The following is a 72,089-nucleotide window of genomic DNA, read 5'->3' as shown; positions in this document are numbered from 1 at the left end:
ATCCCAGGAGATAGAAACAAGGATGACACAGGAGCCTAACTTTTAATCTGCATTTTAACATAAACTCAAAATATAATACAGTCACTATCCTACTTTTACTTCCTTTGTTTGTTTGTTTTCAACTGCAGCAGAAAAGCAGATAAAAGGATTTCCACACACAAACTTCATGTTTTCTGCCTAGGACACCAACAGATACTCTGGAGAACTGGCTGGCAAAAAGGGAAACCGAAAGAAGGGAAGGATTTCTGATGTACCCTAACATGAAATCATTTACCATTTAGTTCAAATGTTCAGCTTACCTAAAGAAAATGAACAGTGTCTCATTATTCCTAATGACAAATTATTCTGTAACGTTGAAAGAAAAATGTAAAAGCACAGGTAGGTGATTATTCCTTAAAAGCAATTGAGATTCACATTTATAAATGACAGAACATTAATCACATGTATTTGCTATAAGTGAAAAAAAGTGATGATTTAAAGCAAGTGTTTTTTATGCATGTGGTTACAGAGTCAGCAAACAGAATTTTTCAGAGCACAATTTCTTATTTAGAATTACATAACTGTCCATCTTTCATCAGTTTTGAATATTTTTAATTGCTTTCAATTTCTACATCTAAGTGCCACTTCTAGGAGGTTACACTCCCTTCTGGCAGTGAAGATTTAAAACTTAACAAGGCTTCAAATGCATACTTTAGGCATTTGACCTGTTTCCAAATATTCAGCTAACTACTGTTATAAAGCAGGTTAAAAAACCCAAAACAAAACAACAAATAAACAATCAACAAACATATATGTATTTATAACCCACATCCAATATAAAATAATGGGTTTGTATCCAGTTTTTCATTCAAACCGACTTCGGTGTTTGAATCTATTACACAGCAAGCAAGGTTGGGTAGATAACTAACTATGCCCCAGAAAATACATTAGTTAAGCAGCAAGTTTTCACTTATTTTATTTTCATGATATCCGTATTTTGACAGACATACCAATTTCAAAGGTGAGAGTTTCATGGCTAAGAAAAGCAAACTGCATAAATTTCAAGCACATATAACAGAGACACGGCAATGCTTCACCAACAGCGTAAAACCTTTCAAAAATTACCATGTCATTTTTAACTCAAGCCCTGGAAGATCTTACAGATATGTTAAAGACAACAATGCTAGAAAAAAATATCCTTCTGTGAAGATTTTTTTAATCCTTATTATTTATTTTTCCTCCTTAAGTACATGCAGGCAACAAAACAGTACTGCACGTAAGTAGTAGTGATCAAGACAGAAGACTGTACAAGTTTGTAAAATAAAAACTTTTCATTTATCTCAATTACTGGACTATCATCATTATGAAGGTTGTTTATTTCAAACATTTAGAAAATACACAGTTTCTAATAAAATTGTATTTACTGACAGAAACTTTGTTGGCAAGAAGTGCAATTCTTGTGTGAATTTCGAATATTTTCAGCATGAATACCTAGAAAAAAACAGCCCTATGAGGTTTCAGCACTTAAAGGAGAAAGACTAGTAAGTAGCGTAAAGCGGTTTATAATAGAGCTTCTACCTGAATGGCATGGGCAGATTTTGGAGATAAGAATGTGAATTCTGTGCTCTTAAGAAGACTAAAAGACAGCAAGGGTTTGTAATGTGCATTGCACATGAACTGACATAGTTAGAGCCACTGCATTTGCCAGGAGTAAAGGACCACTCCAGAAAAACTTAACAGGCTTTCATATATATTCATATACCTTTAGGAACAGAAAATTCTAAAAAATAAGTGACAAAGTGACTGAGAGGTGCCTCTGGAAATATGTATCTATTTTACCTGCATGCTTATCCAACCAAGAACAAGACAGGTGTGAATCAGAAGCTATGAAGCTGCAGTTATTTTGAGAAGAGCATGACTCATGACCACAGAGCCTCTGTAGCACATTCAGCTCATGTGCAGCAGCCTTGCATGAGCTTCTGGCTCCAATAATTTTGCAGATACCTGGATCACATACTACATGAGTCAGACCTACAAAAACTAGAATGAGTTTGTTTAATCACACTCTGCTGCATGGATCTTTCACTGCCCTAAGCAATATAAAGAAAGGCAGAGTTCCAGGCAACACAATCCTCTATTTACATTACCTGAGTTGTAGAATTAGTCCTAAAACATTTAGCTTGGAATAAGATCTGCATCCCACATAGGTTATGAAAAAAAAGGTAGAAAAATTATAAGAAAAACAGTCCTATAAAGGAAAGGACAACAGTTTATTCAGAATAAATAACCAGATTATACATATACACCAAGTTATACTTATGTATTGCCAGGAAATACAGAGAGACTGAACAAAATTTCAGATAAACTTCCCAAATGCAAATGAGCAGCAATCAATAGTTGCACTAGGGTACTTCTAACAAAAGTGAGGTAAGTAACCATTCTGAATAATTTATCATGGCAAGAAGAGTCAGTTTGAAATAAACCCCAGTACATTTCATTAAATGACAGCAGCAGTTAATTGATGAGTTGTTCCTGCTATAAATATTTTAATTTTGGGGATAGCAAAATAATAATAGAATCCTCATTCTTGACTAATACTATTTTTATTCAGTGAGCAAACAGCATAAATTGTGAAGAGCCACATGTTATAAATCAAGTAATTTAACATTATCTTCCATTATAGGTCCTGAGAAAGGAATTACTGTAATCAGTAATTTTATGTGGAAAACTCTGGTCGAATAAATTCTGACACTCAAAATTTGTTGTAAAAAATGGTTGCTTTTTTCACAGGTATGTATGAAGTGCTATAAGTAATACCAAACCTTCTTTTCAGTAAAGTCAGATGTAGAAAAATATTTTAGCATACAGTTGTGATAAGATAGCTGTAATTACTTTAGTGCCCTGAAGACATGAATGTGCATAGCTATCACAAGTGATATTTGTTAATAATAATGACTTAAAAACCACAATGAGTTTTTATTTATTTTTTTTTACCTCGGCTGTAGAGTAGTAGTGTAACTGGACAAGAAAGAACATGTCTCTTCAGCAAAACTGAGGGATTTTGGTAATTTCACAGGGAGAAATCCACTGAGGGAAATACGGCGTGAGACAATTGTCATTACTAATGTACAACCAAAGGTATCTTTTTTTGTAGACTCCTGGTGCAAGATCACAGACTATTTTTTGGATTTCAAGTTAAATTTCAGGTCCACGAGTTTGATCACAAATCTTTGTTCTTTCTAATCAAGACAGATTTCAAACAGATGTCCATGTGAGACAACTAAAAAGTAAAATTCAAGTGATTGTCCTCAGAGTCACTATTCAGTGTACAACCGTGCTTGACCAGTAGTTTAAAGCATATATTTTATTTGACACTGGACTGTCACTGGATATAGGAATGCAAGACTGAAACTGGTTTGTTTGTTGATGTGTATGCTGTAAATGTTAGGTGTACATTTAAACTTGGTACAATCTATTTACTATTTCCATTCAGCATTTCTGTGAATTGTGTAAGAACATCTGTCCAAAACGGAAGGTGTTGACTTAACCTCAAATTCAAGAACAACTTTGACTATCTAGCCAAGTGAAGAAGAAGAAGGGGAATTTTTCTGTCTATGAATGATTACAATGAGGTATAGGATTTCTTAGCCTGCTAACAATAAGCTCTGCTGATTAAATCAACATGCATACCTGCCAAAAATGTATTGCTGAGTAATGTCCCTTTTAAAATCATCACAATGCTCTTTCAATGTATTAGCAGAGAAAACAAGTGTGCTTATAAAGGACTTATGTCTCACATTGTAATTTCTCTGTTAGGTCAAATACAGCAACATGCAGAAAAGCCCTCCTCAGCAGCACCACAAACTGTGAAAGGAAAATGTGACAGAAGATATTCAGTACCATCTCCACTGGATCAATATCTAGGTCAGTTGTTTGTCCTTTAAAAATGTCAAAGCAAGTCAAATGTTCACAACTGTAGTCATTTTAAATAATATGCCACATTTGAAACCTAAAACACGCCTTACTGTAGCTTCTGAGATTAGTTGAAGAGTAAGTTTGTCGAGTGTGAAAAGAGAAATATAAAACAAAAATACAGAGTTCTCAGGTACTGTGGCTCTGACATACAGCAGCAGAAGGATCACTGGTGATCTCACATTATCAGGGCAAAGGATTTAGAGAATAGGTCACTGCTACCTGTTTCTTTTAATGATGCTGCTGCCATTCATTCTGCAGACTACTGCAGAGCTTTTACCTATTTAAGGAACTAACTCTGGGATCACTTGTAACATGGGTAATTTGACCTTGATTAATTTTTTGCAGGAATTTCCTCCACTTGCACAGGAGCTAGCTCATTTGAGTTCCGAAACAATCTGGAGAAACACAGTAGTTTTTCATTGAGGTAAAAGAGCAATTGCTTATGTCCACACTAATTGCTCCACAAAGCTAAACAAGGTTAGGCTTCTACTAAATAAGGCAGGTTCTTCTCTGAAATACCTGGACAGAAAGTTCTGAAATATGAATATAATTCAAGTGAAGTAATTCAAGCCAGGTGCTACACAATGACAGTGTTCTAGACATGGTATCGGCACATACCTAGTTGCATAAGGATAAACGAGACCCTTGAGAATTGATGTATTTCCATGTAGTTCTAAACAACCTTAATCTCACAGACACTGAATGTCCTATTGACCTAACAAAAATGCTTACCTTCTTTCAACATTTCACGTTATTCCACTGCCTGCATGCTAAGGGATACAGTATATTTAATAAATACCTGTAGTCAAAGTCACTTCTTTCAGCCTTGTGATATGTTCTTATATTTTCTTTCATGGTGATCAGCAGACTGGGTTGTTTTTTACCAGGAAAGAATTAATACTTTCCAGCACTGCCTCTCCTACCACTCTCTGCCCCTGCAAAACTGATCCATAAATCCAGCTTAACCATTCCGTGAGGATCATGCCAATGTAAGTATAATAAAATACCTACAAATCATGCCTTAACTCACTTTTTATGCAATAATATCTTCATGTAGCAACAAAACCTCAGCATTTGTCTTGAACTGAGAAAGATTCACAAAGAAGAAAAATACGTTGCATAGCAGGGTTGGCCAAGTGAACAAAACACACTGCTTAATCTCTCCAAACAGTTCTGTACCAAGAAAACTGGGGACAAAGCCAGCTGTTAGGATTGCTATTGCTGGACAGAAAGAGGACAAAAATAAGAACTATTTTACTTAATATTGCTTTTTCCATTGACCAAGCATTGACTTAAATATTGAATTTATAACAAAAAGAAGATACATATAAATTCAGAGAAATCAAAGATCAAGCATCAAGTTGTGCTTGTGACAGAGACAGCTTACAATAACTCAGTCTACATCTATGCACAGTGTAATGAGTGGATCCTGAAACTGATATGCTCTTCCACTCCAAACATGAATGACATCAAGTAGGATGATAATTAAGTAATGAAGCAATATTGTAATGTGAAGGTACTGTGCCACAGGACAATGTAAACAATACAAGGATACTTGCGAATACAAGAACTTGCATTATGTAAGCAAATAATTTACATTTTTAATTCAAGTTAGGAAATAGTATTGGCTTTGTTTAGTAAAACAAAACAACACAACAACCAAACATAACTTGTCTTTGTTATTCAAGTGGAAAAAGTAACGAACTACAATCATTATGATCAGATTAAAAATCAGCATGTTATGAAAAAGTGTTAAATTGCAGGTTTGAAATTTTCATAAGCAAAACAGAGGTAGAAATGTTCTATTGTCCTTTTTGATTTCTGAGAATAAACTGCGCATCAGAGATGCCAAAGTTGGCAGAACAATAGATCTTAACAAGAACTGTGAAAAGGTCAAAACTGACCCACTTGTCTTAACACAGTATGAAAACGATATTTGATGAAAGCTGTTAACACCTACACATAAGAGCCTTTGTATCTTTTATACATTGAAAGAACAAAATGATGTTTAAACTGTCAGTTTAAGAAGCATTCTATGAATACACTTTATTGCAGGGTTTTTTGGCTTTTTGGTTAGCATCCTAATTTGAATGAAGAGTACACTGCACTTCTTCAAGTCCTAGCTGTGCAGAAATTGAGCTGGACAGTTCATGCAGAACTGAACAGTTTGTGAATAATGCATTGCTAACAAGTAGAAAAAGCAACTTTCAAAAAAAGTGATCAATAAATGGTGCATCTAAGATCTCGTATTAAAAAACCAAAAACAATTTAAAGCATAGCTAAACTCTATTTGTTAGTCATTTTAGTAGTTACATGGAATATTTAGTATTTTCATGCTTTCACTAGATTACCCCATTTCCCACATTCTATTTCAATATAGTATCATCTACTAATGTGCTGAAAGAAAAAAAAAAACCAAAAACAAAAAAACCCACACCTGTAAACAAACAGGATTTACATTAAAAATGCATGAACTTGAGCAGAAACAAATCTAGTTTCATTTACCTCTGGATCTGAATGTGAGATCTTATCTTTTTAGTGCCATTCTGCAAATATGGGCTTTTCAGGATGGGATTCTGGCAGAATGTTCATGTGGAAGCTGGTCCAGTGGCAGCTGTGTGTATAGGTAGGGTCAGACTTATGGGAGATGGAAAGAAAATAGCTGTTCAAGTCTCTCACAAGCTTCTTTCCCAGAAAACTGAAGTGAATGCTCGTGATCACAAACACCCACCCAAAGAAAAGCAGAAGAAACACACTGCTCCTACTCTATCCCAGGGTCAGGGAGACACACTAGATCTCAGTGTCACCCCTCTCACTCCCTGCCTGATAACTCCACCAAAGTTTCTCCTCCCCAGTCCCTCAGCATGGCTATGATACTCTGCAGGTGAAGTGGAAACTACTTGTTTTGTCTTTGGGATGAAAGAAACAATCTTTGTACCATTCAGACCTCTAGTATAATCACCAAAATGTTGCCCTGGGAAAACATTTGCCTACTGTCAGTTAACTAACACCAGCTTTGCATTTTGCATTATAAGATTCTTCAGAATATAGGATAGCTGTCATTAAAATTATTCTAGAGCCTCATAACTACTTATTGGAATTTAAAACTAGGGTCAAAGTACAGTTGACTATATTAAAAATGAACTATAGCTATCTTAATCCATCAATTAATCTTTGTTGTTATTATTATCTTCAATTTTTCACATATTTTGGCATCACTGCTGATTTATTCAACTCAGAACTACTTTACAGCATGTAGATGTACTTTGTATCACAGGGATGTGTTAATTAATAAAAACATTTATAAAAGTTTAGTGTCTTTTTATATTTTTGACATTTGACTAAAATTTAAATATATATATAAGGATAGCATATTGCATAAGATACATATGCAATTAAAATAGCATGTAATCATAAAGACTGTAGAGTATTGTCAGATCCGTTTCTTCAGTCCCTTTCAAATTCTCATGGCACCCTACCAACCACAAATATTTTTCAGGCCGTATGGCGTCAAAAATAGTTTCTTAGCTACAAAACTGAAGTTTATTTGAAGTTCATATTTATTCTAATATTTATTCAAACACATTTAAGTTTCCTAGATATCTCTCATTAATACTTTCTAGAATCTTGGGTGTAGACACCTAGGTTTCTACAGCTTTATACTCTGCGATCATGAAGGGTAATTTTTATAGTTATTTAAATAAATTAGTTATTTAAATATGTAATTATTTCTTCGAAAGCTATACTTTGTTGCATTCTGATAACTGACATTCATTATCCTGTGTCAAATCTGCAAGCCCTCCCATATGAACACATACATCTACAGTGCCCATCTCCATACGGTTTTCTTCAATGTTTTACAAAGGATTCTTCTGCTTCAAGAATATCTGTGGAAAAAATACTCTTCCAGATTAAGGCTTTTTAGAGTAATTTGGTTAGGGCCTCTGGATTAATCTCTATTAAATTCTATTAGACCTTTTCCTAAGGGTAATGTTTTCATATAATGAAATCCTGTAAACACAAGGTCAGGCAGTGAACCATAGCTAAGCTGCACAAAATTAAATTCAGGAAAGACTGCAAGGCTTTCCTTTTTGTTCATCTAATCCTTGGATAACTCATGGTCAATGCTACAGAGGAAATACTTGGCAGACTTGTGTTCTTCCATGTTTGTGCAGCAAAAAACTGCCACCTCATCTTCTTGGACATGATGGGACACTTGTCTTTGACAAATTTCAGCCTTTACATCCAGGTTTCTTCAAGGAAACCATAGGGCTTGAGAGTCACCATTACCACATCTGTGATCACTCCTTGACAAGGGCGTAGAGAGCAGTTAAGACTGAAAGGTCCCACAATTTTAGCACTAGCCTCCAAAATACCAGAACATACTCATTTCCAAAAGTACAATAAATACATCAAGCATGAATACAAAGTCGTTACTTACTATTTAAATATATTTTTAAAACACTTAACATTATCATAAATAAGAAACCACTGTAAGGTCAGTGGTTACAACAGAAGAAATGATCGCAAATCAGTGTCTGAAGCTCTTAATTTCAACTATCTTCATTAGTTAAATGTGTTATGAAAACTGGCATTTTCACAATGATGACAGTAATCTTAGCTGAAAATAATCCTTTACTTTTTTAATCTCTCAAAGTAGGATCAATCGTAGCCCTCAGAACCATATCTTTGAACCATATACCTAATCTAGGAAAGCAGTGTGCTCTAGTTCTACCATATGAGTAGCTGTTCAAACACCAGTTGAACAACTTCTCTAGTTAAAACTCTTCATTCTAAAAGTGGCTTTCCTGGATGAATCAAGGAACTCAGCTACTTTTCTTATATGTGCCATTCTTGGCAGAAGTGAAAAAGGCGTTGTGAACTGGCAAAGAGCAGAATGAGATTTTTTTCCTGCGTGGTCATTAGCCAATTAAAATAAACATGACTGAAGGAAATAGCCATGAAAATCTAAATGAAAAAATATTCTCAGAATTCAAAACTAAATGCTTTAGGACACTTTTCTCATATTCATTAGTTTCTTTAAACAAGTATTCAAAATAGTCCTTGGTGCTCCGATCTCTGTTACCATACAAATTATATCCATTTTATTTCTTTAGCATTTGTCTATTCACGGCATTGTGCATAAAAGAATGAGACCTTCTGAACTGGGAAGACTATTTTATCTACAGTAGAAAACAAACACCAAACCAAACAAACAAATACACCAAAAAACCCCACTTGGAACAATGAAACTAAAGAATTACAAAGCTTTGCAGAAACCTTCTGAGTTTTATCTTTCCTGGCTTTTCTAATGGCTGAGGTAGGTGGAGGAAGACAAAAGTCAGCAAAGAACTCATCAAAAGGAACTTCAACCTACTGAATAGTTTATTCTGGTTTGGAAGATAATATATCTAATACCACTAAACAATGAATTACCTGCCTTAGAAAGCAGATGCAAGCAAAAACATTTGTGCATCAGAGGTTTTGTACCTTTGTTTAAGTAACAGTTTTAAACTTCAGTTTGGACTTAAACAGTCTCTCTTACTCTGGCATAGAAAAATAATGGTCATGTCTCAAGTAGGAAAAAAAGATGTGTATGTGAGGAAAAATGGTCTTGGGGCATTGGTTGTCAAATATAGATGAGACATCTCAGAGATCTTTAGTTAGAACTACAGTCACAATTTTCTTACTTGCTCTTCAGAGTAAAGAGACAGAATGCATTGGCCAGTGGATGCAATGGTGGTTTCAGCAAGAAGTGAGAGGCGTGGTGGTAGCATCTCACTAAGAAGGCCATTCAGAATCAGTTTAAAATAGAAAAAGTGGTGTGGGATGATTCAATACTCCTCTGGCACTCTTCGTGGTGCAATTGTAGACATATTTTCGAGTTTTTTGCATCTAGAGGGAGAGATAAATCAAGGTTCATGTGTCTGATCCAGGAGCTTGGTTTACTACTAACACAACTTTCCTGAAAATACCAGACGACAGGTTTGCAGTACAGTCGCCCTCCATTGGCAAGTTAAGGAAGAACATGGACAAAATCATACGTGCTCTAGGAGACTGATATTTTGAAAGGTACTCGAGTTATCCAAGAAATATGGCTTCAAACCAGTTAGCAGATATATTCTTTATAAAGATAGCATGCTTTAGACCTGTCGTGCCTGGTAAACTGGCTGAGGTTGAAGAGAAGCTGACTTTTTAGAAATGAGACAGGTAGTATGTGTATTTAGTGCACCCAGATGCATTGACTCCTTAGTAAACCAAAAATTAGAATATTTTTAAGCAAACAAATCTCCTGAAATGCTAACAGCCAAAGTTGGAATCCGGCTTCTGGAACTGTGAGGGAATAACCTTCCCTTTGGTTCCACATCCAAGGAGCCTGGAACACTTATAGCAGAATTAAAGGATTGAAGTTACCAGTAGTAATAAGATTGGATCAACTTTGCAGGAGACAGAAATTTGACATCAGGGATTTTTTCGTAACAGATGAATAAGTAGTGAAACAATAGTTGAAAAGTACAAGTTGTTGCAAAACAATTCCTTGACCAGTTAAAAGAAACCCAAACCTGAAGACTGATTTAATCTTGTACCCTCCCACAGGTCTGAGACAGCAGGAATTAGTCCAACTCTGCCAATTATCTTATATAATATTTCTTTTTCCATAGGAAAAATTATGAGGTCAGTACAGACAATTAAAATACATTTTTAACTGATTAAAATATGTACTTTATGCAACACCCACACAAGGAGAAACTTTGCTTCAATAGAAAAAGGGCAATGCAGCTGTAAGCTAGTTTTATGTGTGTAGTATGAGTTGGCAATAGTCTTTGATCCGTATCCTTCGGTCAAATTTGACATCTATTTCACCCGAGGCAGGCACAGATCTTTTGAAGGATATTTCTATATAATGAACGACTGACTGCTAGAAGTCATGTCATTGTCCTCCTCCGCCTCTTCAGATCTGATTTGCAGGCCAGGTGAATCTCATGACATGTCTCCAAGTAAATCAAGCAGTGAGAAGAAGTGCCTGAAACAGTCCTCATCATGCTGACACCATAAAATCTAGATGATGAGTGATTTTAAGAATCTGAGGAGAAACTCAGCTTATCCCTGCATTCATTTCAGAACAGGGCAGCAATTTGAAGAAAATCCAGTCTTGCAAAAAGCACATTTAGATTCTATGCAGAAAAAATTCTCAACAACTTTAAATAAAATCTATTCTTCCTTTTTAGTTCTCTTCTTATCTCTGCTTGTGTTCACTCATGTTTCCCTTCAATAAAGCAATTCTCTAACTTCGTATGAGCTTATTTTAACTATGAAATACTGAGTTTACTTCAAAAAAGGCTATGTGACCTGTTTGTGTAAGGTGATGGGCACTTTCTAGGTACCTTTGTGGATAATGGAAGTAAGTCATGGACATAAAAACAGGACCAATATCAGGATACCTGTGAGCTAACCATTCCTAACTGCTACCTTAGCAGAGTTATCACACTGGATTTCTGTTCTGGTGATTATCAGGTGAACTTCTTAAGCTATTTATTTATTCATTCTTTCATACCATGCATTCTGCAGTAGCAAAAACACTCTATCTATGAAGAGCTAATCAATTAAGAATAAATAAAGGACAAAATATTTTTGGAGGTAAACAATCTGCAGTAAATAAAACCTGCCCTTTCCCCATGCAATTCGATTTGCTAAACATCTGAAAACATTTTCACTCACAAGGCTGCTACAGCAATTTGAATCCTTTTTATCTTCCAAAGAGCAGCTGTTCAAGGTTTTGTTTTGTGTGAAATCAGCATAAAAACAAGAAATAAGTTACCTACCTTTTTTTTTTTTTTTTTTTTTTTTTTGCTTTTGCAGTAGATGCCTTCACTAGTTCCCATAAGTAGGTAGGAATATGGCCATATATATAATAAATAGTGTGGTTCTGCTGCAGTACTACTAAATGAAAATAGGGAGTTGAAGTTTCACTTTTTCTCTGGAGGGGTAAGGAATGTTGCTTATCTCCAGCTAAATTTTACTGGGGTTTGTTTGTTTGTTTTCCAAAGCTGAAAATTCATTCCTTTTAGCCAGAGTGAAATAACATACTGCAATTGCAGCGATTATGTTTCCTGCAGTGCTTAATAATGAATGTATGACTGCATATTAAACACACAAGGTAGCTGACCACTTGGTGCTAAAGAAGAATACCTAGGACATGAAAGTTTCTTTATGAATTTCTACATAACATGGAGCTCTTCTGGAAGTTAATTTCTTCTAATATACACAACAAAAAATAATTAAATCTTATACAGACATATAGAGATATAGGGATACACAAACACATACTGTAACACACATGCACATGTGTATAAGTACATAGAAACCTGTGTTAAGAAGGTCCAAAGCAAGATTATGTAGAATCTGTGCCATAGACGGTTACATAGAATCTGTGCCATAGACGGTTAAGAGTTACTGAGTAGCCACAGGTACAAATTAAAAGAGATTTTAAAAGAAATATATTATGCACTTACCATAGCGTATATTAAAAGAGCCTTAAGACTGTGAACACGCATCCTTCTTACACTGCAGGTATTAGGAACAGGTATGTGCAACACTTTCCTTAACACCTATCAGAAGAATATCAAATATTCTACATAATTAAAAAGCCTCTGCCAAACCAAAGGCAATAGAGTGGACAAACTGGCAACTTACTTGATAGCAAAGAAAAATACCTTATCTCAACACCCATATCAAACACCTTAAGTGGAAAAGGAAGGCTACAAATGTAGAATTAATTCACCTTAGTAAATTTGAAAAAAGAAATACCATTGTCTTTTCTGTGAAACTCTAAGAAAAATGTGTAATAGAATTCAAGAACAGTATTAAACCACATGTTTAATGTATCCAAATATATTAACTGTATTTATTCTTTTTCTACAATAACTCATGGGCTTACAATAGGGATTCCTACTTCTTCACCCATAATGGAAAAATCTCTACCTTATAGAAAGGCAGAACTTGTTCAGTTGCTGTTCTTTCAATCAAGATGTATTTTTTGTCCCAGATAACTTCAGTTTATATTCTCAAGTCTCAAAAACAAAAAAAAAAAAAAAACCAAAACAAAAAAACAAACAAAGACAAAACAGCAAAGCCCTCTCTGAGATGAAATCACTTACCTTGGTGTGTGAAGGAACTTTGGAACCTTAGTGTCTTCTTTTTCCCCTCTCCTCCTCTGGCATTCTTTTCCCTTTCTTAAATATGTGTTCCCTGAGGCATCACCAGCTGGCCTCAGGGGCTGAGCTGTGCCCTTATGTGGGTCCATTAGAACCAGCTGTGATCAGCACAGGACAACCCCCACCACTCATCACAGAGGCCCATGCAGTCCTGGCTACTAAAACACTGTATCAGCCCTTACAGACAGATACAGCTTGGTTTGGAGAAATGCAATTGTTTAGAGGTTAGTTTATGGTGGGTTTGTGTTGGGTTGTTTGTTTTTGTTTGTTTGTTTTATTTGGTGTTGTTTTTTTCAGTGTGTTGGGGTTGGTTTGTTTTGTCTTTTTTGTTTGTTTGTTTTTGTGGGTTTTTTGTTTGTTTGTGGTTTTGTTTTTTTTTTTTTTTTTACTTGTCCCACCCAATTTAAAAATTGTGTTTTTCAGTTTGACAACCACCACAACATGTTTATGAGTGGATATTAACAATGGAACAACCTTGAAAGTGATGGCAGACAAGCACATCTCTGTAATGCCCCACTAAACTCAATGATATTCTTAAAACTCCTGCTATTCCTGACTACAGTTCTCAGCTATAGTCAAGCTGGAAGCCAGCACCATTAGCTTATACAATCACGGTAATTTCCTCTTAACATTTGCTTAAGTTTATGGGGAATTAAAACCTGTGATATTCTCTTCAACACATTGGAAAATGCTTAATAAAGTATTCAATTATCGAGGTAGCCATCATAGCCATCAAGACTTTTTTTTTTCTTTCTTTCTTTCCAGCTGTACTGGTAGTTTTCAGTTTAATTTCTGATTTGTAAACACTGGGGTGGGGTGGGTTTCCCTACTTTTGGTGGTCTTGAAAGCTTCACCAACCTCACAACATATGATCACTTGACAGAAGATGAACTACTTCCCTCCTTTTCTGTAGCTGACTTCCTAAAAACACTTTACAGCCCATCAGGACTCTACAGTCTACAAATCAAAAATAATGGAAATACATACTTGGTTTGTGTTTTCCAGACCAAACACATCTGAGGTTTTGAATCATTAGCATAACTCATAAAGTTGAGTGGGAAACATGGAAATGGCCATGGGAGGAGAATTGGGATCAACATGCTGAGAGGAATGTTCCCAAGGACTTCACAAAATGGCATGATTTCTTAACACCTAAGTCAGAAAATATTACTGTACCACTTGTGAAAAAACATTCTAGGACTTTATTTGTATCTGTTAGCTATCTTTAACACTTCAGTGTTAGAATGGCTCCATTTAACTGTGGTTGAGGCACTGATGGTCAAGTCTAATAGAATGGTGTACAGTAATTTATCTTTTTTTCCCCCACTGGCATGATTGCAGGATATTCATTTAAATTTTGAAATATATTCATCCCAGCTGCCATGAAACCATTTACGCCTTAAAGAACAATGAAATGTTCCAAATTGCTTGGAACCTATTCAGGTGGTTGGCAAACAGATCTCGCTGCAGGTAGCAAACTCATTCTGCTGAATTCAAAGGCCGGGTCTCTACATTTTGTTGTTCAATAAAATCATAATTCACTGAGATGCTGAGTGAGAGAATTAAATAACCTCTCCTGTGGCGGTACATGCTTCTCCCTCTTTGGATTGTTCACCACACTTACAACATCTGAGGACTCTTGGATCCTACTCAAGGCCTTACCTCTGATGTTTATTTACGCATATGCATTTCTAAGGCGTTCAACACTCTATTATCAAAATAGTCCATTGAGAAAATAGTAGAACAAGGCTTACGACATGCTTGAAAAATTAGAAAAGGGTCATTACAGGATTTTACAAGTAGAGATACCAAGTCTAAGTACACAAAGAGTACATGGATTATTTTGCTTATTCACCTAAGAGATATAATTTATGATTGATGTGAAGGAGTATGGTAACTAACCAGGGGAAAATTGGAAGTGGGTGGGACAAATGAGCTTTCAGTTTATTAGAGGAGTCTGTTTCTATTGGAGCATGGACAGAGACCTCATCACCATGTTCTAATATTTCAAGAGCGGCTACAAAGAGGATGGAAACTCCCTTTCCCATGGAAAAGATGAGGGGCAATGAATATATTACTCCTGGCAAGTTTACAACTGGACACAAGAGGGAAAGTTTTCATATCGAGAACAATCATCCATTGGAATATCTTCCCAGGGATGTGGTGGATTCCCCAAGATCGGACACTTTAAATATTCAGCTGGACAGATTGCTGGACCATCTTGTCTAGACTATGCTTTTGCCAAAAAAGGTCTTACCAGATGATTCTTGTGGTTCCTTCCAACCTGGTATTCTATGATATTCACATATGCACACACAAGGTGGTGAAGCACCTGGAGCTACAAAAGCTGTGCACCACAAGAGATCCCCATGGGGTCTCTGCAGAGCAGAGGATGCACTCTGAAAGACGTGTGACAAGGCTGAAGAGAAAACTGCATTAATGTCCAGGTCCTAATCAGGACTCTTTCAGTATGACATAGAGCAGTGGGTGACAAGGATGATGACACAGCACATGACATGTCTTCCAAAGTTCAGTAATGCTCAGGCTTAGGAACTGCCAGCATAATGAACTACCACAGTGCAGAGGGTCTTTGGGAGTCTGGAGCTGATTTTATCTTGGCCAAATTCTTACACTGGCTGTGTCAACAAAATTCCAGTTACTTAACTCTAAAGTCCAGAGATTATGTACCCTTGACATTAATTTAATCTTATTATCAAAATCTGAATATCTCCATAAGAGTGCCTTTACTGCGCAACTACTGTTTGTTCTGGGAACTGATTGGTTTGTTGCTGGTTTTGGTTTTGGTGATGGTGGTTTTTGTTTTGTTTGTGTGGTTTTGATTTTTTTGTTTGTTTGGTTGATTGGTTTTGCTTCTTTGTTTGTTTGGAAGGGATTAGAAACCTATGTGTAGTGGCCTGGATTAAATATCTGCATAGTTAAAAATCAAGTGAAAAGATCTATGCTTGATATATCTGATTAGACACTTCAATATGGTTATCTTCTTCTGAATTCAACTCTCAGTAGTTTAAGCCATGCTTTTCATCCAGTTTCTGAGGATCATTTCATTTAGTGCCTAGTTTTCCTAAATCTCTCCAGATCTCAAGAAAGCTACAGTTTAATTCAGAAACTGAGTTTGAAAGAATAGTGTATAACCCACATGTTCTTAACTATGGAAATCGAGGGACTTATCCAAGGTCACTCAAAACACAGAAAACTTTAAACAGTTTAGCAGCTCTACTCTTTTACAGTCTTATCACAAGTCTTCCCTGCCATATATTATACTCAGCCTTAATGGTAGAACAGAAAGCAGTACTTTCTTTCTTTTTATGTAAAGTATTTAACCAGATGGCCAAAGGGTACTGCTTGATTACAATAAACAAGACCAAAAAAAGGAAACACTTTTGTATTTATATTTCTTTCCAATATTCTCGTGAAGAAGCTGAACGAAAATCTAAACCTGGGATTCTTCTGACAAATAGAAGAATCTTTCAATAATTTCTTCAGGTCAACAAACCTAGGGTATTTCATATTTGCTTGAGGATTTAGCTGAAGAATTAAAAGACCTTCTGCACAGTACTTTGCTGTCATCCCTTCTGCATCTGTCTTTTTTCTTTTTTCTAGGTTAAACAGAGCAGAAGTGAAGAAGTAGTCTGAGAGTTTCTTAGATAGTAAATTTGTGAACAGATCAAGAGGTGTCTGAAGATGTAGTATACTCTGCTGTAAAGAAAGTGAAAAAAAAAACCCCACACATACTATAAAGCTTCTAAAATAAAGCACCTAAAAAACACAGAGTCATGTGCTGTGTTTCTAATGAAAGTCAGCATAGAGCAAACAAACAGAAATAATCTTCTACCTCTATGAACTTATAGTCAATACAACACCTGTTATTTGTCTGTAACTGTAAAGCAAATACAATGCTGACATTTCCACTTTCAATTGTAATTCCTCTCTTGCAAGACATGGCAGCAGAACAGAGAACAAGCCTTCATACTTTTGTCTATGGAGCCTTTACCAGGATAAAAGCTGCCACCATGCTGACCTAGTGGCTTGCAAACTGACTCTTGAATCTTTTGTCTCTTTTTATCCCAGGAGAAATTGGTCTAATTATATTGTGGTTGTTTAGGGTTTTTTTTTTGTTTTTCAGGAGGTAATTTTTTGCTAAATGTTTCAAGCTTAAGGGTGTGCAAAGAATGCAAATGCATTGTTTAAATGTATTTACTCTTTCTTTTTAAGCCAGAACTGACCTTAAAAAAAGAATTTCAGCTCCATGAAAAAGGCAGTTTTGAAGGGAAAAGAAAGTATTCTGAAACAGGGAGGAAAAAAAAAAAAAAAAGTTTAAATCACACAGTTTCTTGTAGGAGTGGAAATCTCAAGTAATTAAATAACAAAGTCAAGAAGGTGTGCAATACTGAGACAGCAAGATATTGGGGACTTATATAGTATACCAGACAAGCTATTGAGGAGTTAGGGTGCAAGGTAGGTGTAAGGTGTGTTGTTCAGCTGACTTGCTGCTCATCTCTTGTTAGTTGAAAGTTCAGACAAATCTTCAGAATACTTCTGTTTACTTTAGAAAAATATCTAATTTTATAGCTCCAGCTCTACCTAAAGATATGTTTGAATTATAAAACCCCCAATGTATATATCCATACAGATGAAGACATAGTTTCCTAGAGCACATGTAAGCAAATACACTGAAAAATAGCTTGCTTATATGTGAAATTAATGTCTAAAGCCCTGAAACAAGCCATTTTCCAGCCCCAGAAACTTGTATTTGATGTTCTCTAAAAATAAAAGAAAAAAAAAAACCACAACACAAACGAACACCACCAAACAATCAAACCCCCAAAAAACACACCTTAAGTATGACTCTAGAAGAGGAGGAATTTCAGGCCAAAGAATGTTTTTTAAAATGCGTATAACAAACAAACTCTTTTGTCTTTAAAAAAGAAAAATAAGAGGAAACATGTTGGTTTGTGTGAATTTCAATATTGATTATTTTGAGGCCCTGTTGTTAACCTAATTATATATCATGAATTCTTCTACAACTGTTCAGAAGTGACCCAATGTAAATGTGCGACCTCACCTAGGCGTTCCTGCTCCAGCAGGGGGATTGGACTAGATGATCTTTTGAGGTCCCTTCCAATCCCAAACATACTGTGATACTGTGATACTGTGGGAAAGCAGGGTCAGGCTTTTAGGCCCTGACTGATCCATAAAAGGGAGCATTTAGTTATGCAAATGAAATTAAAACGAAAGCAGACGCATGAACTCACACTGTTTTTACACAAATACGATGCTGTATTTTTCACTAATGATTGTGAGTCAGAATTAACAAACTCATGACTCTGTAGACCTGTTCACCCATATTTTCTGTAACTTCAAGGAACAGTTGGCCACCACAGCATCCTTTTTGTCTCTTAAGTATTAGGACTAATAATTTAATATAGTTGTGTCCATGCAAATGGGCACAGCAAAGTAAGAAAGTATTTTGCTCACTAAGTAATGGGCCTTCGGAAAGGTACTAAGTAAACAAAACTACAGTATAAAAATATTTTCTTTTACTCTTAAGATAATGGATTTTTTTCACAAGATGCCCATAAGAGGATCATGAGTCATCATTTGAGACAAATACGAACATAACCTTGGAATCATAACATAAGTATACAATGCTGAGGTGGATCTGTGTGTACCTTAACGCTTTGCCATGCATTCTAATATAAGGCTTTGGCAGATAAAAACCTGAGGCCCTTCACTGGACAAAAACCTCACAATGAAGCGGCACTGGCATTTGTTGAGAGAATTTACTTAATATCTGAAAAAAATTAAATTGAAACCTGTGTATAACTAAGAACACCAAGAATCCCAGATGAGATCATTTTCCACTCAGAAGACGTTTATACGGTCTTTCAAAAGAGTAGGCACAGGCAGCAAAGCGCACTGAAGTTCTCTGGTGGAAGCAAAAGGTACATGCTACTTGATGATAATGTCAGATCAATAAAAGGCAAAGTACACAGGTCACTGATAACTGAAATAGAGTGCACCTAAGCTTCATTCCAAGCATCACTTTCCTATGGAGCTCCCAATAGAAGATGAAGTCTCTCTAGAGTACAGCTGATAGTAGTGTAATGCCAAGGATTGTAAAACTGGTGTAATTATAATATGGCCTGAAATACTGTAAACAGTTGTCGCGTATGGATAAGGATAATGGCCAAAACATTGTGGCAAAACCAGTTTAACCAACCACAGGAGATGATACATTCAGTATAGGGTGAATTGCAATTTACTTATCAACAACAAACTAATGAACCACAGCTCAGGCCAGCTGGCCAATACAGGAGGTGGGGGAGGTGCCAGAAGGCACATAGTTCCACCTTCTGATACACCCAGAATGGCACAAAGGGAAAAGGTGAGACCCTTCGACATGGCCCAATACTTGTTGATCTTTTGCAATCACCCCATCCCTCCCAGACTTTTCTCTTTCACAATAACACCTCCACAAAAGACCAGAAGTTATCCAAGCAGGCAACCCAGAGGGCTATAAAGGTCCACGTTGTGCAAGCACTGGCAGCGCCCACCCACTGTCCTGAGAACCATTCTGCCCACCAGTCTGACCACATGAACTGAATAAGACACCAGAGGATGTCACTGTGGCAGTTACACTCCCCTCCTCTGAGAACTGCTGTGGCAGTTGCACATCTCCCTCTCCTTCAATGGGGCAGTTAATGGGTCTTTTGTGGGACCCAGAGCTGGTTGGACAGGGTTGTTAGCAGAGGAGGAGGGGCCCAGAGAAGCCAAGAAGCTTCTGGAATGCCCACAGCCAGATCTGATCAGACTATAAAATGGGGTTCCCACTGAAGATTCCCTTTGTGTGATCTTCTTGGAGCAGTGGGTCTGTGCCAGAGCCCTCACCTTAGGCGGGAATGCCATCTAAGGAAACTTCCCGGGATTCAAAGTGCCTCACCTCCTCATTTAGGTGAGTGATATTCTACTGTAGTCCTTGCCGACCAGGCAAGTGTAGTCCTTGCCAAATCAGGTGAATGTAGTATCCCAGAGTCAGAGGGCTCTGGCTTTGTTTCTTATGAGTGTGTGCACGCACACTGTTGATCCTCATTCTTCTCATTCTTACTTCTCCCCCCTCCTCATACCTGAGGGCAGGACATGACACCAGTTCAGAGTCTGAGTTTCATATATGAAACTTCAGGTGATTTTGAAATTAGAATTTGCCAACTGTATTCGAGAAAAAGAACAACAAAACCCATCCAAGCAAAATTGTTTTCTGGCATGGATGGAGGTTTACAGGATCTGTAAGAGGAAGTAATACAAGCTACTTATTGTTATAAAAAATTGGTTTCAAAATACTTACTTCTAAATATGACTTTTTTTTTTTTTCCCAAAAAATATGCTTTACATTAAAAATTATACAAGCCATCTCAGCCAACTTTATGGTTCTGTAATACAGATTATAGACTTTAAGTTAGTCTTTTTGCATTTTCTTTGTGGCCAAATGGCAAGAAATAGCCACTTTCAAGATGCAATTAATTTAGCTTCTTTCAGATATCTACTTCAGGATGCAAATAATTACCTTAGATGATACTGACTAGAACTCTGCTGATTACAACAGACACTTGGAATGATTAGCTTAGAGATAGATACTCTCTGAGATTAAGACATGTGAGAAATCTTATAAGAAGGCAAATAGAAGCATTTTAAATCTTAAACAAAATGAATCAAATTAAAACTTGGTGCATGGAATGAAAAATGCAACTCTTACCCAGTTAACTTGCACTGCATGTCCACGTGCTGCCGTCCCAGTGGGGTGACAAAGTGGCAGGTGGGGTGGCTGCAGGACAGGCTGGAAGGTGCTGCCTTGCAATGGGCACTGCACGTCTGAGCTGCAATTCCTTTGAACAGATGTGACAACTGATCTCTGCCCTTGATCAGTTTTTTTGAGCACTACACTCACTGTTGGTTAAATAGAACAAATACTGTCATTGCTTCCTTTTTTTAGGACATGTTTTTAGATCTCAGTTAAACACCAAATTCCCACTCTTCTGGTGATACTGACCAGACCTCAGAAATTATAGGTTTCGGTGGCAGCATAGCATACGTCTGAGTTAGACACACCTGTATTCTTTTCCAAATTTGTCCCGAAGTTCCAGGTCTGGTAACACCATCCGGATATATATTCAACACAAGGACATAAACTCTTTGGTGTGTGATATTTGCTCCGTAGACTAGACTGTAGAATCAAAAGTTAAAATATGAAGGTCAGATTTTACCATAAATCATAATACCTCCACTTTAACCAGAATCTACAACATGTGGGTAGGACAACTTTGGTTTTACCCAATGCTTTTGTTCTATTCATTTATCACCTGAAACTGGTTATATGTAATAATTACCAGAGAAAAATTGAAGTGATCCTTCGAAAGTATATTTTCTATCACATCTCATATGCAGAATTAATCTCCTAGCATTCATATCATTAAATTTTTATTAGTACACTATTTACTGGCAACTGGTACTTAATAAATACCTAAGTAGAAACCAAATTTATTTTTATTTGCTAAGGCATTTCATTACATTATATCTGGTTCTAATTTTAGTCATCACTCTGAGTTTCTTAATCCTTAAGCAGGAATTGTTATTTATTAATAAAATATTTCCCTATGACTAAGCGGTAAAAGAATAATGCTAAATAATGAAAAATTGTTTCATCAGTGATGTAAACTTGCAGCATATTTCATGTTTGATACATTTTCTAGCATTAGGTGCATCATTTTTAGACAACTGTTTGCTGGGTAATCATCATTTCTCTGATATTTTTCAAGCAAGCAGAGAACTTTCTGAAGCAGTTTCAGTAAGAAAGAAATGAAGTTTGTTGGCAGAGGCAATATCTTTTATTAGACCAGCTGATATAATGGGGAATAATCAGGCAAGCTTTCTAGCACACAGTCATGTAATCAACTCCTTTTGAACCTACATAAGCACAAAAGAAGAGTAGCAATTGAAATCTTATTTTCACAGTTCATGTGTGGATTAGCAGGAAAATAATTTTGAAACAGAACAGCTTTGAAAGATACATCTGCAATTTGCAGATTTAAGTATATATGAATAATGAAGATTTTTTTTTTTTTTTTAAATAAGGCATTACTATCTATTAATGTACTTCTGGGAGTGTACCTTTTATAGATATTTAATGCACCTTATATATCTTATTAGAAAGCATAAGATATATAGCTGTTTTATGTGCACGCAAAAACAAATTCCAAGATCATCAGAAACAGAGAATACAATAGAGCAAATAAAGACACCTGTGTACACACAATAGCTACTTAATAATTTTCTATATAGAGTCTTTATATATATAGGACAAATGAGTAGTTACAGCATTTATATTCCATAGAAAGAGCCATGCAGAGGTCCCATGAAAGCACATTCACGTAACGGATTCTGTATAGTGGCAGCAGCTTGCTGCATATACCAGTTCAGCTGCTTAACACAGGACTACCTCTAAACTTAGCTCTGCTTCACTAGGAAGCTATTTTATTGAGGGTCCTAGAACAGGCTCAGCTGGCAACAGCTCAGAGTTCTCAGCACACAGTGCAGCTCTGACATACCGCAGTTATTCAAACGAATAAATAAATGAGAAAAAAAATGCACAACTGTCCACAGAAGTATGGATATTTGGCTCAATAATTCTTCGTCCTTCAGTGTTAAACCATTCAGACTATATGGAAACACAAATACTTCTAAATAAGTAAAAAAATAAACTGCACGCATGTAATACAGTAAACTACAAGATTTTAAGGGTAAAATATAGCATTTACAATGCATGTAGTAAAAATCAAAGAAATCCAGAATTAAGGTAGGCCTAAATATGCAGATATTAGCTTCAATATATGAAAATCAGAAGTAAATATAATACATATACTATTTGAACTGTAGTCTATTGTGGTGTCATGGTAGAGCCATGTGATTACATTATTAACTTGGGTATCCCAGATCAATCGAATTTTAAGACAGTAATTCTTTCTTTAGACCTTTCTGTGTGAACAGAACCAACACCATAAGCTTCTCTATTCTCTCTGTAAATGTTACCTGTAACAATTTGAACAGAAATGTCTCCCCAAAGTGGAACTAAATCTCAGCTTTATCTCAACTATCAGATTCTAATCCAACAAACAGCTTCACACTCAATGAGCAAGGTTGATCTTCTTATGAATGGTCCACTGAGAGGGTGACTCATTCAGGCTATATTATAAACAATGGATTCATTTATACTCTTTTCCATAAAAGAATAATGGTATATCACTTAAAGTTATGAGATAGTCAGCTCCAAATGAACTAAAGAAAGCACATCTTGAACCAACTTGCAATTAATCTTGCAAGTCCTTGCCATCAGATTTTGTGATCATTGAATGTTTACAGATGTTGAAGAAAGTTACTACAAATGAAGCCACGGCTGCTGAACACAGGAGTTATCTATGGCCAAACACTTTCCTGAACTGCAATTTTCAGAAGGATGGGAAGATATCTGGGGAAAAAAGCACTACCTATTTGTCTTGTTCACTCTTCCCTACGCATTTTCTGTAGGCTGCTGCTAGACAGAGGATACTGGGCAAGCTGAACTTTTTATATCCATACAGTCTTGTGTTCTTACGATTTACCTTACAGACTTGAAGAGCCTGAATTTAGTGCTTTGAATGTTCCACAGAGGTAAACAGACACATATATGTGTGTGCCTATATATACACATATATGCACACTGAAGATATTAAAAGTTCAAATATATTCCATATACATGAGAAACAACACTGGGACGTTAATTAAAAATTTTAAGTTCACTGTATACCACATTTTACTTTCAAAATACAAGCTAAATAATAGGCAAATTAAATAAATCTGTCTGTAACCAACACACTCTGAAGCATGTGGCAAACCAAGAAAAATGCCACTCTCATTAGCTAAAACAATAACTGAAAGGACAGTAAGCCAAACAGACTTTGGGGGTAAAATCCATTCCCTTCAATCCTGCATCAGAAAAGAGCATATTCCTTCATGTTCTATTACTACTTGGGTCATTTTACCTTATGTTTTTCTAAGAAAGTTCTCTATAGTATCATGCAATGAAAAACTTCTGAGAATTCTGATTGCAACATAAACATTGAGGCAAATAAATGGATTTATGCTTCATTTAGGAAAATTTAGCAGTATATTGATGCAGCTACACAGCAGTTCTGAGCTACTAATAATGAAAAGCCAAAATTAAAGCAGTAGACAGAAAATTAAAGGTATCGGAAAGTTACATTTACAAATGTAACAAATGGAGGAAAGTTAGCAGATAATTAGAGTTAATTTATATTTAAATGTCTCTCAGATTGCACACCAGGCAACTAGATTTCATTGGACTTCAATTTACTGTTGGGAACAGTTGAAAGTAAAATACTTTGTGAAGAGTAAATGGAATTATGCTTTTTTTTAATGAATATACTGAAAGTTACTGTCATGTGAACACAGATTTTGAGCTACAAAGAAAATTACTTTAGCCTGTGTGTAAGGAAATATTATTCATAGATCATAGACCCTTTGAAGTACAACTCCATAAAACAATATAGCAATATAAAATGCCAGATAGAATTTCTAACAAAAACAAACAAACAAACAAAAAAACCATAAACCCAAACCAAGTAATACAACAACAACAAAAAAACCCAAACAAAACAAACAAACAAAAAACCACAAAAAAAATATCCAAACAAACAAACAAACCCACACACCAAAAAACCACCACACAAAACCAGAACAGTAACAAACAAGGAAAAAAACAAAACAAAACAACAAACCAACAGCATATTCCTACCAGTAAACAGCACTGAAGAACCAGAAAATGTACTAGTATTTTTCATTAACACAGGTATGAGCATTCACAAGACCTGAATTCTAATGATTAGTTGTAACTAGTAAATTATAAATTACACAAAATCTCATTGCTTTCAACCAGTAAAATTTCATATGGAAAAGCATGCATAAAATTGCGTAGTGCCAAAGACAAAATGAAGTAAGCATTTAAGAGAGCAACAATTCAATTTGGCTTTTTTCTGCCCTCAAGGTTCATTGCAGAATTTAGAATCTATGTAATTTTCCTTACTTTCAAGAAAAGAATAAAAATATGGAGAAATAGCTTCGGAGTGTCCTTCACTCCAAATTTTTCTAAGTATTTATTTTCACTTACATTAGCATGATTAAATGGGGAATAACATCACTTATGTGTACATATAAGCCTTGGGAACAGATGTGCTGGAGACACAAAGGGAACTAGTGTCAACTCTGAACAATTCACTGCTTTAAAATTCCCCTCCCAATACTCACATTGTTAAAATAAATAGTAGTGCTCAACAACTAAGAAGTTATATTCTAGGAAAAAAAAAAAATAACATGCCATTAAATTCTTCTGCTTTTTTTTTTTTTTTTTTTTTTCTGAAAAGGTGGAACAAATCCTAAACCCTTTTTTTTCCTCTAAAATTCAATTTCAAAGCTTACTTGAGACATGGTGACTTCCCCACAAACATTCAGATAAATTATTGGAGAGCTGGTCTGAGAAATAGGAAGTTTGGAGGCCAGTGAATACGGTTTTGCCATCACTAGTAAAAAAACACCCGTTGGTGTTGCCCTGATTGTGCTAAGTACCCACATTTGTCTGAGCTTATCTTAGGCAGACTGATTTTAACTCATTTCAACAGGGATGGATGGCAAAGTGATTGCTGGTAACTTGTTCTAGGTTAGCCCTGTAAATATCAATACAAGCTGCAGAGGTCTAATAAACCTTCACACCCACAAAGTAAGTACCAGCATCATCTTCTGTTAGCTGGGGTGCTATTGTGTTACTCTAATAGGTAACTGGTGACCAGTTTTGTTTATACTCCCTCTTTCACTCGCTGAAGGTTGAATTCAGCTGGGAATCAATGAAGAAAGCAATTTGACTATGCTAGAAAACAGAAGTGCACCCTCGAGCAGACTTAAATCTGATGCGCAAGAAAATCTTTAGTGTGAATTGTGCTTCTCCTGGGCTAGGACTCAGACTGCTGATGATGGCCTGTCACCCTCTTCCCCCCGGGCACTTCTCCTTGAGGAAAACTGAAAGCTGAAGGACCCAGGGGAGTCTCGGGTGGTGAGCATCACACTGGGAAAATGGCCAGATTTGAGGGTGTGAGTGTACCCTCTGGGCTTAACTATGTCCTTAATTGTTGCAACTGGACTACTAATAATATATATCTGTATCTTTTGATTAGATCATTTCAGTATGAATTTAGCTAAAAAGTTCTTGACTTCATATTTAAGCTGTGTGTCCTTTTGCCTTTAACAAAATTTTGAATGTAAAAGATTTATCAGTCCAATTGTTCCTCAGCTTTCCTTTCAGTGAGACAAGAATAACCCCAAAAAGAAGAGGGAACAGATAGGACAAATACTAGCCCTTGTAGCTGTTAAAATATAAGTGTGTTTTTACTTAAGTTGCAAACAAAAATGGCAGAGTTAGCTCATATATGAAATGAAAAGAAATTTTGCTTTTCTTCAAGTCTTTCTCTTTTTCAGACAAAAGCTCTTCAGTTCTTTGTGTTTGTTTCCTCTAAATTGTCTGCTTATTTCCTCTAATTGTTTCTGCTTATGGATTATAACTATATGAAATGTGCTACTGAATAGTTCAAGTGACAATGCATTTTCTTCCCCTTTAAAGTCAGAACAGTCACCTCTCACAAGTTCCAGTTTGTCTATTTGCTACAGGCCCAATATAAGCACACATTCTCAAAGCAAAAGAAGTCATAATAACATATTTTAAAAGTACTCGGTCCAACATTTAAAAATATCATTCAGCTCCCATCAGAACTTCTATCCAAGAATCTCAAGTAACATAAAAATAGAAATTAATTAAGAGTCTGACAATAAGACAGAGATGAGAAGCAGTAATTATTATTGTAGCTAAAAGTAGTGTTTGTTTTGCTTTTAATTGCAGGCACCCCTACTTTCTAAAGTTCTATGGGCTCAATCTTGAAAAGTTACTCATTTGAATATTTTTGTTTTACTTAATCTTGGATAAAAGGAAAATATGGCAAATACTTTGTCTTTATAAAACAGAAGAAGGTAGTCAGAGGAAGAAGAAATAAGGTTTCCAAACACTGATAAAGATAAAATTACTTTGGCTTATCAAAACTATATAACACATGCATTTAGTTTCTGAGTAGTTTTCTCATCTGAAATGTAACATGGGTAATTAGTTGAAAAAGCAGTGTGCTGTATTATGTCATTGCATCATGGCATAACGTTTCAGTATTGTGGTTTTGACGAATGCTACGAAAAAGACTTTCATAATGCCATTTTTAAAAAATGCACTTCTAAAGGAGGTATGTAAAAGAAAAAGGGAGGAGATTTTTAAAATTTGTTTCTTATGTAACACATTTTACTACATACCCTTATACAAAAGAGTGATTTGGTACATGTAGATATATGAGCTCAATCAAAAATTCTGCATTTTGAAATAAATAAAAAAAAAAAAGTAGAAAAAATGACTGTACATTTTTAGGAGTCCTGAGCAGTCAGCAACTTCTCTTACAACACTCATATCATACACTTTTCTGAATATATACAAATTGTGCATTCAGAAATTATAAACAAATACTTGATTCTCTTATAGCTCATTTAGTGAACACAACTACTGTAAATCAATAAAAAAATGTACTCTGCCTGATATTTCTGATCATTCCATCCCTGAATTCTTCTATATTGCACCAAGGAACACTTACTCTAAGGAGGCTGGTATGATAGACAGTGTCAATGGATGCCCACCAGGTTGAACTCCAGGCAAGATGAAGTTAAAACTGTCATTTTCTTCTGAAATCAAACCTGACTAGACAGAGAAACCTCATGGCTACTGCCTGTATATTTGAGTTCCAATGTCCATTTCCAAGATGGCTACCAAAAGGCTACGGGCTGATTAACAAGAGGGAAGGAATAAGTTCATTCCCTTGAATTATTCTTCCGTGCAGAGATTAATTCACGCTTTAGTGGGTGAAGGAGGGAATATAAACAAAACTCCTCACGGCATTTCTCTAACGAGGTGGGAGGAAAAGCTCTCTCTATGTCCCTAAAACAATGAAGATTTTGTATTTTACCCACTCAGTGTGTTTACAGCAGAAATAGTACAAAGATGAGGATTATAACTGGATTTCCATTATATGAAAATGTGAACATCATGTAAAAAACAGAAACGCTCTGGTGTTTTCACATAGAAATTGGAAAAGAGTTAAAACTGGTACTTAGATCTAACATTTACTGCTTGTTTCAGTTGCAAATACACATAATGGTTCATGGCCAAAGTTTCAGTTCTAACAAAGGTCTGAAAAGTTAGAAACTGGTAATAGGTATTTTTATAAAACTTAGCTAATTTGATCACCAAAGAAATCTGGTAATTTAACTATGTAATGCAGCTTCAACTGTTTAATTTCAGCCATTTACAGCTCTGTAGATTTTGGCATAAGTCCTCCTTTTTTCTTATACATCTTTTTGTTTATTGCATGTTGTTTTCCAGGAGTGGTTTCTTGCAGAGTAGCAGTAAGCACTCCCTAGAAAAAAGATTTCTTACATCATACCGAAGAAAAGAAATTGAGACCATCTCCACTGAATACTTGAGGAAGAAATCCCAGCATTGGGGTGTGTCCAACCAAAACACTAAGAGAAGGGGCCTGGCTAGAGAATGCTTTGAGTCTCTTCCAAACTGCATGACAGACCTGGAAAAGAACCAGAAACATCTCTTTCTTTCAAATAATAACCACAGTATTGAGGAAGAATGGTTGATCATCTAGTTGTCACATGGAGTTAGGACCTACACAGGCCACAATTTACCACAAAGATCCTGAATCCTGCATTTATTATAGATGCCAAACAAACCCCAAGTGAACTCTGTTGATTATTTCATTCCAGGTAGTAATACTACAATCTTATTCTTGTAGCTTACTTTTGATTGTACTCTATTTCTTCTAACACAGTGAATAGTGCCAAGCTCAGTTCAACACAGTATATGAGCCTCAAAATAAGGATGTGCAATATATCTCCAGTGAGGTCACATTATTTGAATATCTCTGAAAAGGAGCAAGCATTTCAGCTGCGTTTTTCACATTCTCAGCAGTAGTTTCCTCCTTTATTGCCAGTTTATGTCAAAGACATATCGTTTAGGAGAAGTGGTTCCCTTGGAAATACTTTTTGCTTTCAATAAGAATTAGCACTCCATTTCTTCTCCAAACTCTTTCAAGGCTTTGATGTCTTAGCTGAGACACAGCATTCTTTCATCTTGACATTCAGTAAAGGAAAACACGTTTTTATTTATTTAAATATATTTAGAAATAGCTTAGGTTAATTTAATTAGTTGTCATTTCTATCTTCACATTCATACTTCAAAGGTCATATTTTCCCAGCTATAGTGGGATGTATATTTTTAAAATTCAAAATAAAGTAAAAAAAAAAAAAAAAAAAAACAAAAAACAAAAACAAAAAAAAAAAAAAAAACAAACAAAAAACCACGAACCTCCTCAATTTTGATATTATCGATTACATATATATTTTCCATTTTAAACATGCATAAAATATGAAAAAAATTCCTAAGTTCCTCCAGTAGGTTCAGTCAGCAGCACTGGCTGCAAAGAATTATCTTTCATAATTTGAATTTCAGGCATGCATCCCCAAAACAGTTGAAAAAAGGAGGTTTATAACCCAACTTAACTAATGGAGATAGATCTGTCTTAGAACATAACATCACTGCGTAATTTTTAACTCTCTCAACATCATCAGCCTCTATTCCTGATATGGTGTCTGTGCAACAAGGTAGGAAGGAGAACTCTATGCAAAGGTTGATTAGACTGTCTTGTCCTGATCTCGATCAGTAGAAGATCCCCAGGGTGGTGATAACTCTGCTGCAAAGGTCTAGAATATATACGGTTCCAAGTTTACAGCACCTGCTTTTTTGATATATCTTTTATTTCTATAATACATGGTTAGAAGCCTATAAACCTAAAAATGAAACAAAATGCTTTCCTGAGTTGATATTATCAGGTTCAATTTTAAAATAATCTACAATTACATGGTAAGGTTGTCTTAATACCATATTTAACCAGAACACAGAACAGGGAAATCCATTGTATTGAAACATTGTACCTCAGTGATTCACAGTTTTAAGCAACTCTGAAAATTATCATCAAAAATGTCCATCGCTAGGTGTAAAAATTCATTTTAATAGTATATGTAAGTGGCCTGGTTTTGAGAAAACAAAATATTCAGTATTTTAGTCAAATCAGTTGTCCAGATATCTAAATATGGACATATAATTACAGTCTTCCAATTTAAAGATGTTTTACAATTATTTATGATGTGTTTGGCACTAGAAAGATTTTCTACTGTTTTTCATTATGCACAGAAAAGAAAGGAGATCTCCTTCTAATATTTCAATTGTTTACAACTTAAAGATCTAAAGTGCTTAAAATTTAAAAATCTTCTATTTCAAATATTTTATGCACATTCCCAGCCATTCCTTGTAGAAGAAAATAAAACACTGAGTTAAATTTTTTCATGCCAAGTTTGAGAAATAATTCAACAGACACATTTGAAGTCTTATCTTGTAGCTAGTTCACATAATTTTCTCCTAAAATAGATTCCTTCCTTCTTTTAAGATAAATTCAGTATTCTTATGAGCAGAGCCCTATTAAGGACTCCTTTCACTGCAGTTTAATTTTCAGTAACCCAAGAAATATTCACCAGTATTGTTACTGCAAACCACCAAGTCCAGCTGCAAATGAATGAATCAATACCATTTAGAGAGAAGAAACCCAGTGTCCTTAGATAGAGGTTTATCAATTTATTCTGTATTTGATCATCTCCCATTTCTGAGCATGGCATTCCATCTAGGTTTAATAAAAAATTAAATTACCATTTTAATAGATTGAGATATGAGAGTACACAAAGTTAAAAGCAGTGAACTACTCTTTTAGATCCGTTTTAGAGCTATGCAAGTCATTTTCAATTATTAAAAAGAGAAGGAATCAATTATAACCAGTAGAATCAATATGTGACAGTTTATGAAACCGCAATGAAACATCCAAATTAAATAGGAAGAGGAGTTAACAATTGACCACACATCATAAAGTATTAGACAGAGCCTTTCAGATCTACTTTCATAAATCAGATACTTTGTAAAAACGATTATTCCCAATTCCCATTATAGGTCATTCTTACTAAAGAAATAATCTCAAAATAAGGTTAAAATAGTGTTACTTCACTGAAGCATAATCATTTTCTTTTTATACCAACCACTGGCAAGCATAGACAATAGACACAATCATTTGAAAGACACCTTACCACAAAAAAATGTCCTAAAACATTAACGTAATCTAGAGATGGTTTTGTACCAAAAATCAGAAGATCATCTCCCAAGACTTGTTACCTGCCTCCTTCACAACAGCAAATCCAAATGAAGAAATAGAAAGGATCACATACCAGACATGAACAGGCCTGGAGAAATATGAGAAAATATAAAAACAAACACTTGTTACACAACCATTTGCATGTATCTAAGAAAACCTTTTATGTTTTCTGGTTTGGCTGTACCTCTTCTTAGTGTCAATAACATAAGTTTTGTTACCATAAACATATGTTTTTTATTTTGTTTACACTGAATGACAGAAACTGTTAATGAGAAAAAACACTCAGCCCTTTGCATAGCTTCTCCACAACCTCAGTGAAAACTTGCCATTTCTAAGATGCAGCAATGACACATGAACTAGGAGGAAGGCCCCACATTCTTATGACCTGTTCCCATGAAAAGCCTCTATCATACCAAAAAATACAAAATACCTTTTTCGCTTCTTTCTTGATTTCTTCTCTTTCATAAATGATTTCTGACAGTGATGATGATTGTTTATATCATGAAGCTAATCTGACCACAAGTATTTCTTATTAGGGATTTTCAATCATTAAGCCACATTTTATTGAGAATTCCTGTGTTTCTGTCGGTGATTCAATTCACTTTCAGGACATGCAAAGAGCCCTAGGTCCTCTACCCTCTGTGTTCCTGATCTGTCAGCACCAGATAACAGATGCATTCATCTGAGTGGCACTGATTCCCAGTGGCATATTTCCAAATAATTTTAGGTTCTCAAATTCTCATCACACTGGCTGATCTTTGGACATTCAGCTTTTGCATGAGTGGCTATTTTCAATACCACATCAAGAAGACTGACAGCCTTACTGCTTGTCATCACGCAGTACAGTAGCTGACTGCCCCTGGATAAGGTGACCCAAGGCCTTCCCAGTTTGACTAAGCTAGTGTCTGGTCCTGTTTGCTTTTTCAGGATTTTTCTACTGCCATGATCAGGTTTACTGGGATACAAAAATTTCCTTGGTTTTATTCTCCCTCATCCAGTGTGTGTCACATTGCTGTATTGACCTAAATCTGGTTGTGTCTTTACAAGCTTGTCTCCATGCACTTGTAGCTCTGTTGCAGTTGATCTCAGCTGCAGGTTTTCTGTAAACTCAAATTAGTTTCTTGTTATTTCCAGTTTACAGCAGTGTAATGGAAACAGAATCAGACTTTATAATTGCATTGAACTGCAGAATTTAAAAATAAAAACACATTAAAGGAGTTGGGATAACAAAAGGAAAATACTAAACAAATTGGTTTTATGCATAGTATTTGCAATGATCGCCTCTTCTTAGCTGAACATACTTTTGTACACAGACTTCAGGAGCACATACATTGTTGAAGTAACAAGCAAAGTTCATGATGACATTAATTGTAAAGCCCACAGCTTGCATATCACCTGCTCTGTCCTCCCTCCTCCCTTAATCTATCCAAGCCATAGGGCTGGAGGATGAAATTCTACTTTCAGCCTGGAAACATCATCAGTTCTCCTTGATTTCTCTTTGAGACTGAGTCAGTGCATGTTTATAACTGCTATGGACCTCCTCATAGCAGGCAAAGAAAGAAAGTAAAAAAACCCTTCACAGTTCTTGCCCCTATTTTCCTTATATTTGATTTAATAGGAAATACTTAGAAATGATTTTTTCTTATTTTCCAATTCTATTTTTTAATTTTTAAATTTAAGCAAGTATTTTACATCTCCTTCCTTTCAAAATGACAAGACTGACAGTAATTGCTAGGACTATATGATTCATCTTACTTAACTATGTTCCCCCTGAGTATCCAAAAAAAGATTTTGCATAAACTATTTTCAACTTCGAGTGGTCAGTGAAGAGATAGTGCAATCAACATTTCTGGAATATATGGCCTACACAGCCAGGTTTTCTGATATTATTTCATTGTACAGGATGCAGCTTAAGGATGCTGGCAAAACAAAGTAGCATTCCTTAGGCGGTACTGTCTCAAAGTAGCCTGAAGATGTTAACATGTATGTTAATCTGTATCAATCAGAACTAAAACCAGAAAAGTGTTCAAGTTTACCCTTTTTATCACCTTTCCCCAGCTACTTTGGCAGCCAGAATAGTCCATAGCATATTAATTCATGCATTGTTTCTGCGCCATTCCTGCACAGGAACCATCTTTGTTGCAATGTTTACACAGCTTTTGTAGTAAAGTCCATTTGTGCTTTAATGCTATAGAAAATTATTTTACTTCCACTTAATCCTGGATGTGACATACAAAAATAAAGTATTTATAGAATACCAGCCTACTAAAACAAGGATAGGAATCCAGATTGCCAAAATAATTGTTTCAAATAAACTGTTTTCAATTACCTGCTTTGGTACAAGTGACTGTAGAACATTAATCCCATGAAAGACAAATCTGTCACAGCTGGCAACCAGCCTTGCAGGTTGGAATGGCAGTTTGTGACCTTGCTGCCAGCTGGCTATCTCTATTACATTAAAATGCAACCGTCTGTAAGAAACAGCATCCCTTGGTTTTCTACAGAAAAAAATATAACATAATGCATTTTTCTGAAGTATCTAGTGACAACTTGGAAAATGTTTATTTTAACAAAATATACATTCAGTTTACAATCTGGCTGCCTACTTACAGACACACATGGAAAAAATGGAAGAAATGGAAATGTAAGTGTACTAATAGGGTTGGCCTGAGCATGGTGCATGTGAACTTGACATATGTGCTTATTTCCTTCTGTACAGATACATAACTCTATGTGCAAGGGGGTTATGTAGGTAGATGCTTACTTGCTTATTTATTTGCTTTCCCAGTTCTAATGTAATGTAATGGGCCAAAGCATCTTTCATAAGAAGAGGTGACTTAAAATTGTTTTATTTTTACATTAGCTGCCAACACTTCTGATGGTTATTGAGCTGTCAGTGGGATGTTCTATGGGTTGTTCTGGCCGTGCCCTTTAGACACTGATGTTTACTGGGTACAAAATATGTATTGGGCATACATCTTAATAGCAAGATACATTTATCACACAAGGCAATTCTTTGGGTTGTAGGGTCTAGTGTTGTGAAATGATTTTCTTCCAGCTCTATTGTTGCATTAATAAGTAAAAATGATTACTCTTTCCTAATGTATTTTGTATATACATTGTAAGGCTGGCATTTCATTGGAGGTAGTATGGGTTGATTTAGCCTTTCTTTCCACAACACCTTTAGAGTAAAAAAAATAATGTTAGTGAAAACACCAGTTAGATTGTGTTGTTTCTTTAGGGAAAAGTAAAATCAAGGAGAAAATGATAAAGGTTCAAATAGACATGCAGAGTTTGTAGACTGACTAGGCAGACTGTGCCCATACATTTCATGCAATTTCTGGAGAAAAGGAAACAGAAGCTATAGGTGTAATTGCCTACTTCTGATATAAGTGTTTAACTTTGACATATTATTATTTCTCACAGATAATAATAGTGAAGCTTGATGTACTACTCAAATTATGAATGAACAGAATAGCAAATACTATTAGTACTAGTATAAAATAATTAGTATTCACCAAGACACAAAATGAACAGATTACATTTTTCATTCCTATGTTTTTTCATCACCCTAACATAACACAAGTAGGTGACAGTAATTTCCCTTTTTAAAGACTGCAGATAATTCCGGAATCTGGGATCTTCCAGAACACTTTCTGTGGTGGTTTTTTGTTTTTTTTTTTTTTTTTTTTTTTTTTTGAAGGGAGGGAATGTACATTCTTTGTCTTGTTACTTCTTCTAAAAAATATTCTGGAAACTCCATATACAGGAAAATAGAAATTATGACCACTTTTTCTGTACAAAAAATTTTTGTGACTTTTTTCTCCATTATTTTCCCTTTAAAATCTGGTAGAATAATTACTGTTGTCTTATTTTTAGAGACCTCAGATGGGAAGAGACTTATATCTCACATAACATTAATATATAATTTGTGTGTTTTATTTTGGTTTTTTTTTCAACAAAAACCAAGTTTGACAGGAAAAGTCACAAACATACATACATTCAGCCAATGAAGTTCTTCTTACCTCTTTCAGAAACCTCAAAACCAGTTTAAAATAACTCCCCTCTACCTCCTTGCATGCCTGTTTGTCAAAAGGCATCCAGTACAATTTAGATGGTAGGCATAAAGTAGTAATGTGAGTAGAATGAAAAATATCTCAGTACCAAACACATATATCTTGTGGCTCATATAAGAATCTCTCTTATTAAAGCGATATAAAATCCTCACCTCTAAGGGCCGAAAGGACACAAACTGTGTAACCTGGAGTTATAGCCTGTGAAAGATCATTGTCAATCCTGTATATGAAATGAGGACTACTCTGACATTTGGGACCCTAGAACCTTAATTTACTTTTTCCCCCCCTCTTTTCCTTTCTTTCTTAAAATTATAGTTCCTTTAGAAGAGTTGGAATGAGGCAAGTCATCATTGAGAAGACGGATAATTGAGATTCATGCAGATGAAGCAGTCAAATATGTAAATTAAATGCAATGTAGCAAATGGATGTCATTGTGAATATGCACAGTCTGAAAGAGAAAGACAAAACATGCATAGAAGCTTATTCCTTCTACGCTGCTTTTTTATACATGTCCCTCGTGGCAGAAGTACTGCACAATTTTGGTTCTTAATAAATATTTATGGGAAGCATTCCTTAGTTCTTGCAGTTTTGTAAGAAACAGCATTTATTTTGTACCACTGACATCTCTTTTGCACTCTGTTATCTCTCACAGGCCTAATTCAAGTATTTTGTATGGATAATCAGCTGCTCTAAAGACCAAATTAAAACATCACATTTCAATGGACAGCAGTAAACACAAGCATTACAAAGTAATTCTCCTAGCATGCCCATTAAAAATTTTAAATGCATGTAAACATTAATAAATTACTTTTATTAACAATCATGTTTATCATGATCTGTTTGGGATAAAAGCTGAAGGAAGAATATCAGTGACTGCGAGAGAAAATGTTGAGATGGGCACGACTGTGACGATAAAGATGAGCTTACCTGAAATTTCAGAGACTATCACTTCCTGCACATGGCAAAGCAGATATGCAGTATATGGAGAGCCAGCCTGGCATCCCCGTTCAGGCTGTTTCTCACCAGCTGATCGACCTTCCATGTGCACAGCAGCCATTCCTTCCAAATGGCTTTGTAAGGTGAAGTCAGAGCTGCTGCTTCCCAAATCCTAAAATAAAAGAACTAGTAGCACTTAATGAAACTTGATTCTGTAGCACACTTCTCATGTGATTACAACCTTTATTTACTGTTTTTGCTGATTTTGTGGTGGGGAGCAGTTGTTTTGGGATGGTAGAAAGCTGTACATCAAAAATGGCACTTCCAACAGGCTGGAAGTCTGTGGCTGTGTACACTACATTAAATGTCTGCACAAGTAAATCCCTGCTTGCCCCAGGGCTTTCTGAAAATGAGGGCTTTGTCTATTTTTCTGTCATTCTTAGCACAGTCAGCCATCTTGTCATCTTCATCTAGATTTTATGCCTGTACTTGCAGCTGGTTCACTGACAGAGTTGCTGGTTGTAGAATATTTCTACTGTTGACTGCCACTACAGTTACATACACAATTTTCCCCTGATTAATCTCTTTAATTAAATATTATTAAGTGTTACGGTTTCAAGAAAATTATTAGAAGCTTACAGATAGTAGAAGCCTTCCTGTATCTGAGTATCTCAGTAATTATGTACAGATCTTGTCTCATTTGGTGTAAATAACATTCTATCTAAAGAGAAGAGTCCCTGTATTTTTTTTTTACCTTTTGTAGCACTTTCCACAAAATATAGGATATATAATGAAAACTGTCTTTTATCTCCATAAGGAGCACTTTCCTATTCGTATTCTTTAAGAGAAACATCTTCACTTTGAATTTCTGTTTTTGTAAAGTCAAGATTCAGCTGAATACTTTCCATTGCACACTTTTTGCGTACAAAAAAAGCATCATACACTTGTGGCCACAGTTATCTCATTTATATTATAGCTCAGGTATACTATACGGTACAGAGAATCCTATCTCCTCTCTCAGATATTTTGAAAAAGTATTTCTTCTCTACTGTCAGTATTAAATGAGGTTTCCACCATAGCCCTGCGGAGGTGACACAGCAAACAAGTTGGCTGGACTGTACACTTCCCACACACCAGCAATACTCGTTTTCTCAAAGATCCACTCAGGGGCTGGGTCAGTCCCACAACAGGCACCAAAAATAGGTGTAGTATTCAGCTGCCTTCAGCAGAAGTTTGTAGGGACCAACAGCCCATCTGGCTTGCCTGTGCCTGAAGAGAGAGAATTGACTGCTCCAGCCTTGAAAAGCCTATTTCCCAGCATGCACAACCCTTTTGTTGTTACGGCTGAAAACCAGTGTGGCTACACAGGCTGCGGTTGTATGGGGAGTCTCCTAATCATAATGCTCCTACATTTCTTCCACCCTCAGCCTTTTCAGCACATGAAAAACATATTGAGGTTTTTCCCATATCATCCATGATTTCATAACGAAGACCCTCAGGCTCAAGTCTTGCCCTCTTCCTTGGAAACAAACTGGAATTTAGTCCCTGTGCAATGTAGGGATAAGGTAGTAGGAAACAGAGAATGAAAAGGTTTGCTTTGTGTGAGGAAGCAGGGAAGGCATAAAAAAGGATATGGGCACAAAAATAATTTCCAAATGCAGTTATTGTGCTGGGAGGGAGAGGAGGCATTGCATACAGTTTAGTTGGGATATACATAAGTCATCTGGCGTTATGAAAGATAGGTACACTTTAGATCTACCCTCTTGCCTTTTCTCTCTGATTAATCTTCCCTCCATCTCCCCCTGTATTCAGAAAATTCAGTATAGCATGTATTAGAAAAGGAGCAGTTATTTATCAAATTAATCTTGCTTGGGTGTAAGAAAAAGTACATGCAAGTGTCTCACATGTATCTTTTTCCATTTGTGCCAATTTATTCTTAAAGGAGTGATGTCCCTGACAGTTTGCCACTCACCAGCAATTCCTAAATAACAGAATTTGAAATTTCTTTTTTTTTTTTTTCCCCCCAATTAATGGAAGTCTAATATAGGACCCTGAATGGCACAGTTTTGTGTTATCCAGTAGTTTTACATAAACAGTGAATGGTTAATAACTGTTGCTACAGAATTTACGGGCAAATCCAATACCTTCTCTAATTAACCTTGGTGCAACCCAGAATTAGGTTCTAATTTACTGTAGCTTACTGAATGCTTTGTGATAGAATAAGTGACAAAGAGATCACAAAATGAATGTACATTTTAGTCTCTGAGTTGAATTAACATTATGGCTTTAATTCTCATGTTATTTACTTCAGTTTTAAGCTGACATGTGTCCATTATGACCACAGTTGTCTTAATCCACACCAAATTATCTAGAAAGAAAACCAGGCCTGCAATGTTGAATTAAACACTTGTACGGTATAGACTTTGCACTTTCTTTCAGAGATAGGTGGGTTATTTCCAATACCTGCCGATCTCTACTTTTAATCAGATCTCATTTCTGTACAATTATCATTTCAGGCTTCTGTTGATTGCTTTTGCTAGGCATAATGAGTAGAAAGAAACACTATCTCATTGTGCAGAATATTGGATTGGTTAGTGTAATAGACTCAGTTCTATTTTTTGCCTTGCTCTTTGAAAAGTTAATTTTCTCTTTCATCACATAACTAGCAGACTACTAATAGCATATAAGGTTTTAGAGGGATTTGCATTAAAGAATGCAGCAGAGTGCCTTATCTACTTTTGGAACCAGAGTGACATATGGACGCTCTTTTACTATTGAATATCTAAGGTGAAGTTTAACGCTTGCTGCAAGCCCCCCTTAGTTTTAAATTCATGGAATAAGAATATGGATTAGCTCTCCCTGAAGCACAGCCGTAGCTTGGGGAGGAGGTGGTGGTGCTAGCACAGGCTTTGCAAGCATAAAGTTGCAGGTTCAAAGCCTTGTCAAAGGAGCAGAACCCTTCATTTCAGTTTGAAGCTCAGAGAAATCCTCTTAAAGTCATATGCCATTGTACTGGGCCCTTTTTCACAGTGAGTGATAAGTGCCCTGGAGAAGAGCTGAAATAATTTGACAGACAGGATGCATCTCATTTGGTGGACAGTGCCTGGGCCTCTACTTGCCACAGAATGTGGAGGGACAAGAGTACAGAGACCCTGTGACTAAGATTTTCTGCAGTCAAAGTAGCAAGGAAGGGACTGCTAGGTGTGACCCTGTCATGTACCCCATTGTTTTACTTCTCAAATAATAGGACAAGACTGTGCCCAGTACAGAGGCAGTCTCCCTCATTCAGAGAGCATAACCTGTGTAATACAGCCCTTGCCAGTTCTGAGCACTCCTAGCAATCCTGTTGTGGTGGAGAATCCTCCAAAAAGACAGATACTTCAAGGTGTAACCCAAAATATACCTTAGACTGAGAAGCTATATGTCTAGTTTCTCCCCAAGAAAACTATTGAATACTGTCCTGCAGTAATTTGAGGTCCATACTATCAATTAATCGTTACTATTTTATTGAATTCTCATTCACAACAGAGACAAGGTTCAAGTGTACTCCCTTAAATGACATTTGCAGTTCACACATTGAATAATCTGATGGCTCCTGAACCATACTACACTTCACTCGCTATTGTGTAAAAACTGCTTTGCAGACTTTCTTCCATTCATTGTCTATCTTGAATTTTACTGAAATATACTGTACATTACTTTTACTGAATCATTGGTTTAAATCCTTGTTTTACTAAATATAGCACCTACTTCATCCCCAACTCCTACCTATTATGAGAGTTAAAGTCCCTTCAGTAGCTCCCAGAGAAATCACATTCCTTATTTTCTCACAGTGTATTGTAATGGCAATTGTCCTAAAGTAACTCAAGGGTTTCTCCTCTAAGCGTTTCCATTCGAATTATATACATGTTATTTACTGAGCCCTATCTATTATACAAATTAAAACATTCATCTGAGACTCGATTCCGTGATTCCAGGAAGAATGGCACAGTATTTGAGTAACATAAGTAACCTGTAACCTTAAAAAGATTAGAAGAAACTCTAATACCCTAGATGGTCCTGACCACAACCACCGGTTCTTTCCATCACTGCTACCCTGGCACATGTCAACACAATGAGCTGCCGAACTCCAAGTGACACAGTAACAGTAACGGTGCTTTGAGAGTGGGCAGAAAGTCTACAGAAATAAATGCAATGAACATTTGCTCACTACAAAAACATACTTTGAGAAAGTGTTTCTAGTGTTACTCTTTTTTCACACCAGGCTAGCTAACAATTCACATGCTAAGCAAAACTTCACATTAAGCCAAGACTGAAAGATAATACAAGGTAAAATTTCTGAATTTCTCAGCAATTAAATTAGCAAATTCTCTTCTGAACCTAAGAGAGAACTGCAAAGCACTGTATTTATCCTTACAGATTACTTCTCTAAACCTTTACATTTAGGCTATTGCTAACCCCAATTTAGGCTAAGATGGCCTCAATGACATTTAAAAAATAGAGATTACAGTCACTTTCTTGATTCTGACACGTCTTAGTTATGGTGGGGAAGAGGGAGTTGACTGAAGCCAATGTTGCCCAGCTGTGGTAGAGACACCTGGAAGAAGACAAGCCAGGTACTCTATGTATTACGAGAGTATCTACAAGTAAGTATTTATTAAGTTATTTCAGCTGTAAGAGGCCTGACAATTGAAATTGTAAAGTAATATTTTGCATTCAAAAAGGCCAGCAAGCACAGGACTGACATTTGCTGTCAAAAATAACACAAAACAAATCAACACAGCTAGAGCCTTTAAAAGCACAAGTGCTTGAAATTTATTGCCTAGCTTTTGTTTTGGTTTTTTTTTTCTTTTAATTTTGTTCTCATCTGTTACATGTTTCGAGACTATTGTCACAGTAATTTATATTCTTTAAAATATAGTAATAATAATAATAAATAAATGGCTTCTGCTTGTATAATATGATGTTTATATGTTTATATTTATTGCATTTCACATGTTTTTAAAGTTTTAGGTAATCTTGGACTCATTGTCCCCAATTCTTCAGTTGTTTGGTTTATTTCATATAATGCACAAATAATTAAAAGGACTAAAATATTTGAAAAAATATTCCAAATGAAAATAATTTTATAATCACATAACAGAGGGAATGTGTCTTGTTTCTCTTTAATGGAGAATATTTTCTTGTATCGACTACTTCTATGCTGCTTGCTTAGAATTTTCCTTAAGAGACAGAGCATAGTAATGTTTGATTAAAGACTTAGATATGAAACAGGAGAAATAAAAATTAAAAAGCCCAACGATGATGAATAAGTCTTACACACTCGGAAGACGTGTGCTCTAAGTGTTCTTAGACTGCAGCCATCTAGTACCAAAAATACAATACCTTGTTATTATAAGATATTATTGCTCCTCAAAAGATGACAGTAAATTTATGAAGGCAAAAAGTATCTACCATATGTTCTGGTATATAAAAATGTTTAACTGCTAACTAAACATATTAATTCTTTGTAAGATAGAACGTTCTCTTCCTTTTACAGAATTATAATCTAATTAAATCCTTTGAGTTGCATTAAATCTTGAAATTGTTCAAGAAGCACTGGAAGAGGAGTTACTAGGAAGACTGTTATTAGCTGGTCACATTATTTACTTTACCTTAAGTCTACGTAAAGACATTCATGGTCAGTTATGCTGAATGGAAAAATTGATATTGTTTCCTATACAGTTTTTCCCCAAACCAAAAATGGTAACTGCCAGACCTTCTACTTCTGAAGAAGCATTTTGTATTTTCTCAGTGGAAATGAAAGTACAAAGCATTCCACGAAATACAAACGAGATATTACTGAATGCAAAATATGCCACGCAGCTAAAGGGAAAACCGGACTTTCAGTAATTCACTATACCAGTGGAACAATGTCTATTAAATTTTTATCCACTTTTTACAATGCAGAGATACTTTACATCTTCCACTATTGTAGAAAAAACGATTTCTCATACAGCCATGCCTTCACAAACTTAGTTGCAGCTAATGGGCTGCAAAAAATGTGTTTAAAAACATGAAGTGCTTAGCAGCATGGGATACTAAGGGTCCTTAGGACATTGCAATAGCAAGGTGCTTAGCACCTTACAATAGCAGAGCCAATATTATTGCTTTCAGATTTATGTATATAAGGAGTTTGTTTATTCTTTCACAACTGGAAAGTAGTTAGAAAATGCCTGTGCACATTCAGGGAGATACTATTGATCTGTTCCTCTTCTTCAGGGACTAAAGGACATTCAAATCTGTTAGACTCTCTAGGAGTGAATGATAGAGATCTTATGCCCTTTATAAGGTATCTTTTGGGAAGAGTAGGAAAAAGGTGTGTTTATTTGCTTTCTAAGTGTTTTACCACCCGTAAAGTAGTTTATCTGAACTTCAGAGTGAAATAACAAAAAAGGCAAACAGGCACACAGAGGTGAAATGACCAAACATTGCCTTCAAGAACTGGAGCTTACTTCAGCTTCAAAACTCATTCAGACAGAAAAGGATAGATACAGATACAGATACAAAAGGCTGGTTGGTGTTCATGGCACTTTTACAGGATGTAGAGCACTGAATCTATTAGTATATTGAATACTTCTGACTTTGACTAGAGATTTCAGTGAGATCTTGATGAATGCTTTATTGAAACTATCTTATTAAAAAAAAGTCTCAGATTTGACAGACTTGTACTTGTAAAGGTAATAATCTATCATGAAAATTTCTACCTAGTCTTCTTTAGATGTATGAATAAATGTATCAACTGTGGAAAGCTTAATGTAGTGCCTATTAGGAAAAAAAAAGAAAGGTGAGAACTGATTTCAGGTATTAAAAATCTTATGACAATTATTTAGTTCCTACACAAGATACTTCCTTCAACTGATACCCTGTCATTTTACAATAGCATAGAACAAAATACTATAAAAAAATTTACAAAAAGTAATTATGGTATTATGATAATTGTGATATTGTCCTGACATTATTTCTTTCTATCTTCTACTAGTGGAACATAACTGACAAAGTTTCCAGGACAATGAATTCACTTATTAGACTTGTGTCATTCTCTGTACTCACTAGAAAATCAAAGGTATCATGACACAATAAGGAAAACAGAGACAAAGCTGATCTATGTTACTGTTTCCACTTAAAGCAACATATAAATTAATGCCTTTAGCAACAAAAATTTTGAATTTTTTTTACTAAGTCATAAGTTTAAGCATGTGTAGAATGTGTATTTGCCACTTTGGTCTGTTAGTCTAGCATTTGAAAGTATAATCTTGCTCTAAAATAAGACATAGCTAAATTTATACAAAGTCAGTAACACTCTAGGACATAGAGTATTTTATATTTTTCATATTTTTTTCATTTGGAAGATTTGCTACACTTATTAGCTTTTTCTTGGTAAATGCTCCTTGTGAGATTGAACACTTCTCATTTCACTGGTTCTCTCTAGACACATTTTCAGTGTTTTTATGTGATGTTAATAAAAGCTGAAACACTAGTTTTCAGAAATCATGGCTGGTACAACCTATAAAGATGTCGATTCCAAGTGACTGTGGAGACATCACAGGATGAAATCATATGTTTATAGAAAAACAGAATTTTTTACAACAAAGTTTGTAAGCAGTGAATGCACTTGACTGAAACGTATTGCCCACCTTTAACTAGATTCAGTGAATTCAGATAGACTTAGTTATTAAATCACAGTTTCAGTATCAGCAAACCAGATACAATCTTATGCTACCATACATACGTGACTCTTCAGCAACAGTGAAGACAATATTTTCCAATAAAACTGCATTGTTGATAATCTTTCTCTTAGGACAAAGACTAAAGAGTAGCATAAAAAGACTGGAAAAAACATGTTCCAATACTTTAGAGAGGAAAAATTAAAATTATTATAATCATGATTAACTGATCTTATATAAAAAAATTATTTTTCTAACTGTAAGTGGTATTTGTTGAAATTTTACTACTTTTACTTTTCTGAGCAAAATAATTAGAAGGATAATGGCTGCAACATTAGACCGTACATTTTAATATGTTTGTATACTGTACCTCTGTTGAATTTATTCAAGACTCCACACAGAATTTGATCTCCAGGCATCTTAAGTTAAGTTTCGTATTCTCAAACTCTGAGAAGAAATGCTGGTCTGAAAGTAAGGTAGACCACAAATTCAAATTCATGGTCTTCTAGGCTGCCAGAAGAAGTTACATTGTTGTTATAGGTAACCCAAACAGCATTCCTCTGAGTTTAAAGAAATATGTCACACAGTTTATAAAAGGGTATATCTAAAGACAGGATGCATCTCATTTGGTGGACAGTGCCTGGGCCTCTACTTGCCACAGCTAATGATGTCACCAAGCCTTAATTGCCTTGTTACATCATCTTTCAAGAACAATGTTCTTGCAATGTATTATCTTGACTGTTATTTCTGGAAACCTAGCTTTTGTTTCTAGAAAAACCATGTAGGAATAGCTTCAGTATCTGATTTAATTAGTAATCAAGAGAGACAGGCAAAAAATGCTAATTTTATCTGCTTTAGTAGTGGTTCCACATAGAGAATTAATAAAGCACTTCATTTGTTTGAACACAAGAAGTATATAGTATTCATCTACATATATGTCCTGATTTAAACCCAAAGTGTTGATTTTGGTTGTGAAGTGCATCTGTATAAATTTATTTTGCTAAGTTTGTGTAGTACCCTCAATAAATAAACAAGGCAAAGCACTGTACTGTAGAACTTCACATTTTTAAGGCTTTTCGTGGTAGCATGGAACTTTTCCTAAGCTTAGCGCTTTGGGTAGGCCCATCCTAGTTAGTTACCTGTATTTTCTTCACAATAAGTGGTTTGCCAATCCTTTTTCTGAGCAGTTCTATTGCTTCTATTATTTTTTTCAAACTTGTCAGTGAGTTGTCAAAGCAGAGCAGAACTTGTGTCAGTCCTGTGAAAAGTCACCTAAAATTTGACAAAAGGTAATGCTTAAAATCAACATTCATGAGGGAGCTGGGTGAAAGTATTAACTGGTATACTATTAGGGACTTTGCTACAATTTCTCAGTTCAGTAACACCTTCAATGTCTGTCAATATGATATATGGCTTATGCCCAAATTAGTTGGTTGTTTTGTTTTTTAAATTCAGTTTAACTGTAAACTCCAAGCATTGCTCTCTTAATACATGCATGGATTTAAATACCTTCATTTTTAGACTATCCAACTGCTGCCTCTGTTTTCAAGAAAATTAAGCTCACTCTTCACCAAAGACAACTCTGAGGTAAATATTCAAGTTTATCATTATATTGTCATTTAGAATTTAGGGTTTAATCTTACCAGAAGTAAAACTTCCAAACAACTGAATGAATTTAAATACAGCCAGTAAGTTTTTCAAATTACAGGATATCTAGCTCCTATTCATCCGTTCCTGTCATTTCCTAGTCAAAGCTGTACTGAGTGATATTTGTGCAGTCTGTGTGAGACCATGAAATCAAAGCTTAGTGCATCGTACATCAGGTATGCTGCTTTCAGAGAAATGCATTGCTTCTACTGAAACACATCTTCATAGATCCTTCAACCATAGAGTAGCTTCCAGATGGAGTGGAGGTTTCCAAGATAAGGCAATAACTTCTCAGGTTCATAATAAAGCAATGTGTAGATGAAAGCTCATTTTTTCCTAGGCCTTCTACATATAATTCATTGCTCTTTTGCAAGTGAAGCTATCATTCTTATGACCCAAAACAAACAGTGATATTTCACGAAAGTGTGAAGCTCATGGCATTGACAGTTTTTACTTCTTCTGTCCTTGAGTACTGTTATTCTTTTCTTCTTTTGTGTTACGATTATTCTATTTTTTAAATAATATAAGTTTAACTGGTATTATGAAAATAAATCTTCATTTTTACAATATAATTTTTAAATTTCAACACATTTCTTTTTGAGAAGCCAAATAAGAACTTGAGGACCCACAGTCTATCAAAATAGGCCAAAGATATTCCCTGATGTCTTTTTTCTGTGGATTTTCCTAGCTTTCCTGTTATTATAAAACTAAATAAATTAAAACAAGGCAAAAAAAACAAATCAAAACATTTTCTTTCTGTGATGACTTGTTTGAATTCCTCCTGCCAAGTGTTGTAATTTGTAATCCTGGTCTCAATTTCTGTTTTTTCTCTCTATTACTGTATTAGAGATCCACAAAAATGAGGAAACATTCAACTAAATTCAAACAAAAGATTCAAACTTCTAGAGCAGGACTTCATTTTGTTATCAAGATCTGAATTTTAATACTGGCAATCCCATAGGTTCTACCTAACATGGGTGGTAATTGAAAACTTATTTAAGCCTACTGAATGCTTACAGTTTTGTGTCTATGAATATCCTGGTATGGCTCTCTTTTTTTTTTTTTTTTTTCCCAGCATCAGCTCAACCTCTATGCTTTTCCCAGTAAGGATCAGGGAGCTAAGGATTTCTGTTATGTCTCCTGGGGTTTTGAGCAGCAATTTTCAGAATATAACCGACAGAGCTGATTCCTCAAATAATGAATTAATTTGCTTTCTTCAGTTTCAGATACTGAAGGGAAAAGTGGTTTGGACATGCTCAGAACTATGGGTTTGACATATAGGAGGACGTAAACGAACCCACAACTTCATTTTAGTTTCCAAGCAAGTCCTTTCAGCAGAGTGGAATGTTAATACAGAGTGTTGATAGTTTCTGAGGACAAGGGACAGCCATGTGCACAAAAGAAAGTCTGCCCTTCTTTCTTGATCAGGCTCCAGGGTATATGGATCAAAGCTCTTCAGTGAAGTACTTTACTGCTCTCAGTGATACTGGCAGTGAGCAATCATGCCGAGAGCATGCATTTGGTTGTTTCCCTCAGTAGCTCTGGATCCCATCCAGAGTTAGCTATATTTTTTCTTATCTGTATGTAGTTCAAGTGCTTCCCAGAAAGTACCTTACTCTTCAGGCCTGCTGGACAATGTCTATTATCTCTCTGAATTAGATTTTTCCTTTTGACTGACAAGTACAAGTTTAAAGTTTACCATACTCACGTGGGAGTTGAAACACAGGGATTTTTAGGATTTTCTGGTTTTGTTTTACTTGCTTTAGGACATGGTTTTATTGACTATTAATGCATCTACTATTATATTTTTAGACCTAATTACAATATTTTCACACAGACTAATTTTAAACTTAACAGAAACTTAAAAAAAAATAGTGAAAATTCAATTAATTTGGTTCTCATATACATGTTAAACATTAGTAATGGAAGTACATATTTTAAATGAAATGTTGCCTTAATCTAGGCAATACCATGTTTATTGCCACTATTATAGCTAAAGTCAAAATCTACTCTCACATCCATATGACAGCCTTCATTGTAATGTATTTACCTTCTCACAAGACTGAATAAGCACATGAGAAGATGCTACATAGCATGTTGTCTCCAGACTTATAAAGTATCCAGAAATATCTAGTGTTTGTCATAGTAAGAGAGGGCAAATATGCTTTTATAAAGCTCTGGTCAATTCCTAAATTATGGTAATACACCTTTGAATTGCTTTGATAAACTAATAATGAGACCTCTTGATGCAGGTACAAATTGGCATTAAATTATTATTTTGTGGCGGGTTGTTAAGTTCTGGAGGGTTCACGTGAACTAATATCTACAGGGAAGACAAATCATCTCACCTGTGGCCTGAACCAGTGACTTCAAAGCTGAATCATTGATCCAGTATTCCAATTAGCACTCTCTTGTGTAGGTGGATAATCCTTTAACACCAGGACAAGCTTGGACTGTCTCAGCTTGATGCCCATTTTCATCACTGACAACACTTGCAATCAACCTACTGTTCCTGCAGCAAACAGTTCCGGAAGCTATTAGTGCTTTTACAGATCTCAATAGACAGTGTTGCTGCACACTTGCAGACAACTGCTACATATGATTAGTGTCAAATCAACCCACTAAACCAAAATATTCTGAAAAGGAAGATCTAAGAGATGAGGATTATAGTGCCATTGGAAAATACTTACAAAAATACATCCCTTTTAAAGATAATGTAGACTTTCCCAACATAGCATTTTAATTTTTATTTTACTATAAACTGGAAGTGGCTTTGGAAGGAGAAGTTATAAAATGTCACATAGCTCTTCAATATTCCTGAGCATGGAGATAAATGTAAGTACATCTATAAAATGAAAGAATGTTAGCAAACCAAATGCTTCTAAGGTTACATTTTTACACTGATAAATAACTTCACATTTATCGTAATAGATATTATAAAGGAAAATAAACTCCAGCATATGTAATTCAAGAACATTATGCTATAATGTTCATATTCTCTCAATCTTTTTCTGGATGCAATGCGCAGTTTAAAGTTGACATTTTCAAAAGCTCCTTTTTATGATGTTGAAAGTACATACTATGTATAGTGTAGTCCCTAAAAAGCTGACCTAAAAGAAAATTCCCTATTGTTAGCTACATTAGGCTTAATACTAACATATTACAGAGTGAAAAGAAGACACCTGTAGGCATTTCAGTTTGAAGGTGCCATTTAAGCTTGTGTGTAAGAGCTGTGCTCAGTCTGAACTTCCATTCCTAAAATTATTTTAGAGTTTGTTATAAAACACTGGGGTAGCAGGTCTGGATAATTAGTATTACAGCTCTAGCACTTAGGGCTAAATTAGGACCATAATTAGGATGCCTTAAGCAAAGGAGAAATGGAGAGTAACAGCACACCTCATCAGAACAACAGGTTTCTACTCACCCACAGTTCTTCCCGTCTTATTCTGTTCCTCAATCCCTTTTTTCCCCACTGTAAGACTTCATCTCTTGTTGCTTTGTGCAAAGATGAGGACTGGCTTGTCTTTTTCCATCATTTGTCTGGCTCTGTCCTCTTGCTGTCCACTTACGGAAAGAGGTAAAATAAGCCCATGTGCTGCTTTTCCTTCTCTGTACACTCTGAACCAGTCTGACCCTGCAAATAAAAAGAACTTTGATTGTTTGAGGAATGGTATTACTGAGCTCAATGACTGGTTACTGCTGGTCTTCAGTGTTTTCAGTCTGCAAGCCACATTAGAAAATCTGTCTGACTATATGAATGGTTATATCCTACTATCAGGCAGGATTTTTGCCTTAAATATTAAATATTTGTTAGATGAATAAGAATGTTACTTGCCTCCTCTGCTGCATAATGTCATTTTCATTATTCACTATGATATCAAATTTCTAGTTGTCCCAAGGAATTGCACTTACAAAAAATAAGTACTGCAGTTATTAAACTATGGGGTTTATATCATAATAATTCAGCAAAAGTAGAACGAAATTCAACTAACAGTGTGGTTGTGCCGCAAGGGAAAAAACAATCTGTAGCAAGACATCAAATTGGTTTTAGCAAAATAGCTGAAGAGCCCATGCCAAAGAATGCTGCTGCTGCATTGTGTTTGCTTTTCTGTGATGGGATTTGCATAACTCAACATGACATTATATTGGCTGAGACACAAATCTAGTCTTTAATCCAACAAGACACACAGAGCTTGCTGTGTTGTGTCACCAAGATCCCCTTTGCCAGGCTTCTGTATCTTGCCCAGCCAAATATGATCTTTATGCATATTTATCCATTTAATACTTGCTCCATGTTACTCACTGCCTGCTTGCACATAAAGTTACAGTATACAGATGTAAAGTGGTCCCCTTGCAGACAAGTTATTTGCCATTGATACATAAATGCCAAAATGGCAATTGCAATTCTGTTTACACAGTGAATGAAAATACCTCTTCCCTCTATTGGATCATCATTGTCCCTTAAATCTTTCTACTTTCTTTCATTTCCCTCATATTTACCAGCACTTAATGAGTTTTTAGCAAGAACTCTGTTAGAATCACAATGCGTCTATTAAACATACAAAAGATGTACTTTTGCTAATGAAGAACGCAATTTCAAATATGAGCTGTAGAGTTCCAGTTATGCAGCTTGTGCAATAATTTTGAAAGAAAATACTTAATACTTACTTAAGTTTTACCTAAAATTTCTCTTTGCAATTACTGTTGCAGTCCTTTGTTGATTCTTTACCAAAACTGCAGCGTCCCTGAGGAAAGGTAGATACACAAATTTCTTTCTAAGCTTATGAGTGCTACGAATAGCAGTATCAATAATACCATTAGGATGGTGTCAGTTTACAACTGGCATAGTCTAGTTTAGTCCTAAGACCGCGTTTGTTTTCAAATTTTGACTTTTACTGACAAAATTATCACTTAATATTACAGCATTACAGAGATGTTCCCTATGACTCTGAATACAAGAAATACTTACGAACTCTCCACAAAGACTATGAGCTACCTTGACTTAAAATGTTTAAAAGCAGTTCATTCTCAGTTCTCCCATCAGAGGTTCTTAAGAAATTGTCCCATGTTGTCTGATAATGTCATCTCTCATCCTTCCACTCCATTCACATATTTTTGTGAATGCTGTTGTTTTGTTCTTTATAAGACCATTATTTATGTTTTAAAAAATTGACTTCCCGTACCAAGTCACTTTACTCATAAATTCAAGTATGTTTGTTATTTTCCATCCCACAAAATTACCTGAACTTCCGATTCAATCTATAAAATCCTATCACACCTATGAAGACCGTCTTCAATCTTTGTTTCACATTTTCAGTCTATGTTCCTGCTTGATTCTGAGACAGTTCCTTTGTTTTGCTTTCCTTCCCTCTTCAATTTCTCAAGGTAAATCTCAGAGTCTTTTCCCACTTCATACAATCATACCTTTCTCTTTAAAGCAGATGCTCTTTCAGCTGCTATCTGCAATTCCCAGAGTTTAACTGAATTGAAAATTGCAGAGAATAAGGTGCTTCAGATTTAGTCCACTTCTTTGGGAGATCTTTCCTGCCTGAGAAATTCTCTCTGGCGAGTCTCAGTTCAGAATGCCATTTGCTGCCATCTGACATCAGAGCGATCTGGTGATGCTAGGTCAGAATAGAAAATACAAACCTGTGTTGAGGAAAGAAAAAAAAAAAAAACAAACCACAAACACAAAAAACAAACAAACAAACCAAACAAAAAAAAAAAAAAAAAACAACCCACACCAACAAAAAAACCCAAACTCAACAATATCCCACAATTATTGTAATCCATTTATACAACTAGCTTGCTTGAACTTTTAAAATTTTTCTGCAGAGAGTTCCCAAGAGCTGGCTGTTGACTAGGCATAACTAGATTCAGACATAAACATCCTGCAAGAAATGCATAATTTTCTTATGCATTTATGGGATCAGTTCAACTCTGTTGTGGAAACCTCTGCTATCGGGAAAAAGGCTGCCTGGATTTAAATCACTCTGGTTAACAGGTTCATTCTCAGTGAAGATTTGTCAGTTGAGGATCCACTTTCACATATGCTCTGTCAGACTTCAAGTCAGTTGAGCATGGTACAAGCAGTCTGTTCTCTCACACACTTTTCTCATCTTCGGAATCCTTCTGACTGTTGCCTTTAGAGATAACCTTACTTTTTCTGTAGGAATAGAGGTATATATTATTAGATTGTATTTATGTACTCAAATGCTTGTTAAAAAAGGCAAATGTAAAAAACAGAGTGGTTGAAAATTTCCAAAAATCCACGAATCTCTATGAAGCAAAAATTCAACACCCAAACTGGCACTTTCTGGAGGAAAATAGAATTATGTTACTTCAAATTGATGGAATGTACTACAAAGCCGTAATAAAGAAAATTAAAACCCACAAAATCGCAAGCTTTTACTAGCATCTGTCACCACACAGTATCCTAGTAACTATACCTTCATAGTAGTTTAGTACATCTTCACTCTACACCACCATCTGCTCTATCTATAAAACTGCATTTGTAGTATGGGAGGAAAGGGTGATGTATAAAATCAGAAAATGTGTATATATAAGCTGTAATAATATAAATGCATATTGAAAATATTGCATTAGTTTATAAGAAAAATAATCCTATCAGCTGAAAAGATTCTAAAATAGCTTTTGATTGTTATAGTAACTCCTGGTTCAGGAGTTTTTCAGCAATGCGGTAACAACAACTCACTGACACTTCCATAAAGTGGAAGTCTAGACTTCTCTCACACATCTACAAATGCAAATGTGTTTATATTTCAGTAGACACAGTTTCCAAATGCATTGTTAGAAAGTACCATTTTCAACAAACCCGCAGACAATGTGACTTTCTTTAAACAATAGTCTGTAACCAGTTCCACCTAATATCACGAATTTCCTTTACACTTCCTATGAAATGGCTGATGAAAACAAAAAAAAATAAGAGTATACAAAGAAACGTATCTGTTAGAAGGACATTTCTTGCTCCTTGCCGCCTGAGATCATCATCTTGGTCACATAACACTCAAAAGTGTAGTTTCCTTGTGTTTTTAGAGTTCAGATTAAAAAAAGAGTTTAGTTAGTAGGAAACTCTGCAATAATATAGAGACTATTACAGAGTTCAAGATTTTCTTCTATTACAGTCAATGTAAATGTGTGACATCCTAACTGCTGCTTTGATTGGTGGACTTGGACTAACAAAAAATTATTAGGGTTTATATACTTGTGCACTAAAAAGATAAGGAAGCAAAAGGGAACTATTAATATTTGGAATTAATTTGAAATTAGAATTGTCATAAGGACTGTGTTCTAAAAATGAATACTCTGGCCAATGGAAATATTTTTCTCTCTGTGAAAACAGTATTTCAGCCTTTAGACTGATTAGAGTACTTCCAGAGAGAAAAATACCTACCATTCAGCAAGTAGAGCTTTCAACAACGATGTGGCTGAAGGAAACATCATGGAAAGTGTGATCTAAGAGTCAGTATCTGGCACTTATTGCTCACCCTGAGCAATAATACCAGGTTTTTAGCTGAAATTTCTTTCAGATGAGGAATGTTTGGCCACACCATGTTAAAAGCAATCAAATCTGGCAGAACTGAATAAACTCTGAGACGTTTTTCAGCACTTTCAAGGAACATTCCCTGCACTATCACAAAAATTTCATCAAATTCCATGGCTATTTTTGTTGTGTCTGCAACTGACCCTTTATAGAACAGAGAACAACCTGCGTATATGTGACTCTGTCCTGGGCATAGCCTTGTACTCTGTGGATTATTGTAAGTCAGTGAGCACTTTTTTCAACAATGACATTTAGTGAGGAAAAAAGATTTCTCAGAACTTTTATGAGACATTTGAGTTATGCCAGAAAATTTTAATTACGGGAGTTTTCTTAGACCTAGGTAGAATTCTGAATCAAAACTGAAGAGCAACCGAGCAACAATAAATAGCTCGATTACCAGAGTATTTTCCTTGTATGAGAGGCTCACATTAAATTTCTGTAAGCCAAGGATAATGTCTTGGGACTTGTCATACTCTTACAGTCAACACTATGCTATCAATGATTTCACTGTTTAGGAATTTTCTACTTCTGTCATTTTCACAAAAGACCGAAAAAGATTTACTTTTCAAGTACTGAATTGCATACATATAACTGCTTATTAATGTATGTGTAAATACATGTAGATATATACAGGCATATAGATATATACATACATGTATACACATATTTATGAACCTAGTAAAAAAACCCATCACAGTGGAAAAATTATTTCCCTCATCAATGTTTTTATAAAAAGCCCTCTGAAACAAAGTAGAACTGTAACAGAAATTACAGAACTGATTATGCAAATCAGTATAAAATATTTGTGAGGCTTTTTTGAATTATAGATATTAGAGATTGACAAAGAACTTGTTATTAATATAAATACCTTTAACCAGAAAATGTCCAACAAGAACTGCAAGAAATCAGGATGCCTTGAGTCTTTTCATCAGTGAGATCCAATACTGATCTAGCTTTTCTATGGTTAATAGTCACAACAATCCGAACTTGTGAGCAGCTGTTGGAGAAAATAGCTTATTGATGTTATGCTGGGAAAGAACATCAGTCTTGCAATCTGTGCAGCGACCAAATGCAATAAGAACTGTGTACATTTGATTTTAGATGAAATACTCATTTAAAATGTTTACAATTGTCGTACAGGCTTTACTCAATATTTCTTTCATTGCTATAACTTTGTAGAAACAACTTTTGAGCTGTGGGTAAGCTTCCAAAACAAAATAAATGAGAGACAATTTATAATGCATAATAGACAGAAGAACAGGTGCATCGGAAAGCTTTATATTTTGGACAGATTGTAAAACTGCTATATTTCGATGTGACCAGATTATAAAGTCTGTGAGCAGAGGTAACACAAGGAAACAAGTAAACTGTGCTATATTGGGTAATATTCTTCTGACTTGAACTACTAGAAACTATTTAAAAGCGTTTGGGTGGGAGGGTGGACATGTGAAAACATAGAGAAGTTTCCCACATTCACTATTTTTATTCCTGTTTCTGTGCTTGATTTTATTAATATTACTAGTTATGTTACCCTATATTATGAACGATTATACCTCTATATGAAGTCAGGATTGTAGCAAAACAGGGTGGGAAGCTTGGAGCCAGATCTTCAGCTAGAGCAATTTTCAGGGAAAATGAAACACATCTTGTGCATCAAGACTTCTTCAAGGTTCCCTTGTTTTCCATCCTTCTGAGAGAGTTTTTGTAAAGCCTAGACAGACGGTTATAGCAGTTAAGAACTGCCAGAGCATTTCCTACACATTTCTTGCTTAATGTGCAAATATATGGACTGGATTGCATTCCTTTTGACTGATTGTAGTCCCTTATGCTGACATACAAGACTGCTGCCACAATCAGTTTCTACTTTTAAAAAACTTGGTGCTATGGAAAGGAAGCAAAATATATCTTGAGCAATGTTTTTAATTGGCTTAATCCTACAAAGGGATAGAAATTGCTAAATATCTTACAACCTTCTTGGCTTAGTCAGGATAGAAGATACTAAGAAAGTTACAGGAGCTCTTCAGCATCTGAAAGTATCTCTGAAAATTACTGTGACTAAAACAATGTGTTCAAAGCTGCCAGTGATGCTGGAGGACTTCATTACAAAAACTGATATTAGTATATTCTCAGTTTCTTTCTGCTCAAAACCTACAGCATTTCAGTATGTGTAGTGCTCTGCTTACGCCTTCTTCACTCGCATCCTTCAGCTTGCCAGCTTAATGAGTTTTGGTCACCCACTGATGCTGCTGTTCTCTCTGCATTGCCTGCTTAAGTTTTGCCAATCTTGTGGAAAAAGATTTTCCTACATCTAGGTTTTATGTATTTATACATATAGCAGACCTTTCCTTTTTCTTGACATCTCAAGTCAAATTACCTCGAAGGCTTCATGAAGCCTTAAATGCTTGCGTATCCTAAGTCACAGTTACAATTTTAAAATCTCATACTTTCACTGCCACAGTCTGTGGTTTCCCTACTACGTGCTGTGAATGAGTCTAACCATAGAGCCCTATAATTTTACTATTGGGATATTCTTGCCATGAGTGACACATTTACTAATTAGAATAGTGGGACAAATTTACTTGACTCATTCTTTAATCAAGAGAAATACTCCTGATAATGTGAGTTTTGTAGCAGAAAAGACTGGCTAGGGATTGGAGGATTTGTCCTGAAATAAATACAAAAACAAACACACAAAACAGAGAGAAATATTTTTTTCCTTCCCAGTAGTGAGAATTAAATCTCGCCTAGAATGAGCAACCTTCCATCCAACCCCTATCAAGGAACTATAGCCTGGATATTTATTTAACTGCACACAAATGTACATTGTACCATAAGCTTTTCTGAATATGGTTTATTTTTAACTATATTTCCATTCATTTTATTCATGATTAACATGACTCTAACTGCTGTAAGCTTTAGCCTATTCTTAATTTTCCTGATCTTCTATCACATGGACTTAATTATTTGGAAAAAGGTTTAAATTTATTGACATTTTAAAAGCACAGCATTTTTAGTTATACACTAAGTATGTAAGGTCAAAACTTAAGCACTAACGCCTGACAAAAGTGAAAGTCTAACATTTCTTAGCTGGTTTAAGTATAAGTACAGGATGAAGTAAAAGTTCTTGGAATTAAGTAGTGCCTTGAACTCATTTTCTAGGTTATGAAGATTGCTATAGAGAGCCTTCTCATACAACCTCAGTGTTAAATCTGAAGAAAAATATGCTAGTATATTCACTCTTAATAGACTGCAAAACCCAGTTGCCCTTTAAAATAATCTTGATTTAAAGAAATTCACCAGTTTCATGTTTACTGTATGAAGATAAACCACAAATAAATTACAAAACTTCTTGAAAAGAATGCACTATCATAAGTCACTGAAGAGTGAGAAACAAATGAAGTAACTTTTATAGAGTATATACATTTTCTTTCACCTGAGCTTTAATTTTGTGTGTTTTGCAAGAATTATTAGGCATTACTCTCACCCTTATGAACTCGTAAGTTAGAAAGTCTGCAAACAAGTTATCATAGAATAAGAAAGGACCTTCAGACTTTACCTATGTTAGTGAAATAAATGGTGCTTACTAGGTACTCCCAACCACTGGAACGTAACTATCCAAATTCATAAACTTCAAGAGATTTTCCAGTACTTTCACAGCCCTTGCCACTCAGTGGTCTCCCAGACAATTTACATATATGAAATGTTGGCCAAAATGTTCCAGGGACCATGCTTTATAGGCAGTTTGCATGCAGTTTCTCAGCTTTGGTGGCTGAAACACCTCATGTCACTCCCAGAAAAGAAAGATTGTTCATGTCAAGTGGCCTCATTTCCCAAGCGCTCTTCAAGACATGTCTATTTTACTAGAATAAACATACCTGTATATTAAGATAAAGAAAAAGGGAATCAGTTTTTAAATAATTTTGTACATTCTAAATAGTAAATGGATCAAAAAAACTGGACCTTTAATCCATTATTACACTGTATTCCACATGCAGTGTTTAAATGTTGTTCTTGCTATTTCTGTGGAATCTGGCCTGGAATATTGAGTCCTTCACACCTAATCTCTTTTTTATGTTAACTATAAAGGAAGCATTTACCACTACTTCATTTAAAGAAATCTTACAAATTGAAGAACAGTGTTAATATTTTGTTTTTAAATACAATTCAGTTCATTGGTATAACAAAATGGGGGAAGAGATGCTCACAATTTATGGTTTAGGTTATTTTCTATTTAATTCCAGTACAACGCTGCTGTGTGATCACTACTTCAGTGGATTTTAATTAGAGTTGGACATATTATTGCTTACGAACAGTCTGATAAATTTGGTCCAACTTTCTGCCCAAGGCCAGATGTGAACAGATTTTGAATTTTATTAATATTTGCTTAAATCATGTAGGCAAACAAATTTCAGCCAGCGAGTTCTTGATGAATTGCCCCTTTTCCTATTCATTCTTTATTACTGCTGCATGTGCTGTGAGACTGGATATCTAAATTAAAATATTTTTGAAGCAAAGCAAGAAACAGAGCAATTTTTTGTTTGTTTTAGAGAAAGATTAAAAAACAATTAGCACTGTTCATTCATTCACATACTGATGTTTTTTTCCTCAATGTAAAATTTATTATTGGCAATGGTCTCGAATTCCACAGAAACATTTACACTGAAGAATTTAAACTATTATTACATGCATTAGACAATGCATGAATATTGTTAATTTGAACAACTACTGTAAAGACTTTTTCATATGATTACCTAGCTTTTTTTTTTTTAATTATTAAAATGTTGAAAAGTCATTTTTTACTTTTAGAAATAGTGGACAACATCCTTCCAGTGTTGTCTCTTTCTTACAGACTTTGAGTCCCAAAATAATTTGACGTGGTGGCATGTTATCTAAAACTGTTATGGCTGGCTGATATGTTCTTTGTGACTGTTTCTGGTGTGTGATGTTTGTTTGTTTGTTTATTTTCCCCAGAAATTATTCGTATTCTGGGTTCATAACAACTCTACAGTGTCGACTCTGCCACAGCTCATTTGTTCACAGAACAGTATAGCCTATCTCTAATTTAAATCATCATCTTTTCCTCACATTTAATGAGGTCACTAAATGGTACCTATCCAAACAGAATTACATGTATGCTTTCAATTCACTGGTCTTGTAATCATGTTTTTCTTGAAGATGGTGTTTCCTAAACTTCATTATTCTCTTTTAAACAAAAACTGCGAACTTCTTGCCTCACTTTGCCCACCACATATTTTCAGAGCTCTCTGTTGCTGAAACATAGTTCAGTTAGATCTATATTTTTTGCAATATTATTCCATATTATCATTGTACTTGTAGGTTAGATTTAATAAAAATAGGTAATACAGTATCTTCAGGAGAGATATTGTCACTGGAAATTTACAGCAAGTTGGAAACCTGCATCCTTGGGTGAAACACAAATATTACTGTCCTTGCTATTTGCAATCTAAACTTAAAAGCAGATGAAAACATTTGTAATTAATATACCACCCAGACAGATGTTTCTATAGTCTCTTTACACTATGTGAAAAGCTAAGATTCCTCAATTTAATGGTCCTGATTCCAAAGCAAGGGAGCAAGAACTGCAATGCCTTAATTTTAGGTGTCTTCATAATCCATTGATTTAGTCCTGTCTTTTTTTTTAGTTTCTCTAAGCCAAGCAAAATATTGCAACTCAGCATAACTGGAGCACAGGAGTCTAAAATAGGGGCAACAGTAATTACCATTAAATCTAGAAGTACTTCTGGACAGAACATATTGAAAGTGAAGCTTTTAAGAATCACACTGCTTTTTCTGACAAGTTTCTAAAATCATTGGAAGCAGATCTCCGCTCCACAAAAAAATCGCAAGATTAGAAGTCCTCTATTTTCTGAATTCCTGTCTGAAAAAGCACTTTTCTAACTTTGATTACCATGGCAACTCTCATTAGATATTTAATTAACTAAGTTGGAGCCAGGGAACAGATTAGTCTGTTTCATATAATCATGTCTCAGGTAAGTAAGGTTGAATAATCAATGTAGTGCAATTTTAACCAATTTATTTAAAAGGTTTCACAGCATATTTTTGCCTGAAAAATATAAATGAACTTTTCAGTAATATCAAGGGCAACAAAAAGTCACCATACTATATTTCTAGTATTACCATATGCAAATTAATGTTTTAAGTAATGGTCCTAAATGAATGGAAAGAAAGAAAAAAATATTATAACTCTCCCTTTTTGAAAATATGCTGTAATTTTTCATTGCCAGAGCAAATGCATTCACCAAAAAAAAAAAAAAAAAAAAATCAATTTTTACAAAACAGGAGCTTAGCTAGGCTACAAATGCAGGTTTCACCTACTTTGACCATTATCACTTTGATCTTGTGAGGTCTTCTAATTTCCTCCTCCAAATTACTTAATCACCAAGAATCTTGCATATTATGGCTTTTCAGTTTTCACAGTGAAAGCAAAGGACTGAACAGCATAATTATAGACAGAGTAAGAACATATTCAAATTAAAGAAAGAAATACTGTATTTAGATGTCATTTTATGGGAAATAGCATCTATTAAAATCTCATTCCTTCTTGAAGCCTGACTGCTGGATGTCCCATAGATCAGGAGTACAACTTTAGTGATGTTGGTTTTGAAAGTACATTTCTCTCAGAAGAAGAAAAAAGTAATTATACAGTACTTAGAACGTTTCTCATTTTGATCATACCACTGTCACACATATTTAAAAACCTCCCAAGTAAGTGTCTCTGATAGTACTTAGATTTAAATTTTTATTCAGAAAATACCTAACAAAATACTTTAGTATTTTATTTCAAAGACGGAAGAGATATTTAAGGGCTTATTTTAATTACTCCATAAAGTAGTATATCAATCTGGTTTCAGAGACTATCCTCTTTCCAAGTCTATTTTAAATTTTAAACTACAAGTAATTTAAAGTATCATTGAAAGAAAACCAATGCATGTATCAACTAAATTTATATAGCACCCAAAATCCCTGCTTTGAATAGAAAATATGTTCAAAAAGACATAAAATCAATACAGAAAAGAAACTAGCCAGAAAAATCTTGATTATTCAGATGGGGGTTACATGTATTTCAATGATTTCTCTGAGAAGCATTCTAAATGTCATTCATACTATTTGCAAATAGCAAAAGACCATATAGAAAAAGATTATTCTTATAACCATTTGCCTATACTAAATATTTAGGTTCTGTTCAAAACCAAGTATCTCTCTTTGGCTGTGGTGGTTTTGTTGTTGTTTTTAGTATTTATAGCAAAATTCATGTATGGGGGAAAAAATGCCTAGAGATATAATTGGGAGAAAGAGTTAGAGGCAGCACTAAAGTACGTATTTGTTTGTATTTGATGAAGAATAGAGATCAAGACTAATGTGATTAATCTCACTAGGAACAGACAACACTGAACTGCTCCAAATCCCAATTTATTAGTCAGGGAATGTAAGGAGCCCAACAGGCATCATGGATAAGCCTAAACATTCCAAGCTAGGTGAATTTTCATCCACTGTTGCAAGCAGTTAGGGAGAAAAGTGCAGAATGCCAATAATTCATGGGCATTTCAATGAGAGCAAAAATGTCATCAAGAGAACAGAATTGCTTTTCTTTTCTTTAAAAAGACAAGCACATACTGTAGGACAGCCAGAAGCGAGGAAAAGCTGTATGAAGCTACCCTCATTCTTCTCCACTATGCATTTTAAAGCATTACTTTTAATTAAGTCAGTTCATAGTGATTTCTAGAATGCAAACTTCTGATTGCATCATGTCATTTGCAAACTTTGCCAGAGACACAGTCAAAGATTATATAGAAATATCTTTTCTTCTGAGAGGGAACCAGTGATCACATCAGGTCCCCTATAACAGACCCTATAGAGTTCCCATAGTCTCAAGGTGCCACTTCTTCACAGACTTTGTTTATAGTCAAACCAACTGCTTTAAAATCATGGTACACAGAAAAGTAGAAAAAATGCTTCCAGAGAAAACTGTTAAGATGGAAAGTACTGAGTTGACTCAGAAGGAGTCAGGAATGCAGCAGAAGTAAGCAACAGACATTTTTCCTAACAAAGCGGTCATGTGAATTATAAACAGAAAATGGGACCTTTATGTAGCATTTATCAGACAATTTTGTTAGCTCTGGGACAGTTTAATCTCTCTGCATTCATTTTAGTTGTGCTTTTTATTGTTTTCATAGCTGTACTAATAAAAATAGGCATTATCAATTTTGACCAGATCTTATGTTTTAGAATTCCTTTAAAGCAGATCTGGATCTTGCAACATGAAATTTCTGATCCACTTAGAGCACATTGTTATCACCATTTATACCAAAAGAACATTTGAAAGTAAGTCATTTAAAATCATGTGATTCCCTTAATCAACAAAGCGAAAAACCCAATATTTTTCTCAGTGTCTGAATTATTAATTGGTCTGATCTCTCTTGGAAAAGTAAATAACAGGTTTTCAGTCAAGTAATGCATATCAAGGGAAGAATCTTGTAGAAAGCAGAACAATGCTGCAAAAATTTAATCTGTTCATAATCTTACATTTCTTTCTAAAATGTTACAGAAATAAATAATTCTAAACCTGAGCCAATGTATTATTTTCTGGATATTTAAATACAAATTAACTAATTAAAATAGTAAAGAATGTATTAAAAGACTTTCTGATGCCAACTGGAACACAGTTTTGGCAGCTTTTCATGGTAAAAATAGTACTTACTTGAATTTTTAATCATGGAATGAGCAAAAGTTCACATAAACATGCAGATGCATCTGAGTACAAATATATATTAGGCTGATGGAAGTCAGAATCTCAGGTAAAAGTTACCTTTAAAATATGAACCAGAGTATCCACAAACCATAGCCTGGCTCCCAACAGTACAGCTTTTGATGCTGAAACAGAAAGTACAAACAAGAACATGAACTATCGTAACTTCCTCATCAGTTTCTTAAAGTAATTTTAGTTAGAGATTATAAAGGTATTTCTCATGCAATACTAAAAAAGAAAAAAAAAAGAAAAAAGCCCAAACCCTATCATGTAGTTTTATGTCCTGAAAGAGATTAAAATGAATCTTTGTCTTTTGCATATCAACTTATCTTTCTCTCAAAAAAAAAAAAAAAAAAAAAGTAAAAAATATATGATGAGTATATAAAAAAATCCACATGAAATTAGGAACCAAATATTTGTCAGAAAAAGTATTATGCAAAAAATATGATAGATCTTGGTAATAAAAGCTAGGATTCAGAATATTTTTCAAGCATTAAAAGAACATGGTTTCCTTCTCATGCAGATACTGATCAATTAAAACTCTGATTGTATACTTGCAGTTTATTCATTGGTTTAGGAGAATAAGATGGCTGCCCTTCAGGCATTCTCTAATGGTATTATTCTTGATGAATTTCTCTTTCCTCAGGATATTCAGAGGATGTAAAGTACTCTGAGGGCTGATTGATGCCTGACATGAAGCTGAAGTTTAGAATACTGCTCTAGCAGACAAGAAATATAATTCTTTAACTTAAAGGTGTCTTCATTAGTCTGCAGAATGGAATGCTGAAGACAGAAATTTATACTAGTCATTGGAGCTCAGAGATCCCAATTACATTTAGTATTGAGATTCAAAGTAGGGAAGAAGACATCAATCTAGTGAAATTGTTTATTGTTGTTGTTTTTCTTCTAATAATAAGATGCCAGATGGAAATCTTTCTCTATATCAGCCACTTAATTTTAATGGTGTTAGTGAACTACTCTTATTGCTTCTATTAAGTGATAGACTCATTCGGAGAAAATAAGTTATTCTCTCCCCAAAATATTAAACAACTTGTTCTTAATTTGGAAATTCTAAGAAGTTAAAAAACCTCATTGAAGTTCTTTTTTCATAGTCACACTGCTGCAGTAGAGAAAGCATCTCCTCTCCTTAAACCTCTGAGATGAAGTATTTGCTAGACAAACTGGCTTAAGTTCCCTGAGAATAGTGATACAGCTACTAAACTGGAAGAAACTGCAGCCTTTTTCTTGAGAACTTATTCAAAACTTAAGTTTTACACTGGTGATACAAAGATACAAATTCCATATTGTTAAGCTCACAATGTCTTTTTGCATAATTTCATAGGGAGACCTGTAATGGCTAATATATGTTCTTTACAGGTTTATTTCAAATTTCTCCTTTATACACTGTATTTTGAAATGCAGCACGAAAATGGCAATCTACTTAAGTTTCGCTGGCTGTGATCTTTGAACTACGTACAATCTACTGGAAAGGATAAACTCTTGCTCTCTGCCTTTGAGGTGCAAGTGAACATGTGGAGCTGGTGCAGCTTTCTCATCTATCTGCAAAAGTGGCATGATGTGAGACACAAATTAAACAAATAGCTTTCATGCAGAGGGTGAGAGTAGAAAGCAAACCAGGAGGAAAAAACCTCACATGAGCAAATGCAGTAGGAAAACATTAAGCAGGTCATATTTTTTACTTGTCTCCAGACTCTCTCGTGGTCTTTTCTCTTTTTAAAACTTCTGTCCCACCAAACAGTTCAGCTGGCTTTGTTACTATGCACCAACATATAACCCATGTTTAAAGCAGTTGGAGACTTTTCTTATCCTTTGGGACACTATTTAAGAAAAGGCAAGTTAACCAGAAGTCCTGAGATGGTTAGCCTTTGCTCCTCTAAGTGGTTTCTGAAGTAATAAAAAACCTTATATAATTCAAGGAACGATGTTAGTAATGGATTTGAAGTCAGTGTCCTGGGAGAAAACCCACAAGAAGAAACTCAGCCTCCAAGCACAAGACAGAAAAAAGAGTCGAGCAACAGCAAATCTAGCAAGGAGACAGCCAAATCAGTGTTATTACAAGGACAGCCCAAATCCTCTGATGCCATTTCTGATCTGTTTGGACAAAATCAAAATAGTGATCTGAACTTACCAAAGAGCTCCACCAAAGTTCCAGCAGAGATGTACACAACGGGGACACACAAGTTGAATTTTCCTGGAGGCATATGGCAGAGGACTACACAGGAAAGATTTAAGTAAAGGCTCAGGTGCATCATGTTCAAATTCTGGTGAGTGGCTGTCAACACAAAAGCCATGTAGGAGCTATTAGATAATAGGCTACAGGTGTAAATCTGGTCTGAAACTGAAAACAAAGGGACTGAAACTGGAAATGACATTCCTGTAGCAAAGAAAAACTATTATACCACCTTATAAAGTGGTAACAGAAAAATAAACTTGTTTGGAATTCTGATGGCTCAGTTACTAAAATGCTCTCCAGAAGTGAAAGAGGGTCTTGTAACAACTTACTTCTTAAAGTCTTACAGGCCATGTCTGCTGTATGGAGTTGAATATAGGGGTAAAAACAACCAAATTTTTTTAAAGGAAAAGCTCTAGAAGCCTACTTAGCAATGAATTTATAAGATAATGAAGTATATACCAAAAGTGAAGAAAATAATTCTTCCTGCATAAATTTGAGATAACTCCAGAATATTGCTCAAGATTCAGAAAAAAGAAAATAAACCGGCTCATCCTCAAAGTACTGATTACCAATTTGTTCTCTCATCTCAGCAGGTGGTTTACAGAAGAGCCGATTATATGGTGGAAGCAGTCAGGCTGCTTCTGAGGATTTAAAAAGTTTTATATTAACTACCCCTTGAAAGCACGATTTACAATGAAAGTTATTCTACCAACATATTGGGGTAGAGGAAGAGGCTGATAATTTTAAGGTGAGCCATGACTACATGAGTTAAAAAGGGAACAGAAAGGCTGAGAGGTCAGCTAAAGGAAACATACATCTATTTCCTACATACACGACCTCTTTTTCCTTGGAGAGAAATGGATACAGCCTGATGCTGGAGAGAGTTAATCCTTATTGAGGATGTTGGAAAGCTAGGGAGGAAAAGGTAACAAAGATCTTTTCGTGAAAAAAAACATCCCACTGAGATTAGAATTGAATTCTTGCTCCTTTCAGGAATACTGCAATCCACATTTAAGCAGGTTTCTGTATCATTTGTCATTCACCATCTTTCTACTGGTACTTGTGGAAGAGAAACCAGAAAGTTCCTTAAGCCTTTTTTTTCCTTTTCTTTTTTTCTTTCTTTTTTTTTCTTTTTTTTTTTTTTTTGGTATTTTCAGGGAAAGAGCAAAATACTCCTCCCTTCACAGCCTTTCATATTTCACAATACACTTCATAGCATACATAGGAAGACTTCCTCTGGATCCTCAGCTATGCTCTTTTTATAAAGTATAGAATATAAAACATTTCTATATGAAATTGTGAAATGGCTGTATCATCCACCCAAGAACATAATTTATGCTTGGATTTTATGAGTAATTTACTTAATAATTAAGTAAGGAATAACAAGGAGGTAATGTTTGCTATCATGTTGTCACAAATGTTCTTAACAAAGCAAGAAAATAACATTTTTTAATTGTGCCATGATTATAAATTCATTTTTCATATCAGAATTGCACTGTAGGTAGGGTTCTGAGATTGTTTGTTGTTTTATATTTTTAATGGCAAAAATAGAAATCAAAAAATAGAATGGGAAGTTAGAAAAAACATGTAGTTGATAGAGTAAAAATACACAGTGGAATAAATTCTTTTGTCAGAAATATTACTTATACATACTCAAAGGATAACTGCATAGGCATATTATTAACTAATTAAAGTCGTATTATACTTCCCACTTAATAGAGTTCTGTCTGGTGAGTATTAGATTCTGGTGAACACTCTACATAATTGATGGCTTGAATGTGTAAGGTTGATAAAAACCAAAAGTTTCAAAGTTATTTTGTATATACTGGATGACATTAAAAAGCTAAAAGTGTGTTATAAGCCTTATTCATTAAATATGCATTAATATTTCAATTAAAATCACTTAACTTGGGAAATACAATTGTGGCAAGCATATAACAGTAGCAGAATTTAAAGATACTAGTGGCAAGCTAAAGAGTTCTACATGCAGAAGGAAATTATATAATCATTAACAGAAAAAAAGACAAGGAATGGGTTTGGAGAAATGCATTTTTTTGCTCATGAAAAGATAGATTTACAGACCTGCTGAAGTTGTTGACCCAGCTGGCTTCAAATTCTCCAGTCTTTTCAATAGATCTTGTCAAACAATAGGTCAACCACACAGACTGCTAAAGCAGCTGAGGGATAGGACTGGATAGTTAAGCAGCTCTGTGTGTCATGAATTTCAGAGCCAACCACTCATGTGAAATGACAGAAGAGTACTTCAAGATTTGCCTTGAGATTTCTCACCTTTCATGATATATTTAATTTTCACTATTAAATGCCTCTGACCCAAATTTATGTGGCTCTCAATGGCCTTTAATAGGAAAGGTAATAGTCTGTCACAGTTTCAAAATCTTGCTGAAGATGCAGGAAACATGCTTTCTACAAATTAGTTGCTCCCAAGATTGCTTTAGATCCCCCTTCTGGAGGACTCTGAAACAGATTCTTGTGGTCAGATACAATACCTGTAATGCCACCCTGTGGCTCCTGAATTGGTTCCGGCATTCATGAAAATTTGCACTTTTTTTTTAGATTTTAAACCCTGTACAGTAATTGGAATAACACTGTATTATTCCTAAATATTCAGAGGGATGATTGTGCTGCTCACCAGCAAATTCCAGGTGTTCTTGTTCAGAAGGAAAGGACAACATATTCACAGTGACAGAGATCCATTTCAACCCCTTCCTCAGATCAAAAGACTTGGATTTTCAGGGTCAACTTTTCTCATACACAACAAAAGAACAGCTCAGTGTGTGAAACAGGACTTTCGAACACTCTGCTCTTGAAACAGAGATTAAGAAAGACCCTTTTCTAGAAGAAAAAGGAAGCTACAGATTGACTCATATTCTTATGACTGTTACTGTTTAATATTTTAAAGTTTTGATTTTAGTTTTTGATATGCATCACTGTTACAATTAAATTACATGGTTAATAGCAGACTCACCTGTTCTCTCAAATCCCTGCATTGCTAGAATAGAAATCTTCAAGGACAATGCCATGAAGGAGGAAAAATGCGTAGACAATAAATATCATTAATACAGTCTTTAAAATATTACTTAAAATAAAAATAAACATTATGAGACATACATACGAAATGACTCATACATGTCTTGTAAATGAATGTCTAAAAATATAAGTTGCAGTGAAAATTATTATCCAATAAGAATAAAAGCACCTTTTGTGACATAATTCATTTTCTTACCCTTAATAAAAATAAAGCTGGAGTGACTTAAATGAACACTCTCTCAAAGGTTAAATAAATTGTAATGCCATAGAACTAGTGGTGTTTTGAACATTTGAAGATCAGCTCCGTATTTTTCCATAAAGTTTAAGCTTATTTTATTATTTATAAAAGTGGTATTTCTCTCAGCTGAGAAAGTTTTGAAAAGTCCATCCTATTATGGTAACACTGGTGGAAGGGCACTGCTAGGTTGAATAATGAGGATGGCACAGAGACATTGGCTCTTCCCTCTGTCAATCTAGCATCGGCACAAACTTTCTCATATATATATATAACACAGCAAAACAGCAGGAACAAATATTCGAGTTTTGACCTCAGTAAAGGTTTGCCAAAAACATCATGCCAGAGCTAACACATATCTATCTCAGGTGTTTCCCACCTACAGCAAATAAGAATAATCTCAATTAAATGTCTCAAGATCAGGACAAAACCATATTTTGAGCTCTTGTGCCCCCTTTTCTCCATGAAATATCCACACACAAGTGGATCTGAGAATATTATAGGAACCAGAATGACTATTTTTTGATGTGAACTTACAAATGCTAACATACAAATTTGTGACAATGTAAGAAATTGCTTCTATAAATATGAGGCAGGGTCCTATAGAGAAAGGTTTAAGAGGTAAGTGAACCAGCATCTTCAGATAAAAAGTTACTGCAATTGTGAATCTAATTTTTTAAAAATAATATGCCTTGATTTCCAATCAATTACTTGAAATCTTACCTTCAATTTGTGCTAAAATAGAATTTTAGGTGCAATATATCATTGGACTTAATTACCTATTCCTTTCCTCTAATACACAATTCTTTGTATCACTTGGGCAGGCATTGCTTCTCCCACTGTCTCAAAAAAGAAGTGAGGATAGTTCAGGCTGAACTATTTGTCAATGCAGAATAGACTGTTGAGTTCAAATACTTTCACTTCTCTTTTTCCTTCCCATTCCCTTCCTGAGGGATGCAAAAATGAGGAAAGTAAGCAAAGGTAACATTGTTTAGGGAAACACTTCATTTTTTCTTTGGGAGCAATGGAACACATTCAACTTTGCACATTTCAGCTAGTATTTTATTTTATTTTTTTTAAATTAGTGCCATTTTTCATTACATTTAAAATCCATTACTTCATATTATCTCCTTTGTCATGTGTTATATCAAAGAAGAAAAATAATTGATTTTTAAAATCCCAGAAAGCATTTAGGAAGGGACGGGATGCAGTGAGTACACTGAACATTTAGTTCAATCCAAATTAACTTAATGATTTAGTATTCTGCTTTGTGAAGTAAATTGAAACTTTTTTGTAAATCTAGAATATTTTCAGGTGGCCAGAACACTGAGTGGTCAATTTGAACAACACCACAGCAATTTGTATCCAAGTACGATAGTTATATTTTGTACAGTTTGTGATCTGCTTTTTGTTTGTTTGTTTTCTTGTTGTTTTTACCTCCTTTGTAGTAAACTCTCATGGCTTACAATTGTTTTATCCTGGCTACTGGGATAGGTACAGCTTAAAATGCCTCCTAAGAAATCAAACAAAGAACAAGGTACCTGTTCAATGTTTTAAATATTATCATTTTAACAGTTAACTAAAGTTTGAAAATACTGAATTTTAGAGCTTCCTTGATAACAGCTGGAGTTTACTGGCTTTGTGTTGCTGGTTTACGACGCAATCATTGTAACAGCAGAAGGTAAATACGGTAACAAATATACAGTGTATTGGTATTTCTTACGACTTACACATGAAAGTATAGACATTTTTTACAGGGGGGAAGGAAAGAAAAAAAGAAAATCAAACCAAATCCACACCAGTAAGAACCCTTGTGTCTGACCAAGATAATAAAATTGCTATCTCATTTGAAATTAGTCACCTAGGACTGAAATTGAAAGTCACAGGTTTATATAAGAAATGTTACAAAGAAAACATCTACCACATTTGTGCAATTAAAATTAGTATGATCAACACAGAAGTGGTGCTCAACAGAAAGCTGTTGATTAATTAACCAGTCAATATCCAACCTTATCCCCTTCCTTCTGCTGACACTTAACACAATGCTGTTTTGCTTTCTCAGAATCAAAATAAAATTACAGTCATTTTGGGGGCAGTGGAGAGGTAAATTTCCACAACCTCTGTAATCCTGACTGTCCTTTTCCTACCCGCTCAGTAGGCTCAGTCCTCTAATACACCCTCGAGTAATTTCATTCCCCCTGTAATTTTATTGAGCTGAAGCATTTGCAGGATTTGACCCTTTGTGAGTCATTTCCATCTACTTAATAAATCCTTATGCTGTGAAAAGACATCCTTCAGCTTCTTTGCATGTTAATATTAAGCCTTGAGCTGAATGGAAATGTGTTCTTCCCAGCACTGTCACAGTTGCATATCTTAAATTTTAAGCAGGTAGATTTTTTTCTTCTGAACTACCATATTGGCTAATGGCTGCTGGGCCTTTTCGTATTGTTTTTTTCATATACAGCTTCTTTATTACTGTTGCTACTCCAAATCTTCTGTCGCCAGTTACAGTATGAAAATATCTCTAAGAACAAACTCGTGGATTGAGCCAAATTCAAGCAGGCATTTCAGTAATACATTCAGATTTGTTTAATACCTTCAACCCTCTTTCTAATCCTTAAGTTTAACTAAAGTCATTGCTTTCCATGTACAACCATATACATAAGAATTTATTCTTCTGGAATAAAAATAATGAGTCTGAATCCCAGTCTTGTAATTCTTCAGAAGATTTGGGTATACAAAAATATTCAGCTTGATAAATGATTTTATAAATATATTTATGTCTGAATGCAAGCAGTTGATACAATGAGATATATCTCAGTATAAACATAAACAAACTAGATCTACTACAAACTTGCATCATTTCCACCTTTAAGATGAGTTTTAGTAGAGGAGGTAGAGACCAGAAACTGAGAAAGTAAGAGACAGAAGCAAATCACAAGTTTCTTTTTTATTAGTTTTCTCACCTGACCCTTTCTCTCTCAACTGCCATTGAAGATACTAATCTTTTATCAATTTGTAGGCTTTTTTTTTTTCTTTAGACTTCAAACTGGTCCATTTTCATGTGCACTTAACCAAGGCCTTTCAGTAACCTGTTATGGTTCCAATTTCTTTTCTTTTTTTTTTTTGTTCCATTAGATTCAGAGTCAAATTCATTAGAGAAATAAGATCTTTAATATTATCCTAAAAACTAAGACATAAATAGCATAAGCGAAACAAAAAATTTGCTCCATAAGGTTCCATGAAGCAGACCCTGCAAACTTACTTATTCCAGCACATGATAAAAATCAGGCATTTACACATAGAATTCTGGAACTTAAAAAATCAAAATATTAAAGAAAAACTGACCATCAACAGAGCTCTATACTGGGATCCTGTTAATGTTTATAGGATGGAAGGGCATTCAGCAAATGAATTTGCAGGGAAGAACCTTAGTTACACTTCTGATGTGCCTGGCTCTTCCATGTCAGTCTTCCAGCTGCTCACATTTTTCTTTCTCAGTAATGTTGCCAGAGATTAAGGCATTCACTTAGAAGTGGAGCCAAGCAGCTTACAGTTCAGGTCTTTACAGTCTGTGAACAAGCCTGCAAGAAGCAAAGCTCTAAGTTGCCACATCATCAGTGTGACTCACACCAGCTGTCAAGTGTCTCTTCTATTTGTTTTAGAGATCCAGCTTAAGCTAACCTGTTTCACTTGAAATTTGAACAAATTGCAGGTACTTACATAGCAAAGTATTGGCCTGGGCTGAGAAGTGACAATAAAGAGCAATGCCTCCAAGTAGAATCTGACATTTGCCACCTCTCATCTAAGACCAGTATATACTGTTCAAATTCTTTTTCAGTACTGCTCCACAGAGAGTCAAAGAGATTGACAGGGGAACAGGGGAAAAAACTTTCACAAAGGCAGGTGCCAGGTTCATTCGGGACCTGGTGCTCTCAGCTGAGACTTGTGACTGGCAGCATGAAGAGTTTCTCCTTGCTCAAATGTGTTTCTCTCTACTTTAGAATATAACGGCCTCTACCATTTGCTACTTATGTTGTTGTTTGCCTGTGCTTTCAGTAAAAAAGATGCAACCAGGATCCAAAGCAGGACTCAGATCCAGCATCACAAGTAAGATACAGGCTATTTCTTGAAAGGATAACTCTAGTCTAGGTGTAAATAGATGACTCTGAGCTTAAGAGGCTAATCATGGGACTTGAACAACTCCTGATTAGTAGCTTTTCAATGTTTCAACAATTCACTGTTCCCCAGCCTGAACTAAA

General features: G+C 35.2%; 1 long non-coding RNA gene across 2 annotated transcripts; it reads right to left on the bottom strand.

Moving 5' to 3' along the window:
* Window positions 1–33,907: 33,907 nt before the first annotated feature.
* LOC139827930 (uncharacterized) lies at window positions 33,908–51,654 on the bottom strand. Of its 2 annotated transcripts, none has more exons than XR_011739069.1 (8): window positions 51,423–51,654; window positions 50,667–50,743; window positions 49,423–49,632; window positions 48,347–48,510; window positions 45,491–45,623; window positions 44,722–44,861; window positions 36,637–36,817; window positions 33,908–34,131 (listed from the first exon to the last, which is right to left on the bottom strand). It is a non-coding gene; the product is annotated as an uncharacterized lncRNA (long non-coding RNA). The 2 variants fall into 2 exon arrangements; XR_011739070.1 differs by having other exon boundaries at window positions 44,722–44,816.
* Window positions 51,655–72,089: the final 20,435 nt, after the last annotated feature.

This window comes from Patagioenas fasciata, chromosome 4, assembly GCF_037038585.1.
Source record: "Patagioenas fasciata isolate bPatFas1 chromosome 4, bPatFas1.hap1, whole genome shotgun sequence".
Classification (NCBI taxonomy): Eukaryota; Metazoa; Chordata; class Aves; order Columbiformes; family Columbidae; genus Patagioenas; species Patagioenas fasciata.
The sequence above is the reverse complement of the archived record's forward strand: the minus strand, read 5'-3'. Positions and strand labels throughout refer to the sequence as shown.